General features: G+C 49.2%; 1 long non-coding RNA gene across 4 annotated transcripts; it reads left to right on the top strand.

Moving 5' to 3' along the window:
- The first annotated feature begins 19,112 nt into the window (after positions 1-19,112).
- On the top strand, positions 19,113-45,841 carry LOC120221056. 4 transcript variants are annotated; one of them, XR_005525721.1, is made up of 7 exons: positions 19,113-19,264; positions 28,823-28,945; positions 31,536-31,639; positions 32,611-33,301; positions 38,331-38,426; positions 39,134-39,482; positions 45,501-45,841. It is a non-coding gene; the product is annotated as an uncharacterized LOC120221056 (long non-coding RNA). The 4 variants fall into 4 exon arrangements; XR_005525720.1 differs by having other exon boundaries at positions 39,134-42,210; XR_005525722.1 differs by lacking the exon at positions 32,611-33,301 and having other exon boundaries at positions 39,134-42,210.
- The last annotated feature ends 25,460 nt before the right edge of the window (positions 45,842-71,301 follow it).

Here is a 71,301-nt window from a genome sequence, read left to right as displayed (position 1 = left end):
ATTTCATCTTTTGTGTCCTATTTTCCAATTCTTTTGGATATATACTCACATTTCATTGGCTATATATTTCATTTCCTATATATTCATATAAAATAAATATATGAATATATTCAATAAAACAAACAACAGTTCAAAACAATAAAACAACAAAAGCAGTTCAAAGTTTCCATAATAGTATTTTCTGATCTTTCTATCGAATTTTCTGTTTTAGCTATGTCATCTAATTCAAAGGAATAATTTATAGGAGAATACAGAAAAGATTACCTCAAAGATCTAAATCCGTGATATCTAGCCTTAAAATTTGTATGAGCCTGGAAGTCACTGAGTTTAGTGTTTCCAGATGAAAAGTTTCCAGAAAGGAAAAGGACTTACCTAAGGTGTCGTACCACCACTTCCTACTTCTGGGTCTGCTGCCTTTCCATCACAGAGTTATGCCTTTCCACCTTATCATGGCTAGAACTTTGTTTCAATTCTGGAAAAAGCACTTTTATTTTTTTTCTAATTCTTTTTATTTTTGAGAGAGAGAGAGAAAGAGCGAGAGAGCGAGCGAGCGAGCGAGTGAGCACGAGTGGGGGAGGGGCAGGGGGAGACAGAAGTGGAAGCAGGCTCCAGGTTCTGAGCTGTCAGCAAGACAGCAAGTCGCTTAACCGACTGGGCCACCCATGTCCCACTGGGAAAGACACTTTTAAAGTTAACTCCTGAATGCAAGTAAATAATGAAGATTGGTTGGGGCAGCATTGAAAAGTGGGTGCTTAATATAAGGGTGAGCGACCCGGAAATCTCCTTCCTCTTCTGTCTCTTTCACGGATTTTGACAATTCGTTTCACCTTTGTAGACGAAAGATCTATCTTCATCTTTGGGGTCCTCATCTACAAACTGAGGAGCTTGAAAAAGAAGGTCATTGCTTCTTGAAACACATTGCCCAGAGCCCCAGAAGTTCTACGGGTGCATTGAGCCTTGACGACTTGGGGATGGGGCTGAAATAGGGAAAAGGAGGCAGAGCTCTGGGCCCTTCCTCTGCTTCCACCTGAGCAGACCCTTTGGATCTGTTTTATGTATTTGGTTTTCATGTAAGCTTTTATCTCAAAAACAAAATTCTGTGGTTAAATGTTTGAGAACCACGGGACTAAACTTCTGTAGCCTTTCTTTGAGCAATGTGTTTTTCTGCTTCTCTGATTATAGATGTTCTTTCAGAGACTCATTTAGACAGGCTCAAATTTATATGTTGTTGAGCTCTTTGGAGTTCCTATAAATTAGGATGCACATCGAGATAATTACCATTCTGGAATTCTAAGCACTTAAATACAAGTCAATCCTTATAACCCCCTTTTAAACCAATTGCCTCACTGCAGACATGGTCACTCAATATATATTATCGAATGCCAATAAAACAGGAAACCCAATCCTGCCATTTTCTCGATTAGATAGTACAGAGGGGTTAAAGCCAGGATGTCAGCTGTCATTCTGATGGCAGGCTCTTGCTTCTCTGTGCAGTCTAACTCTGGCTGTCAGGCCAGGCACCGGGGCAGACCCAATGCCTTCCACCCCCTGGGCTCTGTAGAGTCAAGGAATGGACCAGCTTGCAAGCCCGTGCTTTTGGGAAAGAAACTGGTTTTCTGTTGTGTCCAACTATGCCTGCCAATCGCTAAAGATCCAGGGCAAGCATGACTCTCAACTGGCGGCACTGGGAGGGAGCAGGTCGGTGTTCAAGCCTGGGAGTCCGAGGTCGGTGGTGGATCCCAAGGGACCAGAGAGACAGGCACACCTGCTCTGAGGAGGAGTATGGTGACCTGGGGAACTGAGGCAGAGAATGGTTTTAGGACTCTGTAAAATCCGAATGAACTTCGTAGAAAACCTTTAGAAAGTATGTGGTGGAGCACATGGACAAACTAAAAGCCAGAGAAGTGACACTCTTTGCCCAGGGTCACCCTTAGGTCACAGTATTTCACTTCTTCCAGTCTACACTGGGAGCCCTCAGGCCTCTCTCAACAGCGACTGGGCGCCTGAATGAGGTAATTGACAAGGAGTGCTTCCTTGAAGGGAAGCCTTCAGGAGGGAAGGTGAGGACATGGCGTTTTCCCTCCCTGAGCCGTTGCTCAACAGGCAGAAGCCAGTGCTCTGGTAGCCAAACCCAGACCACATTCTCAGCCCCACCCCGAACTACGGACTCCAGAGAATACCCGGTGTATGCTGGGAGTTCCCTCCTGCTTCCCCTGGTGCCAGCCCGAACCAGCCTGTGCCTGTTAAGTTTATCTTCAGTTAAAAACGTGACCACACCCCAAACCCTCAGTCCTTGGGCCACCTCCACACTGAAGCGCTTGTTGCGTGTATTAGGGATGGAGCATCCTGCCCTTTCTGAGGTTGGCAGTCTGTGGCGATTCTGATAGGGACAGGGAACTCACACATATCATTTACTTCTGTAAATAGTCATCCCATTAACGAGCATCTACCAAGAGAAGACGGTTCATTTGCAGACTCCCAGGCCACCAGCTTCGGTTTCCGGAAAATGCAGATCAGGGACAGCAGCTGAAATAAAGCCATCAGCAGCCCACAGGACAGTCTCAAGAGGAGTGACTGTCCCTGTCCTCTGCAGTTGTTGCCGGGGAGCAATTTGCCCTTGAATCCAATCTACCATCCCTAAACTGACAATTTCATTTCCCTCCCAGCCCACCCCCTGCCCTGAAGATCTGCTGAAGCCGCGAGTTCCATCTGAAGAGCCGGCAGGATAATAGGTGAGTCCCATCCGTCCATCAGCGATAATAGTCACAGACACTCATGATGCCTTTTGTCTGCTGGTTTCCCTGAGGATGTAGGCTGGGAACCTGGGGTATTTACACTGCCTTTGTGTGTGTGTGCTTTTAACGTCAGCCCTCTTGTTTACTTTCCTGCCTGTTTACTACCTTTGCAGGGGCCTGGCCACTAAGTCAACACGCATTAAGACCCAACATCAGAATGTCATAATGTGACTGAGCAGAATTCAGAAAGGCCAGGGACATTGGCTGCTCTGTTGGGTCCTGTTTAGTCTGAGGGTAATGAAGAGCTCACAGATGACCTGATTTCATTAAACTAGGTCAGATTCGGCTGAAAAGCGGCTATGACTCTCACCCAGTTATCTAGCGGGCTCTCCCTGCCCCCACCCCGCCCCCACCCCAGGGCTCGAATGCTTTCTGGGAATTAACACTGAGTTTTGTCAATACAGTAGCTAAATCTCCATGGAATAATTGGACCTTTCCCTTTGGCTTCTGTTGGTGCAGCGGTGAGACCGGGCATGAGAAAGAAGGAGGCAGAAGGCTGGAGAAATCCGAAATTGCCTTTTGGAGGACGCTAGCCCGGGACGTGTGGTTCGGTCGTAGCTGATTTCTCTTGAGCCAGACATTCAGCTATAGCATCTTATGTGAGCGCTGTAGTGACAGAAGCTGCCGAACCGACTCAGGGAGGAGTTTCAATGCAGACAAGGCTTTCGGTGTGTGCAGCATCCACAGGAGCACACAGGCACTCTGCGGCTTCCACAGTCTGACTGTTGGGAGCAGGGAGGGATCAGTCCGAGGGTGGAGGCAGGAAAAAGTGGTGTCTGCAGGAATGTGGGGGGGCTTGGGAGCTGTCATTCTGGGGGCTCTAGAGGCAAAGACAGGGTCAATGGTGGGCATTCCTGGCGGACAGGACTCAGCTCATCCACACAGAAGAAAGCAAGTCTAACAATAAGAACCAAACAGATTGGATGGGCTATCAGATGAGATGCTTTAAATATTAGACTTTGTTGAGCATTTACTATGATTGATGTTGGGCACCTAACCTACCTTTACTCTGGGTTGAATAGCATCTCAGTTGAAGAGAGGAGATGAAGAAATTGAGGCTCAGACTTATTTAGGGACCAGCAGAAATATGTAGCAGAATCAGGACTTGAACCCAGACTGTTCTCTGCCATGTGCTTTCCACGCCCCTCAGTCCTCACTTCTCGTTCAACAGCAGGAGATTAGAGCATTGCTGAGATTTGGCAGAGGGTCTCTGTCATCAGCTGGAGGCTAGACTAGATGCTTTCTTCAGCAGACATTTTAAGGGGAGTTGAAGGCTTTGAGGATTGAGAAGTTCAGGTTTCTCATTCCCAGAGAATCTGAGAAGGTCCTTGAAAGAGAAAAGCAATTTTGGAGTATGATCTCGCTCACCTCCCTACGTATCCAAGTCCTCCTGGCCTTCCCATGCCATTTCCTTTGGGCAGCATCTCGGGCCACCTTAGGCCCAAGAAGTTTCTTGTTTGGAGCGCCTACGGTGGCCATTAGGCTTCTTCCAGGTACTGAGCTCTCTGGGTGCTGGGCACTGGGGACTGGGCACTCTGTATCCTCGGCTGAGGGTCTTGTTTCCCAAGGACTGGCCTGAAGGCTGGGCACCCTGAGTCCTATGCAGTACCAGGAAAGCACTGAGGCAAACCAGATGTCACCTCCCCACTTCTACAGAGCAGGAAGAAGAAATATCTCCTAAACAGAGCTTGGCATTTGGAGACAAGAGGAGGTTCTAGCTCTGGTTTAACATCTGCTTCTACCTGTGAGCCTTACTCACGTCATTTTCTCTGGACCTCTGTGTCTTCTTCTCGATGATGATGGGGGTAACAAGATACATCTTACAGAGTTCTGGTCTGGATTGTATGAGATCATGCATGTAAAGAGGCTCAGTGGACTGTAAAGTGCTGGGTAGATGCAGAAAATACCCTGAGGCTGCAGAAACCAACCCTAGCAAATGTAAGCAAAACAGGGGGAATTTATTTTCAAAAAATGGCTTGGAGGTTGCTCTCTGGAGCCTCAGGAAGAACTGGAGTCCAGAACTGTAAGTCCTTCTGAGACCTGGGCAGCACACTCTCTCTTTCTTACCTTTGTTTTTTCCCTGTGTGTCTGTTTCGTCTTCTACCTTTGCTCGCTAGTCTATGTGGCATCCAAGATGACTGCCCCAAAGCTCCTAAATTTACACATCAGAGGACGCAGTCACCACAGGAGCATCTGTCTCCCTCTCAGTTCCAAATTCCTGAGACAGGACTTGGATTGGCTTTGTTTGGTCAGGTTGTTACTCCTCATCCAATTCTCTTGGCCAGAGGGGTGGAGTTACCTTGTACAAGTAAGGTGTGGGGGGCAGGGGGGTGAGTGTATATGGAGAGAGTTCCAGAGAAGAGCTGGGGAAGCCAGTAGTTCCTGGGCTGGATAGGCATCTCATCAGTAGCCATCATACTTGCTTGGGTTACCTAATGCTGCATAACAAAGTACCCCCAAATTTCAGAGGCTCAAAACAACCATTTATTATGCTCACTGATGTCTGGGTCAGGAATTCTAATGGGGCACAGAGGGGATGGCTTATTTTTGCTTCACAATGTTTGGAGCCTTAGCTGCCAGACTCCAAGCTCGGGGCTGGAATCATCTGAATGCTTGTTTGATCAAGACTTGGATATGTACGGGGCAACTGATGTTGGCTGGTGGCTGGCGGGGGAGGGGGAGTGTTCTCAGTTTCTCTCCACATGGGCTGCTTGGGCTCCCTCACAGCAGAATGACTGGGTTCCCAGGGTGGACATCCTAAGAGAGAGGCAGGCTGAAACCTCATCATCTTTCCAGTCTGGCCTTAAGAGTCACACAGCATCACTTCTGCACATTGTATTCTGTAGCTTTCATTAGAAGGGAGTCATTAAACCTGACACACGTTCAGGGGCACCTGGGTGGCTCAGTCAGTTAGGCGTCTGACTTTGGTTTGGGTCACAAGCTCAATTTGTGAGTCCAAGCCCCACATTGGGCTCTGGGCTGACAGCTCTGAGCTTTGACCCTGCTGTGGATCCTGTCTACCTCTCACTCTGCCCCTCTCCAACTTGCGCTCTGTCTCTCTCTCTCTCTCTCAAAAATAAATACACATTAAAAAAAAAAAAAACAAAAGAAACATGACTTGTGTTCAAAAGAGAAGGGAAATTAAGCTCAACCATTTAATGACAAGAGAGGCATGGTTCTAGAAAATCAGAATGGGACTAGAAATATTACTGTGGGCTTTTGTGGGGGGATATAACCTGCCAGAATATTTATAATAGTCTCCATTACACTTTAAGATAGCTTTACAAGTAAGAAGCTGAAAGGCCACCTCTAGAGTTGTAGGCTAGCCTATAGTCTTCCAAAATATTTTGGTTCATGATGCCCCCTAGGCCAAAAAAAACACCTAACAGTTCTGTTTACTAAGTAGTTCTAGCCAATAACTTAATCATTATTTATCTCCTAACAGATTAGTACCACTTGAAATAACCATACCTGTAAATTGAAAGTGAAAGAACCATTTTTATCTCATTCTTAGATAAATACAGCTAGCAGGATGTGTGAGCCTGTTGGGGGCCATACAGCCTCTCTGAACCTGGCAACTGATTGGACACCACCGTCTTCGTTTCCTGTTTCACAGTGACTTTCACACTTCATATACTTGTTGTCACTGAACTCCCAAGCCCTGCTTTGCAAGGATAAGGTGTCGTTGAAAGGAACATAGCACAATCTAGCGCTGCAGGAGGGAATGACCATGGACACGTGCTTTGTGCATTGTCGAACGGATGTCAGCAGCTGCTCCAAAATATGAAATACTCTTCAGTGTTTCCCAGAGTTTGCCATGGGCCTCAGGGTACCTCAGCACACAGTTAGGGAATCATGGGCTTAAACACAGTGGGCCCAGAATTAGGGACCGATGGATAATACCAAAAGGGCAGATCCTTAAAGATATCCAACTTCCCAACAAGGGCATTCAGATTTCAAATTTTTAGGCTACTCTTAAGTCGGGTAATTCAGAATCTGTGTGGTGAAGCTAACTTGTTGAAACTGACGAATTTTAAAGAGCCACTTTGGTCCTATGTGGAGATGAAGGGAATGACATAGTTAAGTGGGGAATATATCTGTGCTCCCAGAGTTTCCCATACTGCCCCACGCTGGTCAAGAAGGGCAGAGTACAGTTTCATTCCAAGCTTAAGGCAGAATTCTTGCCACTACCCTATCGCGCTGCCCAGTGTGAGGGGAAATATTGCATGAATGGTAAAAACTTAAGATGAGCCCAGCCTGTCTCCAGACCAAAATGGCTTCTGAGACCCCTGAAGCTACATGGAACTAAATCATCGACATAGTCCCCAAAGCAACGTCTTATTTAGTTCAGAACTTTATATATGACCCCAATCAGTTCATTTTCTAGCTCTCTGTTTCCTTAAATAGCGCACTGTAGAGTAAGAAGCCACTGTTTTTCTCTAAAGTTACTCAACAAATTGCAAATGAAAGAGAAAATACAAACGCAACTAGAGAATTTGTCACCTTGCTGAACTAAAAAATATGGCCCAATTTCACTTTCTCTTCCCTCCCCCCACCTCTGTTTCTCATAATTCTCAGCCAAGACAATAGGAGTCATGTGATGTGACCGAGAAATTGGGCCAGTTTAAAATAGAAGGCGCACTCCACCAAGTTCATTAGAAAGTTGAAGTCTTATTGTTGATTGCCTTTAATTTATCTCTGCCTGCCACATGGGTGAGGGAGCAGGGCGACAGGCAATTGGTGACTCTGAGAGCTGGAGCTCACAGCCCCCCACTCCCCCTCCTGCCCTGGGTGAGCAACATCGCCCATGAGACCTCACCTGGGCCCCGGTACAACACCCCCCCCCCCCCCCCCCCCACCCAGGGGCCTGTCTCCTCCGGGAGCAGTTTTAGCTGGGAAGCAGTTCTGCTTGGCTTCTCCTCCCTCTCAGTAGGGGCGCTCAGCATTTATAAATGGGGAACGCCCGCCCCAGCCTCATTTATTGCACAGAGCTCTCGTCCCTCCGCACCTGTGAAGTCTTCCAGACCTCTCAGCGTGCCATGTCCGCGTCAGTGTTAGCACAGCACAGCCACAGCGACACCACTAGCTTCCTAAGTGGGACCAAGCCCTCCCCTCACGCCTCCCTCTCACAAATGGACAGGCACCCCCGTGTGTCAGGCACCTGTCTCTGGATACAGAAAGACCAAGGATATACGCTTCTAGGCCCCGAGCATTCACAGTGGAGGGAACTGAGCTTTCAGATAAGGTGCCATCTGATGGTGGCAAATATTCTTCACGTTCTGCTTTACAGTCATTTCGTTGAAAGGGGTATTCTTACCCTCGTTTTATAGCCGAGCAGATTGAGGCCCTGAGGGGTGGAGTGGTGGACCCGCAACTCTCCCTTTTCAGGTCGGGTGATTTGTCATTTGGGTCCCTTCTCCTAAAGTGTTGGGGGCATAGTATGCCCTGGAGGCGTGTACTCTCCCCGTGGGAGTTGGGGAGGGGGTACGTTAGGGCCGGCTGGCATTCGTCCTGATGGTGATTTAGCAGCAGTGGGGTTCAAATGGCGGGGCCCACATTTCTTTCTTTCGCTCTGGGTTGGGCCAACTGAGAGACAGACACGGGAATGGGCCCATGGAGATTCAAGTCTTAGCCTTGTTACTGCTGAGGTTGATTTGTGGGGCCTGGCTCGGCCCTCAGGCCATGGCCTGGCTTTATTTCTTTTGAGAGAAAGAAACAGTAAGAGTAGGGGAGGGGCAGAGAGAGAGGGAGAGAGAGCAAGAGAGAAGAAGAGAGGGAGAGAGAGAGAATCCCAAGCAGGCTCCACACCGTCAGTGCAGAGACTGAGGTGGGGTTCAAACTCTTGAACAGTGAGATCATGACCTGAGCCATACCCGAGAGTCAGATGCTTATCCAACAGAGCCACCCAGGTGTCCCCTAGCCCAGTTTCTATTAGAAGGTCTGGGAAGGGAGTGTTCTGCACTGAACGGGGGCAGAGAACAGAATCCTGAGGATATTACCGGGAGACTCTGGGGACTTTCCCCTCTTTTTGCTTTTACTGCTCTTTGTAGATTCTTCTCTGCTGCCCATTCCTAAGATATGGGGGCTCTGCTGCCACAGGACTTCTCCTATAACTGCCAACTCTCCCCTCTTCCTCCCTCCCCTCCATTTCCCCCTGGCTTTCTCTTCCCCCATAGACCTCAGGGGAGCAGGACCCGACGCCAGGGTAAGATACAGCCTCAGAGCTCTGGTCTGGTCTCCAAATTTCATAGGTGAGGCTAAGAGCAGAAAGGAGACTCCTTGGACATTCTCGGTATGTATTGACAGGTCCAAAATGAATTTATAGGAAATGCATTTCTGAGTAGCAAGGAAGAAGTGTTTCCTGAGGCATCCTCTCCTTTGCGTACAGGGAATAGTCTTGGTGTGGTCTTAGCCAACCTATTGTACAGACAGCACATATCATCGGGGATGGGGGGCTGGAATGTTACTTCACCTGTTAAATGGGAACATTCACTTGTCTGTGTCACAGGATTGTCCCCAGTGGTGATAGAGTTCATATATGGCAAAGGACTGATGTAGTGCCAAGTGCACCATAAACATCATTCACTCATTTCTATGGAGACGCAGAGGTCGGTAGCTAGGGTACGGGTTCTAGAGCTAGATGGTCTGGGTTCTGACCCCAGCTCTGCGGCTTACTGTGTGGCTTTGGGCAAATTATTTTTTGCCTCTCTGGGCCCCCAATTTCCTGTCTCTAAAGTGAAGATAACAATCATACCATTCTGTAGGGTTGGTGGAGGACAGAATGAAGATTCAGTGAATTAAGCACCAATTAAGAACAGTACATGGCACATCAGGAATCAATGTTAGCTGCTATAATGAACATTTCTATCGACAAAACATGACTGTTATAATTGTGATTGATTCTCCATCTTCCAGAATCTCAAGGCGCTTGGTGATGAAGAAGTCAGAGTGCTCACGGAAAGGCAGGATTAGCGAATAATTCCCCCTGCTTGCAATCACTGGGGATATCCAGTGGAGACACAAAACAACTACTTTTTCTGGGATGCTGAAGAAAGGATTCCCGCATAGTAGGAGAAATGAGAGCTGGTGTCCTCTTCAAAGACTCCACGTTTCAAGCACTGTGAATTTTTAGGGCACTTAAAGAAATGTGCAAAAAGATATTGCAACTTCTTAAGAAGATGCTGATCTCTGCCTTCTCCAACTCATTTATTCAGTGCTTCCAGAACACCTTGTATGGGCAGACACTGCAGGGGCAGACATTTGTGGGGACCCGGCAATGGATTAGGTATGGTCTCTACCCCCGGGAGAGACAGACATAATAAGCCCATGTTTTCAGAACAGCTTGTTGCGTCCAATGAGTCTACATGGGGCAGTATATGGCAAAGAGGGCACTGTGACTACTTTGGGAGAGTTTCACCGAAGAAGTTTTCAGAGAAGGGAAAACATTTGCCTTGGATCTTGCAAGTCAGATGAGTGGGAGTGCCCCAGACAGTTAAGAGGCACAGACATTCTTAGAAGAGGGAATGCCATCTTCTCTTTTCCTTCCCGATGGCCTCATGAAACAGAGAACAGAATGGAGTATAACTGTTTTGTAAAATGAGAAAGGTTACTGACAGACCAACTGGTAAGCCTCTGAATCTGCAAGAGTCCTCTGACCCCTGCATTGAGTCACCACCATATCTGAGCTATCCTATTAACAATGACCGACCTTAGGGTGCATGCCAAACACCCGTCACCCTTCCCCGGCTGAGGAGTTACCAGCTGAGGTGATCCCTCTGTTTTTCGAATGCAGATCAAATGGAACAAACCTTATGTCCATCTCTGCCTCATCTTTTATAAATATCAAGAAAAGACCCAACATTGCGCCCATCCCACTCCCAACTCCAACCCATTCCAGTCAAAAGAGGAGATCAAAACCTCAACCTTGAGAAACCTTTGGAATCCAGTAGGCTCTACCTTGCTTGCCTCATCCCATCCATTCCCACAGCACGAGCAAGGCAGGTATGAGTTTCGATTTACTCGGGGCCCGGTATCGAAGGCTGAGTGTCCACCAATTACCTCTAGAAGGGCGGGACCCAGGAGTGAAGCATGGAGACAGCCACCCACCATGGCAGTCTTGTGTGGTTATGGGGGAGAGGAGGGATTCAGGTGATAGAATTATAAGTAGCCCGGAGAAGGCAGAGCCCCAGGCATTGGATGTCCCATGGGCTCCCTAGAAGGCTCACTGATGCACTCACCCTGACCCCATGGCTATAGGGCTGTGCCCACATGGCTCAGCACACACCGAGGGCTCCAGCCTCGTGCAGCAGAAAGAGCAGGCGACTGGGAGTCACTTAGACCTGGGCCAGAAGCATGGTGGTGGCTCCACTTAGCTGTGTGACTGCACAGAGGAGCTTGATAAGTCCCAGTTTCCTTCCTGGTAAAATGAGACTAATCCAACTTACTTCAGAAGGTGGCATGGATTAAACAATATAATGAAAGTAAGAATCCAGGCCCAGTGTTAGCTACACAACACATAGAAGGTGATCAGCAGATGCTAACATGTCAAACAATAGGCATGTTTTGAGAACCCACTAAGAGCTCCATCTTGACCTGATGGTCTCTAATCATTATTGTTCAACCTGAAGTTATTCATTCACTCAACAAACATTGATTTGAGATGAGCTTTACGTCAAGCCCTGAGATTTGTTTTGGGGACGCCAACAAGGATAAGAAGTGTCCTTGGGGAATGCACACACCAGCTTTGTCTATAAGACTGAAATATTGGAAACAACCCAAAAGCCCAACAGGAAAGGGATTGTTAAGTAGATGGCTTATCCACACAAAGGAGACTTATTATATGATAACATATATTATTTTTGATATAATAGTAACTGAAGCAGGGTTGAAAGGAAATTTTTTTTTAAGTTTTTTATTTATTTTGAGAGAGGGAGAGAGAGAAAGAGAGCAAGCATGGGGGATGGGGTAGAGAGAGAGGGAGAGAGGGGATCCCAAGCAAGTTCCACGCTATCAGAGAGGAGCCTAATGTGGGGCTCAAACTCTCGAACCATGAGATCATAACCTGAGCTGAAACCAAGAGTTGGACACTTAACTGACTGAGCCACCCGCATGCCCCAGGAAATGAAATTCTAAGCACAGTTGGTTCTCAATATTCATGGCAATGGTCTACAAAGTCACCTCAAACCCTGACTTAGTGAACAAGAGCCATTGCTCCTGACGAAATACATTCTTAGGTTCCTGTGAGCTTCTGCTTATAGTATTTTTGCCAATGGACCGATTCAACCTTATTTTATGTATGTTTCTGTTTAAAGACACTTTATTTGATGTCTATTGTTGATTCATTAACATAGAATTCATGGCCAACAGCGCTATGGCTCCTGCCCTAACGAAGCCTTTCTAACACATTTTCTACTTTTTATTGTAAGAAAAAACCACACCTTCCTTGCCCTTGAGAACACTTGCAATGTTACAGTGGGCGGCTATTTTAAACAGCGAAATCACTAACAGAAAGGACAAAAATACAAAAAAACCCCACGAAAAACAAAAAACCCACTGCACTAAACTGAGTCGGAAGAGGACGCTTGTTTACAGTATGGAGCTGAAAGAAGAAGGCCCAGGGTCTCTGTGTTCAGCCTTGGCTGGGAACCTGGATGTGGGGCCACTCAAATTTGTCACTTTGTGCATGTCAGTGAATGACCACGAAAGTACTTTGAGCATTGGTTTTGAGGTTCCAGGTACATTTCAGTGAGTAGGTAAATTTGCAAATAAGGAATCCACAGAGGGTGTGCATGTGGATAAAGACTGGAGATAATGCAGAAGAAAATAAAAACAGTGGACATAGCATTACTACGGATGCTTTTATGTTCTTTTGTTTTGAGAAGAGAGAGAATCCCAATAGGCTGTGTGCTGTCGGCGCAGAGCCTGACAATGGGCTCAGCCCCACAAACCATGAGATCATGACCTGAACTGAAACCAAGAGTTGGATGCTTAACTGACTGAGCCACCCAGGTGTCCTGAGGCTTTTCTGTTTTAAAATTTTGTTAATGTTATCAAGTTGGGGATTCCCCCCTACATTTAAAAATAAACACACCTCAGGGAAGATGAACACGCAGCCTGCATGTGGCCTCCTAAACCTTCCCTCTCCATGTACTTTTCCCGTCGGCTTGGTCAGTGGGCTCAGAGATGGTGGGAATGAGGCATCAAGGTCAGGAGATCCTGGCCTGGGCAACCCCACACCGACTGCAGTTTCTGGCGTGGCAGTAATCCCAGCCATAAACGCTTGTAACTGTCACCCCCGGTAGCTGTCGTCCTGCCCTGACGCAGAGCCCCTCACCAGAGAACAGCACCAGCCAGTTTCTCTCAGGTTGTGATCCTGTCCTCTCTGCATGGCAGCTCCCAGGAACTCAGCGCCGTCAGAAACTCCCATATTCAGTTCCCTGTGTTTTGATGTCTAAAGGCTGGGAAGGCTGGTTAAAATAGTTTGTTTAATAGGAAAAGTCTTCCTAAAACTTGGGCTCTTTGGAAGAATGATTGGATATTCCTTTGATTCAATATGTCTGTGATGGAAATATTTAGAATTATTGCTCTAACTTATGAAAAAGACACCCTTTTCTATTCCTTTATTTGTCAAGAAGGCTGCTTGCCTGCTGAAGGGACCTCGTATGCTCCACTGGATTATTCTAGGGGTCCATTTGAAGGGGAAGATCCAGAAACTTCTTCATCCATACTTGCAGAGGCTAGGAGCCGTATTGTCCTAACTCCTGACTATGGGGACAGGAAATTCCAGGCCACAAAGGTTGCTGACATTTTTACCTGATTTGCCTCCGGATTTAAAGTTATGTGAATGGCTTGTTTGTCTAACTCAGCTCTGCTCAAATCAATCTTTCATGGATCCCCCCAGTAAAGATCACCTTGGGTCAAAGGTCATAGGTCATCATGGTTCTCAAATACCTACCCATTTTGTAAGAGTTCCAAAGTGGACAATTACCCAGAAATTAGTACAGAACAAAAGCAAGTTATTTCAAAAAACTAATTGGGAAAAAATGAGTACAGCAAGTGCAGTGATATTTCTGATGTTGTCTTTATGGCTTTTCCGATTCATTTCCAGTTTTTCCCCAACTTGACTTGCAATAACATAGAATATGATAGAAGGCGCCTGCTGTCGATGTAGAGTTTCCTTGTGCTACGTCTGCTGCACGATTCTTGAGCTATGATCTTCACCCTTCCGGTGCCCGTGTGTGCTCGTACACACAACACGTTCTAAAATACGTGTGAGCCCAGACAGCCTTACAATGTTCTAACAGAGATTCCCTAAGGTAATTAATTCAGGGCTACCATTGAGAAAAAAACCAAATCAAACCAAGCCAAACCAAACCTTAGAAGAACTTTCCAAAAATAACATAGTTTTGTAGCTCATTCTTAGGGTGCAAAGCTATTAATATTGACTGAATAAAAAAGTCAAAGTGTTCATAGAAACAAGCAAGAAATAAGTAGGGGCATTAAGATTATAGGGAGGGGAAGAAACTGAGAAGCGAGCTAGGGATTGTCTGAATGGAATGTGCTAAGGGAGTGTGTGCAACATGAAAGGCACAGGTTGGTTAAATACATGCATTTTATTTTATTTTTAAAATTTTAAATTATTTATTTATTTTTGAGAGAGAGAGTGAGAGTGCAGAAGGGGCAGAGAGAGAGAGGGAGACACAGAATCTGAAGCAGGCTCCAGTCTCTGAGCTCTCGGCACAGAGCCCATCGCGGGACTCGAAGTCATGAACCACGAGATCGTGACAAGTGCTGAAGTCAGACACTTAACTGACTGAGCCACCCAGGAGCCCCAATACACGCATTTTGGGGCGCCTGGGTGGCTTAGTCGGTTAAGCGTCCGACTTTCGCTTAGGTCATGATCTCGCGGTTCGTGGGTTCGAGCCCCGCGTCGGGCTCTGTGCTGACTGCCAGCTCAGAGCCTGGAGCCTGTTTCAGTCTGTGACTCCCTCTCTCTCTGACCCTCCCCTGCTCACGCTGTCTCTCTCTCTCTCTCCTACAAATAAATTTAAAAAAATAAATAAATAAAAAAATAAAAGGTAGGTGGTCATGCACACAACTTGTGGCCTTTGGAGAATCAGGGAATTGGTTTGGATGAAAGGAAATACTTTTTTTCCATCCGGAGTGAGATGGATTTTAGACTATTGTTTCTATGAAGCAAGACCTCCAAACATTGGCATTAAGATGCCTCATATTTGCCTACATGTTATACTTTAAAATTATTTTTTGGCAAATTTTAACATTTCTATTATAAATTTTTAGGGAAAGGATTAAAAGGAAATCCATCTGTTGATGTTTATTTTTCTTGTCTTTGTTAACCAAAGTCTTTTTGGAATGTTCCAGGGTAAATTTATGTCTTCTGTCCATCTTGGGGAAGGACAGCTTCTTCAACTTGGGTCATCCTACTAGGGGAAAGGACACTTTAGAAAAGGCAGAACTTGGTGACCCTGTCTCTTCTGTACTCAGCAGAGGGAGTTTCCAAACAGTATGGGCATGACTCTGAGGTGCCAAATGGATTCACCTCAGTGTCGAAGGTAAGAGAAGTAGCTTCTGAATCATTCACTGTGTACTAGACGCTGATCTGGATGCCTTTGTCAATCTCCTGTAACCGTTGTTTAAAATATTTTTTTAAAGTTTATTTATTTATTTTGAGAGAAACAGAAAAAGAGAGAGAGAGAAAGCACATTTGTGTGCTGCAAAACCAAGTGAGGGAGGGCAGAGAGAGAGAGAGGGAGAGAGAGAATCCCAAGGAAGTTCCACGCCCTGCACGGAGCCCAACACGGGGCTTGATCTCATGAATGTGAAATCATGACCGGAGCTGAAACCAAGAGTCAGACACGTAACTGACTAGCCACCTGGGTACCCTTCTCCCAGAGTCTTTAAATGACGTTGCAAAGTGGACATAAAGAATTTCCCTGTTAAGCAAAAATAAAATAAAAGCAGGGAAGGAGCGAAACATAAGAGACTCTTAAATATGGAGAACAAAAAGAGGGTTGCTGGAGGGGTTGTGGGGAGGGGAGATGGCCTAAATGGGTGAGGGGCATTAAGGAATCTACTCCTAAAAATCGTTGTTGCACTATAGGCTAACTTGGATGTAAATTATAAAAAACAAATGAAAAAAACCCTGAAAAACAAAACAAAACAAAAAAATTTCCCTGTTTATGGGGTGCCTGGGTGGCTTAGTCAGTTAAGCGTCTGACTGCAGTGCAAGTCATGATCTCGCGGTTCGTGAGTTTGAGCCCTGCGTCGTGCTCTGTGCTGACAGCTCAGAGCCTGGGGCCTGCCTCAGATTCTGTGTCTCCCTCTCTGCCCCCCCCCCCCCGCTTGCACTCTGTCTTTCTTTTTCTCTCTAAAAAATAATTTTTAAAAAAAACATTACAAAAGTAATAAATACTTTTTATTAAAAACAAATAAATAAATAAATACAAGAAGCTCCCTGTTTAAATGAGGCGGCACAAGAGAGGTTGGGTAACTTACCTGCAATCACCCAGCTAAATGGCCGAGCTGGTATTAAGCCCAGTGTGTCAGTCTTTGCGGCTTTCTGTCGGGTCACACTTCCCAGAAGCCCTGGAATCATCATCCAGGGGAGATGGCGTCCCAGAAAGCCCACCCAGTGGGGAGGATGAAGGCTGGCTGGGCCGGCGTAGCGGGGAGCTGGGGTGGCGGGAGCCGCCAGGTGCCGCAGCTGTCTGGGTCAAATGAAGCCTGATCCTTTCGTAGCTTGATTTGGCCTCGAACTGGAAACAGATGGGTCTGGCCTGCCTGAGGGTCTGAGGGAGGCTGAGCGGACAAATGGGTCCTGGCTGCCATTGCTCCCGCTCCAAGGGCCTGGGGCTGGAGCTGCTTTGGAAACAGAGCTCCGGTGTTACCCTTTGACGTGGAAAACCTTCGAGAGGAATTCATCTGCGAGGCTTCAAGTCGAGAGCGCTCACCCTTTCCAAGGGCAGCCGACTCGGGGAGACCTGGGGCAAATCCAGGGAGATAAGCAGATGTCAGCAGGTGTGTTACCGGCAATGTGGCTCGCTGCCCGAAGAGAAGATCAACAGGGGCCGCAGGGAGATGCCTAATGGACTTAATGCCCATTCAACAGCGCAGACTCATCCTTTCATAACACTGAGTAGTGGCTAGAGATGCTGGATGGTTTAGATACGCCCTGAAATTGGATAAGCAGGGGACCCAGCTCACGTGTGTTGAATGAATGATTGAATGAATGAACGGAAACTTGGACATTGATTCCTTCACTGCTCACCTATCAATAGGGAGGCCAAGAATGTGGTTTGCCTAGGACCCATGTGTTTTCTGGGGTGTGGGCCTTTCCGTCCTAAAACGAGGGATGTCCTGAGCACACGAGAGCTAGATGGTCCTCTGTGTACTGAAAACCATGATGGACCAGTTCCCGAGCCCTCACTGGGCGTATGAGGCTAAATCATATGCAGTCCCTGCTCTCAAGGAGCCCACATACGGTCAGGATAGATTAATATGACACCGCTCAATGCCATGATAGGGCCATGTTCAAGAGCAAGGCCGTGGAGTCAGGAACACCATGATGGCTTTTAAGAGAAGGAGCAAATGTTGGAGGCGAGTCTTGCTGGGGGAGGAGCTCAACAGATCTCTCGAGAAGCTTGGAAAGGGCCTTGGGGCTAAGGGACAGCTGGGACAAAGGCCCAGCGTCTCCGACCACAGTGGCTTGGCTCAAGAAGCAGTGGGCAGCCTATGTGTGTGTTGGTGTGCGTGTTGGGGACAAATGTGGAAACACGGGTGACTGTGAGGTTGGAGAGGTAATTGGAGGGGCCAGGTGACAAGTTGTAGACCATGTCAAGAAAAAGGAAATGTATACTGTAGACAATAGGTTTTTTTAAGCAGGGAGAGAGAGAATCCGATATGACAAATGTTTCATTCATTCAATAAGCGTTTGCTAAGCCCCTACTGTGTGCTGGCCATTGTGCTAGAGGACTGAACCCATGCACGCATGGCTGTTTGCCCAAAAGTTTCTTTTTAATTTTCCAGTTGCGGCGAAGGTCCTTGAAATCCAGGGACTAGCTGATAGGATGTTTGGGCCTGTGGCCTCTGTCAGAAAAATTGTTCCGCAGTGAGCGAATCTAAGGAGGAGGCCGCCAGCGCCAGCTCCAACCTCCGCCCCCTTATCTGTTTTTCTTTTTCCAAAAGACCTTGAGGACTGTAGTGGATTCCACTACAAAACGGTTACACAATTTCCCCCCGGAGAAAGCGAGTTTCCACCTTAGGGGATGAATAAGCCCTTTCTTTTCTGGAGAGCCGGCCGACGGAGGCCCCGGGCTGGGTCCCGCAGGAGGGGCGGTGTGGGGACCAGCGGGCCTCGGTCTACTTTGGGGGTGACTGTTTACTCGTTAAACAAAGTCTGCAGGGCAGAGGCCGGGCTGCAGGCCCCCGGGGGTGGGGGGGGGCTCATAAAGCAGGGGATGGGGGTCAGCCCGCAGCGGCGGCCGGTGAGCGGGCGGGCCCCCCAATTCCTCGCTGCCCCAGCATCCATTTTTCCGGGGCTGCGGGTCCTATAAATGGTGCCTTTGAGGACAGCTGCTCTGCTGACATCGGGTCCCTCCCTGCAGCACCCACTCGGCCACTGGATTCTGAAAGCTGATTGTCCGTCCTCAAGCCCTGCCCTCCTGCGACATTCCTCACGCTGACCATTGTCTGCAGAAAGAGGCCATTGTCTGGGGCTGACATATCTGCTGACGGAGGCACATGAAACGAACAGAGCTTTGGGGAGAAAGAAATCCACCCAAAACAACAGAAAAAAAAAAAAAAAAAAAAAAAAAAAAACTCGCCGGAGGGCAGAGTTTAGACGGGGCTTGTTGAATTTCCTGATTTGCTGGNCTCACGCTGACCATTGTCTGCAGAAAGAGGCCATTGTCTGGGGCTGACATATCTGCTGACGGAGGCACATGAAACGAACAGAGCTTTGGGGAGAAAAAAATAAATAAAAAAAAAAAAAAAAAAAAAAAAAAAAAAAAAAAGCCTGAGCCTCGCCGGAGGGCAGAGTTTAGACGGGGCTTGTTGAATTTCCTGATTTGCTGGTGTTCTTCCCAAGAGGAAATGCCCCCCATTATGGGAGGATCAGAGTTTTATCTCTGGGCTGGAATGACACCATTTGTGTCTTTGTGTCAACAGCACAGAGAGGCATTGTTGAGGGTTCTGTGGCCGGCGCTGGGAAGGGCTTGTTTGAAGAGAAAAAAAGAAAAAACCCAGAACAATGTTTACCCAGCAGGCAGCTCCTGCCAAAGCGGCCACGGCCGGCCGCCACCCTCCGCACTGGGATGTCAGCTGGCCGGCCAGGCCCCCTCGGCCGTGCCCTGGCCTTGAGAGCAGCCGCGCGGGCAGCTGGCGGGGACAGGTATGCGGGGCCAGCTCTTAAAACACCCATGCACAGCACCGTCCCCGAGCCAGAGCTACAGGTCAGTGCTGGGACAGCAGAACCGTCGCTCCGGGGTGTGTCAGTCGCTCTGGGGACTCAGCCTCAGAGAGGTGCTTCTCAAAGTGTGGTCCCCTGGCCGGCAGCCTCTGCATTTACCAGGAGCTTGTTAGACTAGCAGGCTCTCCGGGCGCCTGGGGGCTCAGTCGGTTAAGTGTCTGACTCCGGAATTCGGCTCAGGTCGCGATCTCACGGTTTGGTGGGTTCGAGCCCCGTGTGGAGTTCTATGCGCTGACCGCGTGGAGTCTGCTTGGGATTCTCTGTCTCCCTCTCTCTGCCCCTCCCCCGCTCACTCTCTCTCTGTCTCTTCTCCAAAAAAAAAAAAAAAAAAATGTAGGCTCTCAGGCCTCGCCTCAGATCTGTCACAGTCAAAGCTGCATTTTTTTGGGTTTTTTTTTAAGTTTATTTATTTATTTTGGGGAGGCAGAGCATGAGCGGGGAAGGCGCAGAGAGAGCGGGAGAGAATCCCAAGCAGACCCTGTATTGTCAGTGCAGAGCCCGCCTTGAGGATTGAGCTCACAGACAGTAAGATCAGGACCCGAGCCGAAGCCAAAGTTGGACATTTAACTGACTGAGCCACGCAGGCGTCCCTCGAAGCTGCATTTTAGCGAGATCCTCTGAATGAGTTTACACCTTCGGCTTGAGAAGCACCGGCCTAAGGCAGGGGTTCTCAAGGGTGACTGCCCGGGGAAATCACCTGGAGGGCTTTGCAAAGTCCCAGTGACCCGCGGCGTCTCAGGCCACTGATGTAGGGTCTGTAGGGGAAGGAAGGACCATCCGCGTTTCCAAGTCTCCGCAGGGGATTCCAAGGCTGAGGCAGAGGCTGAGGCAGAGGCGCTCTCCGTCCTAGGTCCTGGGACTGAGTCTGCACCGGCTATGATGCCACAGTTCCTGAGCTTTACCTTTTCCTTTTCTTTTTTTTTTTTTAATATTTTTATTTATTTCTAGGAGAGAGAGAGAGAGAGACAGCGTGAGCAGGGGAGGGTCAGAGAGAGAGGGAGTCACAGACTGAAACAGGCTCCAGGCTCCGAGCTGGCAGTCAGCACAGAGCCCGACGCGGGGCTCGAACCCATGAACCGCGAGATCATGACCTAAGCGAAAGTCGGACGCTCAACCGACTAAGCCACCCAGGCGCCCCTCCTTTTCTTTTTTAATATTTATTTATTTATGTACTTTGAGAGAGAGTGAGCTTGTGTGTGAGAGCAGAGTTAGGACAGGGAGAGAAAGAGAGAGACAGAGAAAGAAAGAATCCCAAGCAGGCTCCACACTCAGCTCAGAGCTCAACACTGGTCTTGAACTCACGAACCGTGAAATCATGACCTGAGTCAAAATCGAGAGCAGGTGCTTAACCGACTGAGCTACCCAGGTGCCCTTCTTGAGCATTTTCTATGTGAGAAGTGCTGAGGCTTCCTCAGTGAAGATGGTATGCGTTCATGACTACAATGCCGTTCTGGCCCAGAGAACTCCTATTCATCTTTCAAAACCCAGTTAAAAAGCTTCCTCCCCCGTGAGGCATTCCTAGATCTCCTAAAGGAGGCAAAGTGATTCTTCCTCTGCCCTCCCCCTGCCCCCTGCATCTTTCTATTGTGGCACTTGTCACATTAAGGTTTTTTTTGTTTTGGGTTTTTTTTTAATTTTAATTTTTTAATAGTTTATTTATTTTTGAGACAGAGAGAGACAGAGCATGAGTGGGGGAGGGGCAGAGAGAGAGGGAGACAGAGAATCTGAAGCAGGCTCCAGGCTCTGAGCTGGCTGTCAGCACAGGGCCCGACGCAGGGCTCGAACCCATGAACCGTGAGATCATGACCTGAGCCAAAGTCGGACGCTTAACTGGCTGAGTCACCCAGGCGCCCCTTGTCACATTAAGGTTTAATGATCTATTTACTTGTCACTAAACTGGGAGACCTGAGTTCAGTGACTGCATCTTATTTATCTTTGTACCCCTGGGGTCTGGGGCAGGGCCTGGGCATCAAGTAGGCGCTCAATAAATGCTGTGACTGATAACACAAATATGAATGAACACAAGGACGAGTGAAGATACCTGCCCTGTCTCTGAAAAAAACAAAATTCTAGGAGTGCCTGGGTGGCTCAGTGGGTTATGCGCCCAACTCTTGGTTTTGGCTCAGGTCATGATCTCATGATTTTGTGAGTTCGAGCCCCGCATCCGGCTCTGTGCTGACAGCTCAGAGCCTGCTTGGGATTCTCTCAATCCCTCTCTCTCTGTCTTCCCCTGCTCACGCTGTCTCTCAAAAATAAATAAATTTTTTAAAAAAAGAAAAACCTAAAATTCTAGCAGAATAGATCACCTTCCACAGTTAATGAGATGTTGACTTCTTTTTTTTCACTAATTTATTTTTTCAAGTGTATTTATTTTTATTTTTTAACTTACTGTCAAATTGGCTAACATACAGTATATAAAGTGTGCTCTTGGTTTTTGGGGGTAGATTCCTGTGGTTCATCGCTTACATACAACACCCAGTGCTTACCCCAACAAGTGCCCTCCTCAATGCCCATCAGCCCCTTTCCCCTCTCCCCTACCCCCCATCCACCCTCAGTTCATTCTCTTTATAGACATTGACTTCTGATAGGCATTGTGACTGGGGTTTGACCAGGGCCCCACGGGAAGGCAGAGCAGGGGAGGGGGGCTTTCTTAGCCACACTGCTCCAGGCGTGCCGGGCATGTCAGTGTGGCATCCCTAGCCCAGACCTCAGAGATGGCACTCGAATGGTCCCCTTGGGCTCCTTCCCTTATCATATTTGGAAACAGGAAGATCCTCCAATTGATGGAAGCTAAAGATTCTGTTTTTGTTTCTAGAAGATGCTGGTTCTGTTACCTGTGAGCCAGGTGGCCATCCTTGTGTTGTCAGACCCCAAAAACACGAGCCCGGAGAGCCTCCAGAGGAGCCTAGTGGTTTGGGTGTCTGCCGAGCGATGGTGTGGCTGCCCCGGTTGCCGTGTGTCTGTGACAGTTTGGCCCGTAGGCCAGCGGATCACTGCAAAGGTCAGGGTTCCCCGGGCCGCCGCCTTCCGCGGTTAGAAGCAGCATAGACTGCCCAGTCTGCCCACACTTCAGGACGAAGCGGGCTCCCTCACTGCTGAGGATTCGTCAAGCCGGGCCTCCTAGGGGATGGGCAGAGGTCAGCCAGGGAGATAAATGGGTACAAAAGAAGCTGAGGCAGGTGGTGGGAGTTGGCATGCAGAGGCCAGGGGTCAGGGCCCAAGGTTTGAGACAAGAGACGGGAGGCAGAAAGGCAAAGTGGAGGGGTCTCGGGCAAGAGCCAGGAGAAGGGACTGAATAGCAGCGGAGTTTTAAACCCTTCTGGTGGCATGCTAAGGAAGACAAGGGCTCTGGGGGTGGGGTGGTGTTAGGGACGCAGGGGGCCTGTGTGGCTCATTTGCTGGGCAGAAGGGAGGAGAATCACCCAGTGAGCTAATGCTAGCCATTGGATACCATTAGGTGCCCCATTAGGTGGCATATGGCTGCAATCTTCCCCCAAGGGTGTCCTCTGAAGGTCTCTCCTGGAGCTCAGCGGGGACACAACTCTAGAGCCATGTCACTGCTCTGCTGGGGTGTTTCAGAGGGAGATTTCCTTCTGTCTTTTCTCAACTTCCTGCACAGGCCAGGGCTCATTTTCTGTGTCAAGGAAATCAGTTCTACTCTTCATTAGTGTATCTCCCTATTCCCTGCGCACCTGACACAGCCATCTCGTGGGTCAGGGAGTCAAGACCTGCTCAAGTGAAAGGTACCCTTGAAGTCATCCGATCCCTACAAGTCCAACTCCCATTGGTTCCTTCAGGAAGGTAGCTTCAAAAACGGAGGGATGGGCAAGAGATTCCTTGACTTCTAGGAGAGGAAGAAAGCCTGGGGTGGGGGTTGGGGGGGTTGTTTGGGGCATGTCCTCATCTTGGCTTCCTCCTTTCCAATCCCTCCAATGCCGGGCAGCTCCCAGGGCTGAGCAGGGCAAGGCACCGGGAGAGGCCAGGAGGGAAGAGCCCGTGAATTCCAGCGGGGTTTCCGTGTGATCATGAGGGTCGAATTCCGTGGGGCTCATTCAGGGATGCCATCGGGCTGCAGGGGGAGGAGCTGCTGTGTAGTGTGCCTTGTGTGTAGACATTTTGGCTACTGGGTAAGACATGTGGGAGCGTGGGACCCAGCTCAGGAACTTGACAGCTGATAACCCTAGAAGGAAATGATCATAGCTGCACCTTGATTTTGCCCATGGTTATAGATATGTGCCTCCATGTCCTACCACTCACACGCCCGGTACCTTCTCCAGCGCTGGTCTGGTCTTGCCCATTCTCTGGTGTCCTGGGTGCCCAGCTTGGGACCCGGCCCGGCCTAGTACTGGGTAAGCATTTCCTATATGGAATGACTTGCCTCTTACCAAGGGTGCACTGTCTTGGGGTTTGGTAGTAGAGGCACAGAAGAGTCCAGAATGCCACTCAGAGCACCTGACTTCTTTACTTTCTCACTTGCTACATGGGCATAAGAATCCCCCCTCCCACCCCCAACATACAGGGTGCTACAAGGAACGCATAAGAACCTGAATGTCACGCATGAGAAGGCCACCAGCAATCTTAGGTGAGAGGTGGCATCGAGTCATGGTCAGGGCCTGAACTCTGTCACCAGGCTCCCAGGGAGTAAATCTGGCTCTGCTACTGAAGACATGTATGACCCAGGGCTGGAGGCTAAATTTCCTTGTGTCACAGATTCCTCATCTTTAACATTACTTGTCGTGAGGATTCCATGAATGAATTTACATAAAGCCCCTGGAACAGCACCTGGAGATGGCAGATGGTGGAGGCAGGGGTGAAAATTTGGGCACCCCTTTCCTGACTTCAGATTGCCTACATTACCAGTCTTTAAGATCTAGAGCATTCTGTGCTCGGTGAGCAGTCTTGGTTCACAGAGGAGCAAAGACAGGAACAGAGCAGCACAGCCTCCGGCAGGGAGTTGGGTTGACCTAGATCTGGCTCCTTCTAGCTCCAGGTCATTAATTCTTTGAGGAGACGGTCTTCATTGTATCCGGGAGTCAGGCTTAAGCACAGGCCCTTTGGGTGAGAGCATCCGCTTCTTTTTGGTATTGCAGACCTCTCGTCATGTTTCCTTGAATCTTTTCTAATCGTATTCCTCGCCCTTCCCCTACATACTCTTTAGTTGCTTGAAAGCCAGAATTGAGCAGGATGTGGTCCATACCCATGTGAAAAAAGGAAGGTGGATGTTGAACAAATAATTACCAGGGTGTGGTGCATTATTAATGTGCCGAATGTTAGGACAGCACATAGCAGGGCTTCGCCACCTGACAGGGGCCAGAGAGGCCTCCAGGGTTAGCCAAGAAAAGCAGGGGTGGAGAGTGTTCCACACAGAAGAGCAGCATGTACAAAGGCCCAGTGCACACCAAGAACTGAGTGACCCTCACTCATGGTCTGAGTTCTGTAATATGGTCTCGGGATGCCCGTGTGCTTGTCTGGTGTTTGGTCACCGTATCCACCTCACCATTTGTGGGGTCCTCCTTTCTCTTGTTATCTGTGGCCCCTGCATTGAGCTTTTAGTCTAGAACAGGGCTGGTAAGTCTTTCTAGAAAGGAACACTTGGTAAATGCCTTAGAGCCTTTCAGGCTACACAGTCCCTGCTGCAACTCTGGAAGCCGCCATTGTAGTGTGGAAGCCACCATGGGCTCTCTGCAAACGAGTGAGTGTGGCTGTGTGTCAATAAAACTGTATTTACAAAGACAGGTGATGAGTTGGATTTGGCTCACGGGCCATAGTTTGCCAGCCTCTGGTCTGGAAGGGAAGACAGGCATTGACCAAATCATTGTAACCGGGTCGTGGTATTGCCTCATCATTTTTCTCCCACCGTGGTCGATGTGGAGATTCTATGGAGCTCAGAGCAGATGCTTGAGTTGCTCATAGTCCTCAGTTCATGAAGCATCTCTCACGGGTCCCTGCCAGGCTCCTCTTCTCATGATGTGCTTGCCCATCCTCGTTCCCATCCCCCTCTCTTCACAGAAGACTGTCTCAGTGCATCTGCTCTGCACCCCTGAAATCATATGCATATCTCTGAAGTATGTTGCTCTGTGTAATGTATTTTTTTAATGAACAAGAACAGCTTTATTGAGATGTAATTGACAGACAAACTACATATAATGAAAGTGTAAAATTTGATAAATTTTAACACATATATATCCTTGAAGCCATCAATACAACCAAAGGAGTGAATACACCCATCCTCGCCAAAAGTTTCTTGAGTGAGGCCCCTTTATAATTCTCCCTCCCCCATGTCTCTATCCTTTTTTTTTTTTTTTTTTTTTTTTTTGCTTAATATCATCTGGTCTTTTTTTTAAAATAGTTTATTGTCAAGTTTGTTTCTATATAACACCCAGTGGTCATCCCCACAAGTGCCCTCCTCCGTGCCCATCTCCCCCCTTCCCCCCACCCCATCTGCATAATGTATTTTTAAGTTATATAAATGACACTGGGCTATCCACTCTTTTGCTTCTTACTTCCTCTGCCTGTTCGGCAGTGCAATAATTTTATTTTTATTTTATTTTTTTAAGTGGGCTTCAGGTCTTGCGCAGAGCCCAGTGCAGGGCTTGAACTCAAAACCCTGACATCAAGACCTGAGCTGAGGTCAAGAGTCAGACGCTTAACCAACGAGCCACCCAGGCACCCCTTGGCACTGCAGTTTTAAAATCTAATGCTGTGCATACATCTAGTTCTTTGCTTCTAAATGCTGCAAAAACTTTCACGTTGTACATCACTAAACTCTCCTTATTCATTTGCTGGCTGATGATCACTATGTTTGGTGCTGGCTCTTTGTCCCCGCAAACACGGTCACATCTTCCCCGAGTGGAGGTGCCCACACCCATCTTTTCTCTTTGGCATACTCAGCTGTCATAGTTCTCGTCCCTTGGATGTCTGTCTCCCTGCTGGACTATGAGGTCTTGGGTCTGTTGTCAGATTCATATCTTTACCCCAGAGTCTGTCGAGATGCCTGGTACTTTGGAGAGCCAAGAGTGTGTGGTGAACGGATCAGTCCTTGAGGGGAGAGCTCTGGCAGGCACCTTTGGGCCTTCCCCACAGTCTCTCAGAGCCGCTGGTGTCTCTTGGTTAATCTTCAGCAGCAGACTGGTCACAGCCCTCACCCTAGTGGCACCTTTGTTCATGGGACCCTCCCCACCACCCCCACAAAGTGCTTTCCCATGACTGCTTCCTGTTTAGTGCCGTATTGACCATCTGAGGGGCTGATTTCCTTTCATGTTGTAAACTCAGGGAGCATAATGGTTACTTTGATATGTCAGCTGGGCTAGATGATGGTACCCAGTTGCTTGGTCAAACACCAGTCTAGATGGCACTGGGAAGATATTTCTTAGAAGAGATTAGAGTTGAAACCAACACACTGGGTACAGCAGATTAGCCGCCGTGATGTGGGTGGGCCTTATCCAGTCAGCTAAAGGCAATAATAAAAGAATGAGGTCCCCCGAAGAAGAGGGAAATCTGCATTAAGATGGCCTTGGGACTCTAGATGATAGTATCAACCTTTCCTTTGTCTTCAACTTTCTGGCTGGCCCTATAGATTTTGGATTTGTCAGCACCCACGATCACCTATGATCACGTGGCGATCCACTTTTCAGTGAACCAATTCCTTAAATTCTCTCTCTTTCTCCCCTTTATATGTCCATTGCTCCGGAGAATGCTACTAACATGGGGAGGGCCAGGATAAATCTATTCTAGAGCAAGTTCTTTTTCATGACATTTAAAGCCTTAAAGGCATTCCAGGAGAATCTAGCTGTGACAGCATCTAAGAGTCCTCGCAGCAGACTGCCACCACACACAAGCTCAGGTACCAGATGAGGATCCTGAAGTTTGGGTTGAACCAGTGAAATGCAACAAAGACCCACATTAGTTCTCTCCTATGTCTGGCTGTAGATTGTGCCAACCATCTAGTTGATCTGGGGGCCGATTCTCATCTAAGCCTTGATCGTTATTTTTTTTTAATATTTTTATTTTATTTCTAAGAGAGAGAGAAAGACAGCGTGAGCAGGGGAGGGTCAGAGAGAGAGGGAGACACAGACTCTGAAACAGGCTCCAGGCTCTGAGCTGGCAGTCAGCACAGAGCCCGACGTGGGCCTCGAACCCACAAACCGCGAGATCATGACCTAAGCGAAAGTCGGACGCTTAACCGACTAAGCCACCCAGGCGCCCCGCCTTGATCGTTATTAACTGCTCATCAAACCGAACTTAGCCGTGACGCGAGAACCACAAGACCAAGCCTCAGAAGGCTTTGGTGCACAGCCCTCAGAGCAGAGAGCACCAGAAGATGGTTTGAAGGGAAGATCGACTAGGCGATCCCTTGTATTTTCTACCGATGTTATGGAACATCGGTTACTGTGGCGCAGGCACTTGGTTATTTTCACAACACTGCAAGGGTGGCCTTATCAGCTCCATTTTATAGATGGAGAATGGAGCTTGGACAAGCTGAGTCTCTGTCAGGAGTGCTGAGGTGGTCAGTATAGTCAGTAGTGGATCTGGATTCAAGGTCAAGTTTGTCTTGCGAAACCAAAGCCTGTGCTCTTCCCATTGTTTCACTCACTCAGTCTTTCACTCATCGAAATCCTGAGTATATTCTCAGTGTGAGGGGATCTAGAGTTAGCTGTTTTCTTCCTCTTAAAAGGCTCACAGACACAGAGACATCTGGATGGGGAAACAGTCCTGCCTTGGACGTGTATGCAATGCAAGCACGGAAGAATCAAAAAAACTGTTCTCCCCTCGGAGTGTGGGGGGTCAGGGATTTATAATTTATTATTATTTTTTAAAAATTTTATTGTATTTTTTAAGTAGATTCCACACCCAATGTGGGGCTTGAAACTCACAATCCCAAGATCAAGAGTTGCACACACCAGGTGCCCCGGGTGTTCAGTGATTTGAATGGGACAGTGTGTGGCAGGGCCCCTAAGCGCTGGGCACTTGAAGGAGGTCGTGGTGGCACTGGGGGAGGAGGAGTTGGCCAGAAGGATCCCAGAGGAAACAGATGTAGCAGGAGAGCATGTCCAAAGGCCGGTGGGTAGGGGTGCAGACCCTGTGTATATGGCTGAGGCCATTGACAATGTGAAGAAGGGAGGGACATGATGCCAGAGACGCAGGCAAGACCTTGGAAGGTGGCGCCGAGCTGTCGGACTTGGGACCACCCGGGGCTTTTGTTCAGGGCCAAGGCTGGGGCGATGAGAGAGAGGAACTCATCAGGGTCCGAAATCTAAGGAGGCCTGAACAACGCAGACACCGAGATACAGAACGTTAGAAATCAGTGCAGGCATATCCGTGATGAACAACAGAGCAAACTTATAAAGAAAGAACCTGACCTTGCACTTGCATGATCTACCGTCGCCCGGCCCCTAATCCTGGCTCTACTTCTGTTAAAAATCCAGGTTCCCGGTTCCAGCTTGGACCTAATGTCTCAGGTTTTGCAGGAGGAGCCTTATTATTTCCCAATTTCCTGGCGTGGCTTTTATGGTGTGTTTCTTCTTTTTAAACTTGTCCACAGCCAGTAACCATCTGTGGGTGCTTGGTGAAAATACAGCTTCTCACCTCGCTCCTGGACGTTCTGCATCCACACAGGCGGCACAGGGACCTATAGCAAGGGCCCCAGGAGCTTCGCACCACCCAGGTATGAGGGCAAATAGCAGTGGTGGCAAGGAGTGCTTTATGCCAAAGGGTCCCAGCTTTGGGGAAGCCACTCTGACAGGTCCAGGTAATAGGCGCTGTTTTGGATGAGGTTTCCTGCTTTTCAGTGTCCAGATGGTAAAATATCCTGAGTGTTCACCACTGCACATACATTACCTCCCTGCAGTAGCTACTCCGGAAGGCTCTGGAAGAAAACCCCAACTCTTGGCCAGACAGCCAAGGCCCTGCACACCTGGTCCCTCCCTCCACCTCCAAGCTCTTTGCAGTTGGGGCGGCTGGTCTGTGAGCCTCCACTGAGCAGCCTGGCTGCTGTCTCCTGGGTGACTTGTCTCCCTCGGAGCTTCCCCTGGGCAGATCCCTCTGCCGAGTGCCTTTCCTGGTTCCCTCTACCCTCCTCTCCTTGCTGCTCCATCCTTGAGGCTTAGAGGAGACCCTTCCTCTCCCAGGAAGCGTCCACACCCTTGAAACGCTCCAGCTAAGCTTCTCCATCCTCTGACGTCAGGTCCGTACCGCTCCCTCTGACCATCGCTGCTCTGCCTGTGCCTTTATCAGAGCCTAGAAGCCTCCTCCTTCCTTCTGGAACCCAGCAGTGTCCCTTCCGAAGCAGCGAAATGCTCCGGAAAGTTCCTGGGCTTCGGTCTGCAGCCTTGGCCTCAGCACTCAGCTTTACCTCGTCTGAGCACAGGTCACTGGAAAAGTCTGCTGCCCCTTGGTTTCTTGGGACATAATGCAGTTCCCTCGACGAGGAGAGGGTGTGAAGGTCAGAGGAGACCATGTAAAACGCAAGGCAGGAGGCATCACACTAATGAGAACAGGGAGGCCTCTCCTCTGGCTGCCCGTGAACCAGTCTCCAGTGGGCTGCAAGCCACAGGCAGACTGGTGCGGACCCGTCTCCCCAGCCAGCACCTCCTGCTTCTACAGCATTGGCCATGGAGGTGACACTAGCTGTCTACTCCTTCCACGAGGAGGGCAAGCCTCGGGTAGAGGTGTTTTGAAGAAGTTTATTTATCCCTTACTTTATTCTAAAATACGAAATTTTACAAGGATTGAAGGTGAGGTGAAGAAAGTTTGTATTAAATTGCTTTTAATGTTTATTTATTTTTGAGAGAGAGAAACCAAGTGTGAGCAGGGGATGGGCAGAGAGAGGGAGACACAGAATCCAAAGGAGGCTGCAGGCTCTGAGCTGTTAGCACACAGCCCGACGCGGAGCTCGAACCCACGAACTGCGAGATCATGACCTGACTCGAAGTCAGACGCTCAACAAACTGAGCCACCCAGGTGCCCTGGAGAAAATTTCTTTTAAATTCTCTTCAATTTTTAGCCTTTAAGGAGAAACATGCCTTTACAGAAGGCACGGGGGTGGGGTGTTTCCCAATCACTGTGCAATCTTCCATGGAGAGGAGGGCCTCTCTCGAGGAGCACTCTTTAAAGAGGAGCAAATGCTGTCGGAGCCACACAGCTTGCAACAGGGGTGTGGGAGGTGCCAGGGGGCCCAGGCTGGAATGGGGGACCCGGCTCCCAGATACCCCGCCTCTCCAGTACGTTCCAGTGCCGGATGTTGGCGTGAGCTGAACAGATTTGGCTGAGGTTTCATCTGGGCAAAGACAGAGTCAGGAGGGGCTTGTTTCTTTGTGTTTTGACCCTGCTGATGAGCATGGATGGAAAACTCAATTATCAGTGAGGTTAGGGGCAGGGCGGGAGGTCAGGGCCTAACGGCCCGCTCTTCCTCTGGGCGCTGAGAGACTTGATCTCCTCTCTGCTGCTCCAGGAGGAGGGTGCATTGATCAGAGTCAAAGGTCATGTGTCATCAAAGGCGGTCCAGGAATAAAGGGAGCTCTTCCCAAGGATTCTAGAATGGCCCCCGAAAACCCAAAGCGATTCACTCCTCTCGTAAGCTCAGATGTGCCTTAAACTCAAAAAGTCTAGAAGTCTTGTTGCAAACTTTGCAAGAAAACATTGCTTTATGTGAGCGTAGCTTTCAAAGATTTAGGATTTGAAGGGGGAGGGGTTGGAAGCATTCTCTTTCTGTCCTCCTCAGCCAAGAATTCAGAACCCTCTGGGGGAGAGACTACACATGTCTTCCTCTTTTTTTTTTTTTTTTTAGGAAAAACAATTCATTAAAAAGTTCTTTGTATGCATCTGGACACCTCAAAGATAGGACCCTGGCCACCCTTGTTTCACACTTATCTTTTCCCATGGGAATATTTCCTTCCTAGACAGGGAAAGCCACACACACATACACACACACGGAGTAATTTGAAAGTTGAAAGTTAAATTTAAACCATCACATGGCCAGTGGATTGTGTAGAATAACCATAAAGACAGAGGGGTAAAAAAAAGTCTACCAAAAGACAGACAAATAGAAGGACATGCGGAGAGGCAAGGAGAAAGAAAGTTCATGCCTGTAACCAAAAGAGTGCCATATCGGCGGCCGTGGCCCTGGTCACTTATCATCAGGTGACGTAAAATATGACAAATACCCACAAAGGCAAGATTCTAAAGCGCAGGAGAGAAAAGAGCTTCCCAACAGATGCACCTATATATTTTCCTTAATAATTCCTTGTTCTTTGCAGTGCAGTGTGGAAAAGGAACAAAGGGCCCGGCGGCTCATCTAACTTTCCAGTTGTCAAAGCAAATTGGATGCAGAGAGGACGGAGTTGATGACACATGAGAACAGGTTTGCACTTCAAGAGCAGGTCCAAGCCTGAGCTGGGAATTGGGGCCGACTGAGTTAGAGGCATCCTCAAACCAGCCATGGGGACCCCCCTGCATAAATTCTGTTGTATATACATAATTCTATTGTATATGGCTAAACACATCGATGCTCGCCCATGCAGGTATGTATGCAAGTGTATCCAGGTGTTACCAGGAATCTAACTATGTGTAAGAGGTCTAGATGACCTGCCTGAGAAAGTTGGTGGGTGTCCCACGAATGGGCCCTAGAGCTCATTTCTAGGTTACAGGAAGTGAACACAAGGATCATGTGTGTAAGGCACTGTGTTCATGGTCCTCTCTACATGTTATTGAATGAATGTAGGTTAATGCTAACAACACAGATTCAGATGCCAGCTTGCCGGGGAAGCCCTTCCCACCGGCCCAGTCTCAGAGAACTTTCTCTCCACCACCCCTCTGCTAAGGCTCCGTCTAGGGCTGCCTGATGCCAGTCCCTCGGCTGTAGGTCTGGCCAGTTCTTGATAAACCCGTGCTCACGTCATCTGCCCATTGAGTTTGGAAGCTCCTGGGAAGGGACCACTGTGTTGACATGGGGCCATGCTGGGCTATGTCAAGTCCCCTATGAAGCCCTGTGGGCTAATTAGAATAGTGGCCCCACCTGGAAAGCAATAATTCTGAATCAAACCCACTTCCTAGGTCCCTGTTTACCTCTAAGTAGGATAAAAATGTCACTGGAATCATGTTGTTTAGTCATGGAAGGGCTAACCTAGCACTACCGCTCATTCAGCACATTGTCCAGTCTAACTGGCTTTTTGTTTGTTTGGTTGGTTTGGTTTGGTTTCTTCCACAGCAAGACTTTCTCAATGAAGGGGACAGGGCATTGATTTACATTCTAGAGCAAGCTCTTTATCTTGTGCTAGCCTGGTGGCTATACTTCAAGGTGCCCTGACCAAGGGCTCCGTCTTCATTTTCCAGATGTGGACTTAGAGGTTGAGAGAGAAGAAGTAACCTGTCCAAGACTTCACAGCAAGAGCTAGAGCGGCAGTTGGTAGCCAGGTCTCCGGACACAAGGTCTACAACAATAACAAAACAGTAGTGTGGTAATGCCTGCAACTCTCACACGTGATCACACGGCATCCGTGGTGTGATGTGAGACCTGCACGCGGCAGGATTCGGTCTCCGCACATGAGGAAACAGAAGCTTAGGGACGACAAAGACTTGGCCGAAGGCAGAGAGGAGGATGCTGGCAAAGGACGGGATTCTGGGCTGTTCCCGCCTCCAGCTCAGCTCTTGACCCAGCGCACCCAGCTTCAGATGAGAGAACGTGGCCCTTAGTCCCCCAGAAATGGCCAAGAAGTGTGGGCACGGGCCGAATTTCCAGGCCTGCTTAAGAATACTGTAGGATGAAAATGCAAAGGCTATGTTCTGGAAAAGTCTCATCAATGGAAAGGCTCTAAGTTCTTGGCGGCCCCGTCTGTGACAGGGCTTAATCTCTGTGAGGCCCTGCACCCGTGTCTTGTATGAGGAAGCCTACTAGTTGTCTGGAAGCATCTTGGGAACAGTAAAGATACATGCGTACCTCAGAACAATTAATCTCCGCACGTACTGGTGGCAAGCACGGTCTCTGACACGAAGTGCTCTGCAAACTGTGGCCCTCGAGCAAACGGTAGGTGTTTTTCTTATTTCTGAGCCTAAAACAACCAGCTGTTTGACATTTTCCAATTAAAAGCATGGGTCTGGGATACTTGCCCGTTAAAAATGTACCACCGCTCATAAAATCTCAGCTTTTTTCATTTTCGTTTTTTAAGAACACAAATTAGGCCAATTAAATAGTTTAAATGACTTTTTTTTTTCTTCTTTTAAGCAAAGGAAGCCATACACAGGAACCAATAGTTCCCTCAGAAAGATTTGCCTTTTCCCCCGGAGCAGACGCCCACAGAAGGGACAGCCACACATAAATCCGTTTGCAGTTTTTACAACCGAGGGTCGGCCAAACTTTCACGGGCCTCACATAAACGTCTCCTTGCACGTGGTGAACCTGGGAACCCTTTATTTCGACTCCAGCTTCCCGTCTGGATATTAGTGCCCAGTGGGCCGGGGATGGGGTGAGAAGCCTCGGGGTCTCCTTGGTGCCCACGGCTGCCTAATGAGGCCTTGTTCGTTGTATTGAAGTGAGCTCACCTGGCCAGTATGCCGATATTTCCTTTCCTCTTTTCCCAGGAGAATCGAGGACTTCTGTGGCATGAAGTCTGGGCATTCCAGAAGGACACTAACGCGAGTGTAGAGAAGAATGGGGGCTAATCTCTGTTTTCTAGATGTTTTCTGACTGACTTAAGTGCCCGGCAAATATAACTGCTCTAAGAGCATGCCTTTGATGTGCGACTGGGGCTGCTGACGAAAGCTGAGAATTCGTGGTGGAAAATCCCGATTCTAATTTGAACACTGCTTTGCAAACTCAACTCCCAAGTTTTCACAAAGATTTCATGGTCCAGTGCCTCTGGGATAAAGTTGAAACTCCTGGGCCAGTCCTGGGTGGAGCCGGAGGACGGCGAGGGCCATGCAAGTGGCTGGAACTTGGTCCAAACTTGACTAGTTACTTTCCAGTTGAGCCTCATTTGCTCCTTTCTGAGATGGGGTTAATGGCAACATCTAAACCTTTAAGGTTTTTGTGAGGATTGAAGAAGGTCATGAAAATAAAATGTCGGGCCTCCCCAAACACTGAGGTCCTCACTCTCTCTTCCCCCTTCTTACGCCTTGCCTCCAGACTTGTTAGGTCATACTCAGAGGCAGGCCCCGGTGTAGACATGGATTCGTGAATTCCACAAGGTTCCATTCTTCAAGAAGCTCATACCTGCTGGAACGCACAGCCAATGAGATCGGTAATGACGTGGCACCGGGTGTGTCAGAGAGAGAAGGTCTCGTCCAGACAGTCTCCACTGTCCCTCTGGGTCTGGGCCACACCTTCCCCAGCTTTTGTGATACAGCTGTCTTCAGGGCCGTTGCTACTCTGCTCACGAGTGCCCTTCCGCATCTGGGGGAGAAGGTGTGCACGACAGAAGACAGAGTGCCCAGCAAGGGCTCATGGCCTCCACGGAGAACTCCGGGGGCCTCAGGCCACCGCTGGTCTGCTCCTGAGCCACCCTCCGTGAAGGAAGCGCCAAAGCGGGGAGATCATGGCTGCTGTCCAGAGACGGGGACAAGGAGCATTGTGGGTGACCATCTCCAGCTCCTGCCCAGGAAAGACAGGCCTGCAGGAGAGTTATTACCATACGTGGGTCACTTTACAGTCAAGTTGTCAGGAGGGAAGATAAACTGAGTTTGTTTGGAGGAAGAACGTGTGAATAGGGTAGGGCCATCTGAAGACCCCGCCTCTCCTTTGGTCCTCAGAAGGCCCCAGGGGTGGCTACTTGGGTGTTGGGAAGGCAGGTTCCTCTGCGGTGGGGCCCGTAGCCAGGAAGCAAAGGCCCTCCGTCCACCCAACTCACGGGGCCTTGGAAGACAGCAGTGGGAGTCCAGAAGGCCCCGTCCAGTGGATGTAGCTTGTCAAGCGCCCCCTGACCCCCATCTCTCTCCTGAGCACAAAAGCCTGTTGTCTGGGGAGCTCAGAGTGTGGGCTCAGACCATCCTCTCTTCTCCGTGTCATTAATGTAATCTATTTGATCTTGAGGGTGGTTTTGTTTCAGTCTCTCAAGGGAGTGGGGGGTGGGGAAGGAGGCATGTCTTCTGACTTTGAAGACTAGAAGCACTTAAATGTGAGAATTAAGCCCAAGAGGAAACGTACCTTGGGTCCTCTTTTCCTGGTCAGGAAAAAGCTAATACTTAACATCTCTTGGACAGCCCCGCCTTCTTTGGAATGAAAGTGTTTTTCTTATCATTATTGCTCACAATACTACAGTTGTTTACATTCATTGATGCACATCTTGCCTCTCTTTCGAGAGGGTTTTGACATACCAGTAAAGTAGGTTTACGCTGACTAAATGAAGGAATCATGGCTGGGAGAAAAGAAAGATAGAAGAGATAAGACAGTAACCCAGAGAAAAGGTAAGAAGACAAAATTTCTCCTCTAGAGGTCTGGGCCTCGCTGGATGTGGGCCAGGACTCAGTTCTGAGCTTCCTGGTAACCATGATAATGAGGGAAACACTCATATACATGGTGTGAGACATCCACGAGAAACACTGCTGTCCCAAAAGCAGGCTCTTTATGACATAGTAAAAAATAATATCACTAAAATTCTCTAAAAGTTCTAGACATTGGGAGATAGGGCCCTTTGGGAAGTTCATAAATATCTTTAGGGCAGCATGTCCTAAATTGTTCTGTGAAACACTGATTCTGGGGCACATTGAGGGGTGTTCCTCAAAAATCAGACGCAGTGGCCAGGTGAACATCGTTAACATTCCCATTTCCCTCTTGGAGATTTGCACTGTCTCCGTTCTCCGAGGACTTGAAGCATCTGTGGAAAAGAAATGTGGTAAATTTCGTTCAAATCCTTGCTTCCCAGAGTTTTTCGGTGACATTACCAGAATTTGGAGGAAGCTCTGGGTTTCCTTGAACCCTTTATGGGAACTGGGGTACTTTCTCTGCAGAAGCATTTTTTCCACAAAGGAAGCCAGGCTCTGTCTCTTTAGGAGAGTTACAGCGCATGTAAGATTCCTTCCTTGGCCTCCCCCCTCTTCTGCCCCGCCCTGGGCAGGGGGCGACCCGGCTCCCTTAGCAAGAGCGTCACAGGGTCAATCAGGGTCTGATCCCAGCTCCTGCCTGCGCCTGGGGGCCCTTGCAGGGCCTTCAGGGTTAAATGTCCACGTGACGAACACCACGTTCATGGCCAGTATCTACCCGTCTTGTTGCATTATTCTCTGCTGACAAGCTTCAGTCTGCGTTTTACCCAAGACTCCCCGGGACGCCCGGGGCGTGGTGGGGGGAAGCGGGCCAGAAGGCAGGAGAAGGCTGTCTTGCCACATCAATACAGCAAGATTAATAAGCGATACATATCTGTGGGATCTGAACATGGGCAGGAGACCTGCAGCTCCAGGTCGGCTTCTTGGAGGAAGTGACACTTTAACAGAGATTTGAAAGATTGGCAGGAGTTATACAAAGGAGGAGGTATGGGATCCCATTTGGGACCTGGCTGGAGCAAATGGTCAGAATTGGCTTTGGATAGAACAAATGGTTGGGATGAGGCTGGTGACGGGCTGGAGGCGGGGGGCCTGGCTGATGAGTTGGGGCTTCCTTGTCTAGGGATCCGAGGGGAGGCGTAGAAGGACCCCTGGGCAGGATGGCAGCGTCGTTCTGTTAGAAAGAACCTCTTAGTGATGGCGGACTGTGACGCAGAAGGACACATACGGACTGGGCAGCTGGGGCCAGGGTCCCGGGCCACCCGCCCGCCTGGGGCGGTGGCCGTAGGAGATGGGCCGGTCTCCGGCCTTCACCCGTGGTTCCAGGGGAGGACGTGAGTTCTCCGTTCTCCCTGGAGGACTGGCTCTCTCCCTGGCTGGACGTCAGAACAAATTAAGGGCACTTGTCTCACAAGCCCCACCTGGCCGGCAGCATGGTCGGGCCAGGCTGGCAGGGGAAATGTGGCCCGAGACTATGGGGGCCGGAGACCTGTGTCAATGTCATGGTCCGAGGTTTTTTGTGCTCACTGACGTGGAAGACAGAAGCCTCACGCCCTACCAGAGCCCCGGCTGGCATACGTAGGCAGCCAGGGGCTGCGTGGGCAGGGACTGGCCACCACATCTTGGATTTCCAGTTTGCAGAGTGTGCTTACAGGATTGTCTCCTTTGATTTCTGTCTTAGTCGGTTCTGGCTGCTATAATAAAACCACCATAGACTGCGGGGGTGTCTTTTTCCGGTCCCTCTAACACCATGGCTTCAGAGTAGCCCACTGCTCACATAGCAGCCCAGAGCTCCGAAGGGCTGTGTCCCAGGAGACAGTCAGGCAAAAACTGTTATCTCTTGTGACCTAGCCTCAGAAGTCCCTCGGATTCCACCAGATTGCATTGCTGGGGGCAGTTTCAATGTTCACCCAGGTTTGAGTGAACCCCACCTCTCAATGGAGGAATGTGACCATCCCAGGGCAGGGAGAGTATCTGGGAAGGAGACACACCGATGTGGCCATCATTGGGGAATATCACTTCTCACAATCAAATCTCAGTCTTAACTATTAAGGTGGTCAAAAAAGCTACAATTATTTCATTAAAAAATTTTTTTAAAGGTTATTTATTTTGAGAGACAGAGAGAAGAGGAAAGAGCAGAGAGAGAGAGAGAGAGAGAGAGAGAGAGAGAGAATCCCAGGCAGGCTCTGTGCTTGCAGCGCAGAGCCCAAGGTGGGGCTCAAGCTCACAAACCATGAGATCATGACCTGAATCGAAATCGAGAGTCAGACGCTAAACTGACTGAGCCACCCAAGCTACAATTATTTCAACTGTGGAGTCCTTTCTTGTGACACTAAAGAAAAAAGAAAACATCTTGGCTAAGTGACACACACCTGTGATACACTGTAATGTACATGCTTGTCGGGTCTCAGAAGTCTTAGCATAAGCCATTTTGTTTGCTGCTCACAATTTCCTGGTGGGGATCATCACCCCCCATTTTATGGCCATGGAAACTGAAGTCTAGAAGGGACTAAAGAATTTCTGCTGTGTCAGCACCTCATGGAGTGGGAAGCAGATCTAAATATTCTGCTTCAATCCCACAGGTCTGTCTTCTACACCAGGTAACGCCACTTGCTGCGATTAAAACCCACCAGGGGTCACATTCCACTCCCAGAAAATTGTTAACACTGACCCAGAAGGTAAGACTTCCTTTTTAATGTTTTAACTTTGGCGTGGCCTTCAGCCTTTAACTCTAGAATGGTGTGTGCTGAGTAAATATTCACCCAGTGCTAGATGACCGGGGTTTTATTAGCTGAAGGAATGCTCAGCAGAAGGAGGTTGGAAAAAGGGTGGATGGGCTGGCCCGGCATTTGAAAATGGCACCCAGTTCTTGAGTGAGCAAATATCTGAAAGCCTCTGCCACTGTCTGGGCAGTCTAGGTGAGTGCCTACCTCTTGGTGAAAGTAACAGTACTGAGCAGATGATGACTTGGTCTCTTGAAAGATCTCTGGAGGCCCTGGCTCTCTGAGATCCCACCCAACGTCCTGTCATATGTGATATGACTCCTTCATTCCATATATGTATTGTGGGGCTTTCATTACTTTTGCTATAAAAAAGTTCAAAAGAACTCTGCAATTTTGGTTTTGAAATTATTTAGCTATGGGTAACTTAATTAATTTACCGTAGCCTTTTCTTTTCTCAATCTATTCGAAAATTCATGCCATGTGCAAAAATATAACCTCCACACTGTTTTCTAAGGCAATGAAATGTTCACAAGTGATAGATTTAATAATCAATGAAGTGACATAGGACATCATGTTACATTTTTAAGGCAATTGACTAAACATTTATCTACTCTGATTTTGCTGGTTTTGTTTTGTGTTTCAGAACTAATTTTTTTTTTCAGCTCTCAAAATGTGTTGTGGGACCCTAAAAAGGTCACAAGCCAGATCCTGTAGCCACGGAGCCTGACTGATGAGATGATTCTGATCGCGCAGAGGCCAGTGCCTTCTCAATGAAGAGGATCCCCAGCATGGTTGTGTCCTCAAAGCTGAAGCCACCAAGAGAAATCATTCCTCATTACAAACTGTCCTTTGGGTCGAGGGTGCAAACATGTCCTTCTCTAAATGCTGTTCCTGGCAGGAAACTTTGCCACTTGGTCAATGGACTGAACCCGGGAAGATGACCGAATGATCTGGGAGGCTCTGAATTCTCCATCGTTAATTCACATGGTCCAATTCTGCTCATCAATTCAGGTAGGTCCAAAATACCAGTAGGCCAGAGAGTGTGATGATGGAAAAGCTCTTACAGAGAAGAAGATGGGCCAGGGAAATGGGCATCCTTAGGTCCAGTCATGGGAGGAATTTGGGGTAGAGAAGGCTACTCACGTCATTAAAAAGCCCACGCTATGGCAGAGGCTCTGTCGAATTTCATCCGGCAAATCCAACATCTTTTCAAGGGGAGCATTAACTCCATTTCATGGACTGGATGACTCGGGCTCAAACAGCCAATATTTGCCCAAAGTGATCCAGTGACAGAACCCCAGTCTTGTCTTATTCCAACCTCTGCTCTGTCTTCCTGCCATTGTGATGGAGAGCCTTGCTTACGATTTTTTGGAGGAAATTAGCAGCATGTTCTGAGGTTTGTGCTTGGAATACCAGCAGGCTTAAGAGGATTGCAAGAGCAATGTCTTTTAGGATTTTCCATTTGCAGAAGGCACAATCCTACAACAAACAGTCAGGACGAAAGAACTGGAGAGAAGTAAATTAAGGGCTTACAAACACGCGATCAAGCCTTTGTCTAGAGTAGTGGAGCCAAGAACCCAGCTGACTAACAAATGCCCATGGAACACCTACTTTGTGCAGAAGGCCCTGAGGGATGATAACCTCTCAGGCTTGGGTCCTCCGAGGCAGACAGACACGGAAGTAGATAGGGAGAGCTCTGGCCGATGAGTCAGAAGATCAGAATTTGCAAACTTCTCTTCCACTCCCTGGCTGTGTGGCCTTAGACATGTGAATGTGCCTCTCTGAGCCTCAGTTAATGTTTTGTAAGATGGAGGTGCTAATTCTCGCTCAAGCACCTCTCAGGTCTGTCATTCCTGTGGATGCATCCCTGATAAACTCCGGCGTGTGGTAAACTACTCTCCTCTTTATGACTGTCCCTTGGGCGGACCCACTCTGTGGGCAAGAGGTATGTTGTTTCTCTTTCCTCGGCACAGGCATTTGGTGGATCCGAGATGAATGAAGCTGTAAATCTCTTATATCTTAGCTAAAATAACCTCTTTGAATGCACATGGACCTTAACGGGACCTTAATCTTCCTGCCCTGTTGATACTTTAAATAATAAAGACCTTTTTTTTTTTTTTCCCAAATATCCAAACTCCGTGCACTGACCAGGAGTCTGTCGATCCACAAGACGCTTCATGGAAATCAATTTTGTTTGCAAAACAACTTTATGGTGTTTTCTATAAAAGCCAAATGAATCCTACAGCCATCAACCTGGGGAGGACGTTTCTCCTTTTCTGCAGCTCAATTTTCACAACGGATATTCTCATTTGATCCACACCACCAATTAGGCGAGGGTCCTTTGTAACTCCCAGACTCGAAATATCCGGGACCGTCAGATTCAGAAGGGCCCTCGGAGTCACATAGCCTTGTTCCCGGGTCGTAGAGGAGAAGGTCTGCTGCGGAGTGGGAAGGGACTTGTTCAAGGTCAGAGGACAGAGCTAGTCTTGCAAAGGGGTTGAGTGTCTTTCCCTTAACTCAGTGGAAATGGCTACTGACCAGGACATCTCTGGACGAAGCCAGCGGGCCTCTCTGCCTATCCTGCGTCACCAAACGGAGCCATGAAGCAGCTTCCTCATCTGATGGGTTCCCAGCTCTGTCAAGACTTTTGCCACATGCTCTCTGATGCGGCCCTCTGCTCAGACCTTGCAGACAGGGACACACGCTGTGGACATTCTCACGGTCCAGCTCGTGGCCAGAACATCAGGGGGCTGGTGTGGCGCCGGTGTTCTCTGCGGGATGGGCGGAGTGGACTCTCCTTCTCCCCGGACATGGACTCCCGGGGCCGTGGGAGAGGCGGGAGAGGACTGGTGTCCTGGAGGTCAGGCCTGGCATCGGTGGCGGATTGGTGGCCACAGGAGCAGTCCCGAATGGCCTGTGCGGTACCTTGATCTGGAACCTGCCGGGGGTTATTGGCTGCAATCACAGATTAGTCAGATTCCCAGCTGGCGCCTCTGAGCAGGGAGCTGCGGTGAAGAGGCCTGCGACTTCCTTCCTCCTCCGAAACAGGCCTGGAGAGGGAGGCCCTTGCGCTGTAATTATATGTCGGCAGGAAACAAATAGCTAAGACCTGTCTCTGAGTGAGGAAGGAAGGAAGACATCCAGGGCTCTGGGGATTCTTTATCTTCTGTTCTTGAGGCACTGGAATAATAAGAACTACTATCTACCTTTCAATCTTTGCCAACCCTGGCGAAGTGGGTATTATTAGCCTTAGTCCGAAGATAAAGGATAGCGAGTTACCCACGGCTGCGGCGCTACTAGGTCGTGTCGCAGAGCTGGGACTGAATGACACTTCTGCCTGACTGCAGTCCCTGCTGGTCCCTCTGCCTCAGCTGTATGTGGTCTGGGCACTTCTTATGGCTCAGGATGGCCTCCTTACATTGCACAGAACGCCTGACCAAGGAGGCTGAAGTCTAGTACACGCTTTCGTCCATACCTCATGTGCTCGGACTCGCTTCTGCCCCTGACCAGAGGGAAGGGTACCGCCTCCTGTGCACAGACTCTCTCTGCTCAGAAGCCTGTCCCCACGGGGACACAGCCGCCCGCCAGAGACACCATTTTGGTACCATGCAAAGGTACAGTGATGGCCTAACGTTAGCTGTGGTCATTGTAACTTCTCTGGGCCTCAGTCTTTTCTCTTGAGAAAGTGAGGATCTTCTTCCAACCATCCGCTGCGAGCCCCGGACCATCCACGCACAGGGTAAGGGTTAGGGTTGCGCGATGCCCTCTCTGTGTATTTATAACCTGCCAGGTGGTGAGGCGATGCATCCCTTACATTTTTATGTGCATGGTGTTTCCTCCTGGCCGTTCCAGTTCCTGGGGTGGGTTTCAGTAAATGCAGGCTGTCCCTGCTGGACCGTGTGGGTACGAAGTAGATGACCCTGGCCCTCACCGTGGGGCTTCCTGTGACCACCAGATGGGAGAACGCTGTGTGTGCCGGGGGTGTGGAAGGTGTCTCTGGTTTAGACACAGCCCAGGGGGCAGAGATGAACAGCCAGCACCTCTTTGCCCTCTGTCAGGAGAGTGACGGAGCCCCGCATCCCCCCTCAAGTCACCTGCACTGTAGGTGCCCCCGGAATGTCCCCTGAATGCACCAGGCCCTTTTGCAAATGTATTCACATCCCTCTCCATTCCCGCAGATTTCTATTCTTCGTCAGGGTGCACCCTCTCTCCTCCAGCAACACCCCTGGGCTGCAGCAGGTTGGCCGAGCTTCCCCCACCACGCCCGGCATTGAACCCCACAGCATCTACCCCAGGGCCTTGGGCATTGTAGGTGCTCTAGTTCTGTTTCTTGAAGGCTTGCCTCAGTGACCGCCCTGAGCGGTTCTGACCTGGCTCTGCCACCCCAGGGCTTTGTGACCTTGACTTGCTCCCCCTCCAGCGCAGGGCCTAGGCTCGCAGGGCCTGGGCCCGGGGCCATCTCCCCTTCTCCGCAGGCGGAGGCCCATTAAGCTGCCATCTTCTCTCACCTCATTATCGCCTTGGCCCGGGGAAGCCTCCGGGGCTGCAGTGAGCCCGGGAGCTCAGAGGCTTCCCCTTGGCCCTCCCACTGGAAGACAGAAAGCCAGCACCAGAGGGAGTGTCCTCTCTGCGGTTTCAGAAAGGCCTTCTTTCCTCGAGCTCATTAAACACACCCCAGGGAGAAGCGGGAGCTGGGGCCGGGGGCCCAGGCGCCTTCGCCTTTGGCTGCCCAGAGCCCTTTATCTCCGGGGCAGATAAGCACCCAGCCCGGGCTCTGTGCTGAGGGCAGGGGAGTCCGGGCCATAAAGCAGGGCGGGGCCGACGGTTTAGGACGGGGGTTCCTGGGGAGCAGAGCTTTGAACTCTGCCCTCTGAGGAGCGGAGGCCTTTATGGCAGGAACGAGGCCCCTGGCGGGCCCCTGGGCACCCTGACTGCAGGGTGAGACAACAGAACCCCCCGAGGGGGGACCGGCTGCCGGAAACGGGCTCCGGGGCTTTACTGACTTGTAAACGACACCATTAAGAGGAAGCCCTCACCTTGGCTGGAAACAGCTGTGTGAGTGGTTGTAAATCTGGCCTGGAGCCCGCATTCCTTGGGCGGGGGTAGGGGCGGGGTGGGGGTGGGGGTCTGCAGTGGTGACCGTGCAGGGGAAGGGGAAGGGGGCTTGTTAGGGGGCCTAAAGGCAGATTCCCACAAAAGGGGAGAAAAGCATTCCCAGGAACATAGGAGTCATCGATGCGATGTCAGCCCAGAGAAACGGACACGGCGAAGCCCAGGGCCACAGAAAAACGTGTGTGCCTGGTAAGGGGAGGGACCGAGGGTCAAGCCCACCTCGGCTTCTGCAGACAAGTCCACGAACAGCCCAGGTCTCACATAAAAAAGAAACATAATAATACCCTTCAAAGGGTCTAATAATTCAGTGAGGTGATGGAACACCTTGCTCATGGAGAGGCTTGAGAAACGAATTTTCTTTCCTTTCCGGTTGATAAGAAAACAATATGGAAATTTGGGATTTTGGCTAGCTCTTTTGGGGGACGGGGGATCTTGGTGTCCCCCCCCCCCCCCCCCTTAGATAACTTTGCAAAACAAAAGACAAGGCTGCTAGCTGCCCAAGGGCACAGAAGGTCCCGCCTTATTCAGTTTTGTTTGCTTAGTTGCTAATAAGAAACTTGGTAAGGAATACTGAGCGTGTGTTTCATAAATGTTTGATTAATAAATAAGAGCGGGAAGGGGGGTGAAGGTAGGAAAGAAGAGAGGAGAGAAAGAAGGAAGGAAGGAAGGGAGGAAGGAAGGAAGGGAGGGAGGAAAGGAAATACAGTTATTTTCTTCTGGATCCAGTCTAGGAGTTAAAACCCAGAGGAACGAAGGAAGTAAGATTTGCTGATTTCAACTGCCAGTCAGTACATTATAAAACTCCGTTCTCACAGCCACCAGGAAGACCCTGAGAATAACTGCCCGAGTTATGCCCTTTACTTATTAACCAATAAGTAAATTTGCGTTATGGGCACGTTATTTACTCTGTGGGAAAAATACCTTTTCGGCGCCCCTGTTTTCTCCTTTCTGATGGTAAGATTTAAATGAGGTAATATGCGTGCAGCTGTTAACACAGTAATTGGGAAAACAGTGAATGCTCAACACATGTTGGATATTATTGTACCTCGGGATGGAGAAACGGGCTCCGAGCAGTTGAGTAACGTGGCCAACTCACAAGGCTAAGTGTCATGGCCCGGATTCCCACTTCACTTCTATGGCTCACGCTCTGGACTCTGCACCATGTTCTGGAGCTGTGCAAACACCGCCCGGGGGCGGGGGGTGTTGCACGGAACCCCACAGCTGGGCGGGCTCAACATGAATTAGCAGACGTGACCCCTCTGGAGATACAGCCTCTCTGCTCCGCTCGTGAGAAGTTCACGGGCCCTTGCGATCCTTCTCTCTGCCCGAGGAATACCTTCGTTCATTAATGGGCAAACTAACAAGTAAATAAATAAACACATGCAAAAGGAAGGCTGAGAATTGAGACAAACATTTGCAGAGCACTGTGCCGGGGCCTGGCCCGAGCTGGGAGCTGCAGAGAGCCCCGTGCACAGAAGCCCAGGACATTGTCTGGAAGACACCAAGTCCCCTTCACAAATCTCCTGGGGCTACGTGGACTCTTCTCTCCAGAGATGCCTTCAATCTCTGGCCTAGACTCTATACTCCAGAGGTGCCTTTGATCTCTGGGCATTGGTTTCTCATCTGCGGGACAAGGACACAGGGTGACATGTGGCATTTCACAGCATTTTAATTCCCTAATGATTCACATCGAAAGAGATCTGAAGCCAGGAATTACCAGGGTGCCTCTGTGTCTGACAGGCCGGTCTGATTTTTGTAGTGGCTTGAGTGTTTTAAATGATTTGAGGGATTATCAAAGGCACGCGCAGCTCTTCCTACGTCCAAGGCACTGTTCTAAGGGTTTACAGACACTGACTGAGTCAGTCCTCACCTTAGTGCCCTGAGGAAGTCACCTTTATTCTCATTCCCTTTTTACAGATGAGGAACTGAGGCCGGGACTCTGGAAAGTGCCTGTCGGGGAGCCTGGCTCCAGGGTCCTCCCTGCTTGGCTGTCTCCTCTCAAAACTGATCCAAGCAGAATGGGTTTCAATTTCCCAAATGACTTTCAATCTTCTAAGGAAGGGTGGAATAAAGGAGGTAAAGATGGGGGCCGGGGAGAAAGATGGCTAACGTGTGGAACACAGAGATGCGCTAGAGAGAAAGTGGGTGGGAGGGTCTGGGGATCTCAGATCTCTTTTTATTCGGGCAGAAAGGAGGATGTCTGGGGGCGCGTGGGTGGCTCAGTGTCATGATCTTGTGGTTTGTGGATTTGAGCTCCACGTCAGGCTCTGTGCTGACAGCTCAGACCCTGGAGCCTGCTTCGGATTCTGTGTCTCCCTCTCTCTCTCTGCCCCTCCCCTGCTTGTGCACTCTCTCTCTCTCAAAAATAAATAAACATTAAAAAAATTAAAAATAAAACTGGGGCGCCTGGGTGGCTCAGTCGGTTAAGCGTCTGACTTCAGCTCAGGTCATGATCTCATGGTTCGTGGTTTAAGCCCCGCGTTGGACTCTGTGCTTCAGATTCTGTATCTCCCTCTCTCTCTGACCCTCCCCTGCTCACACTGTCCCTCTCTCTCTCTCTCTCCCCCTCTCTCTCTCTCTCTCAGAAATAAATAAAACAGGGGCGCCTGGGTGGCTTAGTCGGTTGAGCGTCCGACTTTCGCTTAGGTCATGATCTCGCGGTTCGTGGGTTCTTGCCCCGCTTTGGGCTCTGTGCTGACTGCCTGCTCTGTGCCTGGAGCCTGTTTCAGTCTGTGACTCCCTCTCTCTCAGACCCTCCCCTGCTCACGCTGTCTCTCTCTCTCCTAGAAATAAATAAAAACATTAGAAAGAAAGAAAGAAAGAAAGAAAGAAAGAAAGAAAGAAAGAAAGAAAGAAAGAAAGAAAACATTAAAAAAAAATAAATAAAAAGGAAGGGGGACGTCTGGGCACTTGTGCGGGAACTGGTCCTCCAGAACTCCCCCTCACCCAAGAACTTCCCGACCATCATTGAACAATTCTGTGCACCCCTCCTTGGTTCCTGGGATGCAGCTGGCGGAGACCAAGGCCCTGGGACTGTGAGTCCTGTTCCGGGTCCCCAACAGGCAGAGAAACCTGGGAGCAGGTCACCTGAGCCCCTGCTGGCTGCTATACCTGCCACATTCCATTCTTCAGACCTTAAAAGCCTCCTATTCTTTTACAAATCACTGGTTCAGGCCTAAATTATCCAGATAATTGAGCCGCCTGGCCCATCACTTTGTTGGCATAGACACCATTTGTGTGTAATCTGAGAATATTCTATCTGCTGTGGAGTTTCTTCCAAAGGCATTATTTCTAACCTTCTTTAAGAACAAATTTCCTGTTGCCATGGAAATCATTTTTCGGCTAATTTTATCGGGTGCAGGAGCCGGGCCGGGAGCCGCTCTTGCATGGTTCCCAAGTTGTCTTCCTCTGGAGAGTCCTGGCTCGTCGTTGTCAAAGAGGCTCCCGGACCCAAGTGTCCTTGGTACCGGACCAGTCAGGGTGATGGCCAACGTTTTGGTTTTGAATTTTCAAAGCCTTGACATCACTTGTATAGGCATTTTCAATTTGTTTTAATGAGAAACCCCTTAAAGATTGGGGGGCTCAGTTTTATAAATATGTGCTTTCTGAGGCCGGCTTGTGGGCGAACTGTTACAACGAGACATTTTCGAGCTAGAAAAGATGACAAAATTCGGGAAGCCAAGAAGGCATTTCTTGAGCACCAAACCTGCCCTCACTGAAGTGCACGACGGGGAGCAGAGGAATAGGACCTGAAATCTGCCTCCAGGAAGTTTGCTACCTGGTGAGAATTAAATTGCTTTAGAGCTGGGAAGGCCCCCAAGGATCCGGTCTTAATACTCTCATTTTGCTAGTTGGGAAATTAATCCAAATTCTCAGAGCTGGTACTCGGGAGAGTTTGAAACCAATGTGTCTTGTCTCCCAGTCACTTGGGACCGAGTTTGTATAAGCTGGACGGCACCTCTCCTCCAAGCTCCCGCCTCATCCCCCCTATCCCTCACCCCCCTCCCGACATGCTCTGCTCCCTACTGTCCTCACCTCCGTGTCTTGTACATTCAGTTACTGCTCTCTGGAACCCACTGTCACCCTTTTGGACGCTTTTGTTACTCTTCAAGGCTCGTCTCAAATGTCACCGTCTCTGAAATTCTCTAGACTGGCCCTCTTGTGGAGCCCACACTCCGCTGCAATTATTTGTGTGTCCGCCATCTTGTCCAGTGGACATGGAACCCCTTGACCACAGGATTCTATTAGTCTCTGCATTACGGTGTCTAGGACAGGACCCAGCATGGAGGGGACACTCGATGAGTGCTTGAAGAACTCAGTCATCCTAAAAGCCAACATAGAAGAACCTACTATACACCGGGCCTGTATTAATGCATTAACTCTGTTTTGATCTGTTCGGGCTGCTCTACCACAATGCCACATTCTAGGTGGCTTATAAACAGCAGAAATGATTCGCTTCCTGTTCTGGAAGTCTGAGATGATGCTGCACAGTCACTTGAGGTCACTCTGTGACTCTGACTTTCAGACTGCGGCTCTCTGGCTACGTGGAAATGCTAGGGAGCTCTCTGGAGTCTCTTTTGTTAGGGTGCTAATCTCACTCAAGAGGGTTCCACCCTCATGACTAAGTACCTCCCAAAGGCCTCACCTCCTAATATGGAAACCTTTGGGAGTTAGGATGTCGACACATGAATTCTGGAGACCATGGCAGACTCACTGAAACCCTCACTGATCCTAGGAGGTCAGTGCGATTATTACCCTATGCGGCTGTGGAGACACTGAGGTACCCCACAATCACTTGCCTAAGCCATCAGCTGGAGTGTGCTGGAGTCTGGGTCCCTGGGAATCTTGCCTCCAGAACTTTCACCTGTCACGGCTACTCTGGATGCTTTTTGAGTCAACACTCAGTCCCGAGCTGCAAGAGTAAATCTCATTTTGCAGCCAAGGAAATGGACACTCAATGAACAATAAAATGACTCTTCCAAAGTCACACACACATCCGGCCGTGGAGCTGGGAAGTCTGGCTTTGAAGCTGCTGCTTTCATCCTGTCACCAGACCGAGCTGAAATTTGCGTGTAAAACAACATGGCGCGGACCATAAATAATTTAGAGCCAGCTTCTCTCATGAGACTTTCTAATTTTCTCTTATAATCCCTACTCTAAATACGTCAATTCAGACGTATTCCTACTCTATAGTGCAGAACCCCCCGAGGCTTTTCTATTCTGTGTATGTCTGAGCCACATAATAAGCATGGGTACAGGGTGTGTGTGTTTGGGGGGCGGGGACGGGGATCAGCTTCTCTCCATCAGAGGAAAAGATCCCTGGTACTGAGACTCTGAACACATGGCTCTGGATTCTGTTGCTGCTATTTATATAATATCTTTAACTTGAGATCCTTGAACTTGAACTTTTCAATCAAAGGAATAAATGGAAAGGAACCAAATGGTCTCTCCTGAAGAAATGAAGATGCTGACCCCGTCTGTGCAGGGCATCCCCGGGAAGGCCCAACTACTTGCAGTGTGCCTGGGTGATGGGTGATGCTTACTTCAATTGCCCTTTTTCCCCACTAGAGGATTGGGAACGTCCCCTCGCCTAGATGTGGAAGGCTGATCACAGGAACCATCAGCCGTGGTCTTGTTGCTGGTGCCACCTTCTCCTGGGGACTCTGCTCGTCCAGGCCAGGCTGGTCACCATATGTGGCTGTAGTGGTTTCAGAAGGCAACTGGCTGTCGGGCTTCTCCTGTGCTGTTGCTCTCACTGTGTATACGTGTGGTTGAAAAACTAAGGAAATCCACGTGTTGATGGCCTTGGCCACAAGAGCTCAGAGCTACTCTGCCCAGTGAGACTTCCTGGTAAGCCCTTACTTGGTCCTGGTAGTCATGTTCCTGCCATTTTGCTCCAGCCTTTAGCTTTTATCGGGCTCCTTGAAGTCCATTAATGTATTACTTGTAATCATCATGTTCACCATCAGAGCTGCCTGCAGTGGGTTGTGGTGGGACTCCAGTGAGAGCCCGCAAGTCCTTCTTGAGCAAACGTGCCTGATCCACACTCTTGCATCGTATGGTCGGGTTTGCAGGAGCCGGTATAGGTCCAGCTGAGTCAGGAGGCAACTAACAGTCAGGACGATGGGTTAGTGGGGCATTGCCGCAGACCACACAGACGGCTGCCCAGAATCTCACTGCTGTCTGCTTCGCTCCCTAAATCAGTCACCATGACCTCCTCCCAGCTGTTCGGACATTCCATTCTCAAGGCCTAAGGAATACTCGGTGGCCGAGCTAGTTGTTACATCACTCCTTGGATTCTTAGTACGTGGAATGAAAACGCCCGCCATGCCATAGTCTCCATTTCAGGGATCTGAGGGCGGAGTCATGTTTGGGGCAGGACTGGCGGTGTGGGAACAGGGAGCACGCTCTGATGGATACGGCATCATGGAGCCAGAGGATGAAGGAAGCAAATGTTTAGAGGCAGCTGCTTGTGATAGTCAGGAACTCTGTAAGAGTCTTTTCCTTGACTCTTCCAGGAAGCTGACTCTTTCAGGAAGACATTCTCATTCCCAGCTAACAGGTAGATAAAGTGAGGCCCAGGTGGACTGCCATGTGGCTAGAAGTGACAGAACTAGCTGAGTCTATCTGCTTCTATCTGCTGCAACAGCCCCATCCGAATCAGCCCTTAAACAAGGTTCACGTTCCGAGTCGTTCATTATACAGGGAAAGAGCTTCTGAGGCCTGTTGAGGTTGATTTGCATAATTCATTTTTAGAACATTAATTAGCCGGGATGTGTAATAGTTCTTGTGCCAATTTGTGTTTCAATTTCAAATGCAAATACAAATTAGCAAATGTTATTCCTGTGGCACCTTAAGGATGAAACATTTGCTGCTTGTAGTGAGTATTAATCTTTACATTTCTGAAACTATGACTGATAGAAGCGATAATATCCTCTAATTTGAAAGATTGAGAAAAAAATCGAGTCTGGTGAGGGGGAGGGAGGAGTAAGATATAGTTTTTTTCAACAAAAGAAAACAGCATGTTAGGCATCCATCCATCTATCCATCCGTCTGTCCATCCATCCATCCATCCGTCCATCCATCCGTCCGTCCGTCCATCCATTCATCCATCCATCCATCCATCCATCCATCCATCCATCCATCCATCCTTCCATCCACCCATGCCTTCATCTGTCCAGCCATTAAATAGCATTGAGCATGAACTAAGTGTCAGACTGTGTGGTATGAGACAGAGATGGCTCCAGAGAGTTCTCACACATGGTGGGAGAGAGTTCTGTTGCTAAACAAGTACACTATATGGGGAGAGGCTTCAGAACAGATCTCAGCTTCCATGTGGTGGAACAGAAAGACTAGAAGCACCCAGGAATGGTTCCCAGGGAATGGGACAGTGAGCAAGCCAAATCTGGAAGTGGCCAGTTGGAGAAAGCCAGGTAAAAGTAGATTTTTGGTGGCGGGGCGGTGGTGGCCATGAGATCACTATGGGAGAAGACCTTCCGTGTGAGGTCTGCCGGGCTGGGGAACTCTAAGCCATTCTGCCCAGTTGAAACGTGGGCACATTTGCAGGTGTGAAACGGGGGAGGTGACGGGCAGCCGTGTCTGCAGACTGCATTGTCGGGAATTCACTCTGCTGATCTTCAAGAGCCACTGGTTGAAGGAGCAGGTCAGACTGACATTTTGGATAGCTCGCTCGGGAGCCCTTGTGGAGAAGCCGGTGGGAAGGAGACTGTAGACAGGGCATTAAGAGACTATTGGGGCAACCTTCAGAAGAGAAGGGATGAGTGGGGCAGAGGAAGTGGAGAGAAGGTGGCAGAGGAAGTGGCTGCCAATCCTATGCACCTGCTGTCTTTCCATCCTGGCCCTGCCCTTGGGCAGGTCCCATAGTGCTCTCTGCTTCCCACCTCATACGCCATGGAAAATGCACCAAGTCTGAGGAAATCTAGAAGGAAGGACAGCTTCAGGATCATGTTGAGGACGGCATCCTGGAGACGGCTGAGAGAATGGGTGCTTTTATCTAGAGAACAGCCGCTCAGTCCTCGAAACATCATCATGGGCAAGGCCAACTTTCCCTGCGGACTCTAAAGTTGAGTGATGGTGGCGGCGGGCACCTGGGCGGCTCCATTGGCTAAGCGTCTGACTCGTGATTTTGGCTCAGGTCATGATCTCACAGTTATGTGAGTTCAAGCCCCGCATCGGGCTCTGCACTGGGCTCTGCTTGGGATTCTCTCTCTCCTCTCTGCCCCTCCACCACTTGTGTTCTCTCTGTCTCTCTCAAAATAAATAAACTTAAAATATTATTTAAAAAAATAATAAAGTTAGTGATGGGACTCTGCACAGACGGTGATAGTCAACTTTCTGAGGGCAGATATCAGAATGTATAACCTTTAGGTAAGTCTGCAGAAAACCAGACTGGAATATACGCTAATCAGATGTAGCAATTAGTAGTGACATTTGATAAACTGATGTCACATTCCTGTGGGATTTTCAGTAGAGATGACACTCAAGAAATGAACAAACAGGGGACCTTCCTCGAATGGACCCGATAAGGATGACTTCAGCTTGACCCTGCAAATATTCAGCTCCCATTTCATTTTCATAAAGTGATGGGAAAGGATGAAGGTTCTAATCAGAGCTTCTCTGGGACTCCGTTTACCCAGCTGACTAAGGAGGTTAGGTGGGATGACTTTTTAATGGCCAGTTCTGCTCTTTCTATAGTTTAAGAGACTTTTTCTGTGAATATTCTACATCTATCAACCCATAATTACTTATGTATTATGTCATGATGGTCATTTTGTATTACAGGCTTTCCTCATGGAGAGAAGGGCAGGGTGCTTCTATAGAGAAAAATTCCCAGCATATTTGATACATCTAGATTCTGACATTTCTCTAAGGTCATCTAAACTGACTTATTGTAGCTTTTGGCATTCCAATCTTTCCCTGTCAGTGTCATAAACTCAATATGGCAGGGCTGTGAATTCAATTTATATTGTAATTCTGCAACTCGTCGAAATAAATTTTGGGTCTGACTTCAACCGGTGTCAATCCTGAGAATATGAGAAATTGGAGATTCTTTTAGAGCTGACACAGAAGTTTTCTGGTTTTCAGATTGTACTTTAAGCTAAGTACAAATGAATTTTTTTAACAGCTTATTTATTTTGAAAGAGAGACAGAGGGGAGGAGGGCGGAGGAGAAAGAATCCCAAGCAGACTCTGCCCTGTCAGCAGAGACTCGAACTCATGGACCACAATATCATGACCTGAGCCAAAGTCTGATGCTTAACCTACTGAGCCACCCAGGCAAGTTACTTAGGCAACTTGTCCTGGCACAGCTACTAGTTGTCATCTACTGGTACTAGAAAGTAGTCTATTCCCATGCCATTTTGACCAAGTATCCAGATAACTAATTTCAGGCTGCCAATTAGGAGAGTTGGTTGCCCAGAGTCTAGGTCTATCTGTGTCACTGACCTATCGGCGTGGCGGCTGGTACCTGGAGGCCTGCTGCCATTCACACCACGGGATCTGAAGAGGCCACCACAGTGCCTGTGGCTGTCATGTTCCTCTAAAGTCTGAATCCGCAGACTCCGCGTCACCAGGATGGCCAACATGCCGCTTCCACTCCTGACGCCAGAGCCCGTGAGCGTTGTGCTGTCCCTTACCACACTGTCATTACCAATGGACCTGTGTTACCTGAGTAGATACCCCGGAGCCCGCGTCTGTTTGCTGATTGTCTTGCTGCCACAGAAGCAAAAGTAGGAAACACAAAGTGGCCTCTCTCTTCCTCCTGCCTTTCAATCTCCTGGCAGAGACTCTCATTGGCAGAACCAAATCAGAAGCCATCTGGCAAGGGAATCTGGGCTTGCATGTAGTTTCCAGGCTTCCAGCCCCCTGCAATTCAGAATGGGGAGTGGGGGAGGAGTGGAAATGAAGCTGTTAGCAATCAGTAAAATGGTTGGTGCATATATTATCACCAGACAAGTGATTAGGCACAATATCGAACTGCAACAAATCAAACCTCCAAGGCCACGGTGACCCCAATTAGTTCCTTCCTGTATCCATGCAATGTAACTTTCCAGCATCTTTCATTAAGAAGTGGTGTCAGGGGGTGCCTGGGTGGCTCAGTCGGTTAAGCAGCTGACTTCGGCTTAGGTCATGACATCACGGTCCATGAGTTCGAGCCCCGCGTTGGGCTCTGTGCTGACAGCTCAGAGCCTGGAGCCTGCTTCAGATTCTGAGTCTCCCTCTCTCTCTGCTCCTCCCCTACTCAAGCTCTGTCTCTTTCTGTCTCAAAAATAAGTAAACATTAAAAAATTTAAAAAAAAATTAAAAAAAGAAGTGGCATCAGGGCACGTGGGTGGCTCAGTTGGTTAAGTGTCTGATTTTTTATTTCGGCTCAGGTGATGATCTTGCGGGAGTTCAAGCCCCGCATCAGGCTCCTCACTGACAGTGTGGAGCCTGCTTGGGATTCTCTCTCTCTCCTCTCTCTCTGCCTCTCTCATTATCTCTCAAAATAAATAAATAGGCTTAAAAAAAAATGAAACGGGGTCTAGTTCCCCACCTCCTGAATCTAGGCTTGCTTTGTGATTTGCTTTGGCCAATAAAATATAGCAGAAGCCAAGTACTTGGGTTCTGAGTCTAAGCCTCAAAGGGCCCGTGTGCTTACACTTACTATCTTTGAATCCTGTCTCCACCAAGAGAAAAAGCCCGGTTAGCTTGCTGGGGGTTAACAGACTGCATGCAGCAGAGATAAGTTGTGTCAACTGAGGCCTCTCTAGACCAGTCAGTCCTTAGTCAATCTGGCGGCTAACCATAGGCACATGAGTGACTCGGCTGGGAACAACCAGTTGCAGCCCTTGAGACAATTCATTGACTTGTGATTTAAATCACTAAGTTTTGGGGCTGTTTGTTATGCAGTAAGAGTTAACCAATACATCTTCTCCCAAGAGTGCAAAATCTAGCAAAGGGAAGATGGACATGCTCGGAATAGAAGCAAATGGTGGAGCGTCCGTGAACCGTGCAGGATGCCACATTTGAAAGATTTTCAAGGGCGAGGCACACCCCATGGACTGATTTTCCATGGAATCTTCCAGTGAGAGATGAAACTTGAATTGGGCATTGAAAAGCAAGTACTATTCCAGTTGTCCCCAGGGCAGCCAAATAGTCAATGAAATGGTTCTCTAACTTAACACAATTGAATACAAAGTGCACAATGAGTGACAATTTTGAAACCACCACTGCCTTCTGTTTCACTACGTAAATATTCTTTGTTTGGCCTGTCACAGAGTGCTGTCCTTCTAATTAGATGTATTAACACATATGTATATATTTTATTTTATTTTTTATTTATATATCTTTAAAATTTTAATTTATTTTTGAGAGAGAGAGAGTGGGCGCACAAGCAGGGTAAGGGCAGAGAGAGAGGGAGACAGGGTATCTGAAGCAGGCTCTGTGCTGATAGCAGAGATCCGATGTGGGGCTCGAACTCAAGAACCATGAGATTGTGCATGACCGGAACCGAAGCCAGACGCTAATTGGCTGAAGCACTCAGGCACCCTCCCCCCCCACATGTACATATTTTAAAACAAGGCAAATTGCCACAAATTGTATTCTAACTAGAACATTAATGTATAGTTATTGAAGAACATTTGGAATTTATAGAGAAGGAAAATTTCTCACCTAAGCTGTAATCCCATCAGCAGAGATATAGTCATTGCTTCTGCATTGGTGTCTTTCTTTCTAGTCTTTGAAAATACATATTTACATAGCTGATATTAAGTGGTAGGTATAGATTTGTGTGGCTTTTTTTTCACTGTATCTTTTAAGATAAATATTTTCTCATTTGTTACATTGTCTTAAAAGTGTGATTTTAAATGGATTCATAGATTTCACCACCTGAAAGAACCATTATTTCTTTAATTTCCCCCCCTTTGCTGGGCATTTATATTGTTTACTGTTTTGCTCTATTATACGTAGCTCCACGAAAGCCATCATTCTATATAGAACACATTTTGATGATTTCCTCAAGAGTCCTCGCTAGAAGTGGGCCAAAGTTCATACATTCTTAAAGGGGACTTGGTTTGTATTGCCAAATGTCTTCTTTTCCCAGGAAGGGGGTTCTAACTTTTTCTCGTTCATAAATGAATGATGCTGCTCATTCCATTGTCTCTTTCCTGCGTTGACTATCATCTCACATATACCTTTTTGCTATTTTAACAAACGCCAGTCGATAACCCATTGTTGCTTTAATGAACATTTCCTTAAGTTTGAGCTACATCGGACCGTTTTCATGCAGTTATTGGCTCTTTGTTTCCCTTTTCCCGCGAACTGACTGCTCACGGTCTGGAGAATTGGTATTGACATCAAAGTCTTTTTGTGGTTGTCCAGCTGCTCCTCGTCTCCCATGAGATATGGGCTGTGTGGTAGGAAAGCTGTCATCTCCTATAAAAATGTCTATAGGATGGGCTGCCACACACGGCCATTGCTGCAGCTGTCACCTGGGTGGCATTGCCAAGGATCTGCTAGACACGGTCCTTTCTACAGAATGACATGGAATCTCAAACGTGGGGTTCCGTTGAGGGTACTTGCCTCCAGGGCCCTGCACTCCTGAGCACTTCTGCCCCGAGGGTTGCGCGCTCCAAACGGTAGAGTCACGGTGAGAGCTTTCAGTGTCCCAACGACACAAGGACCTGCTGTGGCCAAGAGGGAAGTGGGCGCCATAAGGCTGTGCTGCTTGGGTGGTTTCAGGGCGACCGTAGGCTGCTTGGCCTGAATTGTCCCCTTTCATCTCTGGCTCCGTGGTGTGAGGTGCTGAAGGCGCTGGGAGAGAGCTTTCGAGCCTCATTACCCACCCGGAGGACCATGCAATTCCTCAGTAAGCCACCTGTTCTTGTCACAAGAAAACCCAGACTCGTGTGTACTTACTGGAGGCGATGCATCCATTATGGGCCAGACAGACAGAGAGCTTGGTAATGGGAGTCATGAAGATCACACAGAGGTTTGCCTTTTGCTGTTCTGTACCCTATGGCATGTGGGACACCCGTTTATTACAACATTTATCACTCTATGGTGTAATTAGCCATTTACTCAAATGCTTCTGCCTCTAGAGTTGGAGCTCGTGTGGGAATGGACGGCAGCTTATGAATTCCTGTATCTCTGATGCTCCGCACACAGCGCTGGCATCTAGGACCCGCTCAGTGAATATTTGCTGAATCAAAAGAATATTATCCTTGGGACTGCAAGGAAAGGGAAACCTTATCCAACTTTGTACGAGTAGGTTATTTGTTGACCAGGTTCTCTAAAGCAGGGAGTGATGGAACGGTTTTGGCTATTCGATCGCCGCAGATTCCCCTCCGTGCCCGGGCCTGTGCAAGGCCTGCGCTCCTCCCCCAAAAGGCTGCTGCTACCAAGGTGCCATGATAGTGCCTGGCAGTGGGGAAGGGAGACTGGGATTAACTGATTCTTGTCCAGCCCTTAAAACCAAGAATTTGTTTTTTTCATCTGATGTGGTATTATGGATTCAATTATGCTCAGAAAGATATACAGAAGCCTTTAGCCCCAATATGTGGGAATGTGGCCTTATTTGGAAATAGAATCACTACAGAAGTCATTAGGTAAGTAGGGTAGGTTCCATATATGACTGGCATCTTTAACTTTTTTTTTTTATTTGATAAAGAGAAAAAATCTTAAGCGGGCTCCAGGCTCAGTGTGGAGCCCAATGCAAGACTCGATCCTGCAACTCTGGGATCATGACCTGAGCTGAAACCAAGAAGTTGGACGCTTAACCAACTAAGCCACCCAGAAGCCCTTATGACCCGTGTCTTTATGAGAAGAGGAAAGTGTGGACATAGAGACACACAGAGCAGGTGGCCATGGAAGACAGAGGTAGAGACTGGAGTTTCACTGCCAAAACCAAAGAGAAGCCGGGATTAGCAGAGGCTTGAAAAGGCAAGGAAGCATCTTCTCCTAGAGGCTTCGGAGGGAGCATGGCCAGCAAGCACCTTGATTTCAGACTTCTGGCCTCCAGAACCGAGCCCGTAATTTCTAAGACAACAAGTACCAAGTTTGTGGCCCTTGGTCCAGCAGCCCTAGCCAGCGACCACATATGGCGTGGCCCAGCCCACCCTCCTGAGGCAGCGAGGACCCCTGTGAGCACCTGTGCACGTCAGCACACGTGCCAACACGCGTCTCCAGCACTGACCTAGTTTCTGAGAAATGATCGATAAAGCCCAGGCACGTCTACAACCCACAACTCGTCGGCACCTACCCTGGAGTTGCGTTTCATTTCCCTTGCGTGGGTCAGACTGAGAGCTGGTTTTGAAGCCAGAGCTTTATTTTTATCATCCAGCTACGTGTGGGGGCGTCCCTGCTGCGCTGGTTTTGCGTAGGCCGCTGTGGGGATCTTCTTGAAGGCGGAGGTCCCAGCCAGCCTTGCCTTCTCTGGGCAGAAACACAACCTGCTGTCCTTCCAAACAGGATGTTCTAGATGGTGGACTGGAGGCGGCGCCTGAAGCCTGACACCAGAGGCAGCGCCCTCACAAGAAGGAAACTGGAATCTGAAGTCCTGGATATTGGAGTCCGTTCTGTTCAATATGGGACTTGGGACAGGCCCCGCCTCTCTGGACCTCAGGCTCTCCGTGGACACAACCGGTCATAGTCTGTGCCTGTTAAATGTTCCAGGGGCTGGGTCCCCATGGGGGACAGTCCCTCCAGTGTGTCCAGGCAGGATAGGAATACCTGGACCCGGGCACGGAGGCCTGAGACAGGAGGAAGCAAACCATCTGGTCGCACACAGGAATAGTGATGAGGAACCAGGCACTTCATTTCCTGCTGAAATTTTTTGTGCTTGAAGGACATGCTTAGGATCGCAAGTCCCGGCCTGAGTTCTAATTTGAATACCGTCAGGCCGTGTAGCTTGTGGTAACACTCTCAACCTCTCTGAGCCCCGTTTTGCTCACCTGGGGGCTCACAGCGGGGCAGTGGCGAATTCAGATGAGGCAAGGGCATGAACGTGCCTGGCAACTCTGAAGCCGCTAGAGGCCAGGGAAGGTTGTTCCTCCGTGTTTTCCTCTCTTCGGGGTCCCCTTCCCCCATCAGCGGCGCCTCTAATGGCTTTGGCATCTCTGCGGTCCATTTCCTGGAGGGCGTAAATTATTTAGTGGATGAACGCATCTGCCAGCACGCATCCGTGTGTGCCCGCGGGAGGGGGCTGCCAGCTGGCCCGACCCGGGCCTGTTCCCTGCTCTCCAGGGGCCGCCTCTCGCCCCTGGCGACCTCCGTGATGGGGACTCCACACTGCCTGCCGGGGCCGTCCCCAGGCTTGCTTTCCTGGCCTGGCCGGCTGCTCTCTGAGCCATGGGTCCCTCCTGTAGAAGGAAGTTTGGCCTCTTAATGGCCATGAATAATCGATGAGCTCTTAGAGAAGGGTTCTGATGAGAAACACTCCTCCCCATTAGTGACCCTGGCATAACCCCTCAGATGCCCCCTCTGTGCCCCACCCCTGCCCCTGCGCACAGCTGCTGTGAGCAGGGTTGCTTTGCATGTGGATGGGAGGGTGAAAGGCAGCTCTGAGAGCAGTCAGGAGGCTCCCCCTCCCCCCCGTGAGGGAGAGGCCAGCGTGGCCTGTCCACCCACCTGAGGACAGTGCGGGACAGCCTCCCGGCAGGGAAATGTGTGCAAATATCGGTCTGTAGTCGTCCTTGACCTTGGGGGGCCGGAAGGACGGTACATGGAATGGGTTCTTTGGAGCGTTTCAAGAAGCTGTAGAGGCTCATTCCAGGGAACTGCACATATGACAGACACTTGGGAAGCTGTCTTGGTTAGTCCCCAGGGCATCCCCGGCCTCCCTGACAGTGGCCTCTCATATCGGGGTGAACCCAGGTTCTGAACTCAGCTGGCTATGTCCCCTTCTCCACCTTCACCCTTCAAGTACCTTCGGGCCCCCAAGGTGAGTTTAAGTACAGTCCCTCTGGCCTCGTCTTCTCTGGAATTTGTCACGGTGTCTCTTTCAGAGTGAGTATTGGTCTTCTCCATGAGGACAGCAGGCACTAGTTTCCCCACCACAGCCCAAGTGCTGGGCACCATGCTTGGCAGGTAGTGGATTCTCGACAAAGGTTAGGTTGGGTAAGTGACGTAACCTTTCAGACGACTGTTACTCATGAAAGGACTGATGGGGATCCACTTTCTAAAATGTAAGTAGGTGATACACAGGATTTCCATTTATCCTGTAATTATTTAGGTCTTTAAGAATGCTGTTATATTTTTTTCTGGTCTCCTAAACTTGGGGGCTTACAGATCAGAGCTGACATGTCGGATCCTACCCCCAAGATGGAGACACTGAAAAGGTCCCATTGAGGCACTTACCAGTTGGGGTGATTCCGGATTTTTTTTTTTTTTTTTTTTTTTTTACAGGAGGAGAAGATCAGAGCTATTAGAGTTTTCACCAACCAGGGCAGGGTTAAATCATGGATAAAGGAAATTGAAGACGTTTGCCAGCTGGACTTATCATTTGAAAGTCTTACCTGCGGGCTCACAGTGTGATCCCCTTTGGATGGGCGAGGAAGGTGGCGCTCAGAGAGGTGAAGTGACTAACTCAGGATCACGTGTGCAGAGAGGGCCCGGGGATGGCTGAGAGGCAATGTGGTGGTGGGGCTGATGGTTAAATGTTATCCCAGCGCAGCTCTCCCTTGACCTGTGAGGGCCTGAGGGCAGCTTAGTGAGGGGTGATGGTGGTGTGGGGCTGTTCCTTGCTCGAAGGCTGATGTCCTAGGGAGCAAATTGTCATCAAAGTAATGTCTTCTGTAGGAACAGCGTTTTTGAACCTCAAAGCACTCTCCTTTAATCCTCCAACTAATCTTATGGCAATACAGGTCCTTTAAGCCCATTTTGCAGATGAGGAAATTGAGGCTCCGCAGTTTCGTGTGATCTGCTTGGGACCACACCGCTAGTGGGTTGTGGAGCTGGGGTCCCCATCTACCCAGCTTCTGGTCGTTTACACTCAAGGTCAGTCCTTGTGCATCCACCTCCGCAACCTTGGTTGTCCTTTGACTTCCAGCTAGCGCCGTGCACATTTGTCCCTGGTGGAGGGGCTGCTCCTTCTCTTTGTAAACTTGGCTGACAAGGGAGAAATCTTTCCTGGCAAACTCAGAGATTTGCTCAGAGCTCCGCAAAGAGAACACCGATTCCCTGGGTGGTCACAAGGAGCCCGGGGCACCTCGGCGGGGTGCCCCACGTCTGGGTAACGGGATCTGGAAGAGTCCGGCTAGCTCCCTGCAGCGTGCCAGGGCATGGCGTCAGCCCGCCACAGAGAGAAAAACGCGTTCGAGCCGCTTGTCCCTCACCCATCCGTAAGCTGCCCTGAAACCCCACTTAACAGCTGCACACCCTGGATCTGTTTCTGGTGTATCTTTTCTCACTTTCTTTTCCCTGCTTGATCTAACGGGAGCAAGTGCTGACTAAAAGTGACTAATAGATTCTTCTACCTTTTGACTCAGTCTTTTCATGATTTGCCAATGAGACTTTGCTTTTGGTATAAACACGAGGCATGCCATGGAGGCTTGGAAGCCTTCAAAGGCAGGAGGCTGACTGATGGGACCACAGAACATCCGAGCGGTGCACCTGAGAACCCGAGGCTCCGAGGCTTTGCCCACAGTCCCGTGAGTCGCACAGGAGGGAAGTGGCCAGGAAGCATCTGGGCTTCTCCATTCCGTCATGGCTGGCACTACGCCCTCTCTGCTCGATGCTGCGTTTCGGCAGGGCCCACATCTACTTTCCTGCCTTTCTGAGTCCTCTTCCCGGCCTCGGGTCGGGCCTTCAGCAGCAATCGCTGCAGTCACTTGCATCTCGGTCTCCTCTCTCCCTAGCCTCCCCACCACCTGGCCTGTAGGAAGCCGCTCCCAGCCACTGTGTGACCCTCCCAGCCTCCTGCTTCTGGGTGGGGTGTTCAAAGCTGCTCACTAGGCCCCCGCTGGCCTTCCCAGCCTTAAAATAGCACCTAACATTTGCAAGATTAATGCACTTTGTGAAAGAAGATTTCACATATGTTAACCCCAGCAGTTTATCACGCTTCTTGTTTTCCAGCCAATCGGTCTAGGCACCGCTCTCGGAAAAATCTCTCACGTGTTCCAGACTCGTGGCATTTCTTCCTGAGCTTTCTTCTGCCTGGAATACATTTCTCCTCTGTTCATATTTTCTTTTGCCTTCAATGCCCTTCCTGAAAACCACCTCCCACAGGAAGCACTCCATGATCTCTCCAAGGTTTTAGACGTGAGGATCTGTGTCCAAGGCTTTACTGTCTCTCACAAGATTCAGAAAAGTTTATTTAAAAAACCCACACCCACTAAATGACAGTGAATTAATTACTATCAATCAATAGATACTATTGCCTTCTGAATGAATGCCCGTAGGTTGAATTATTATTATTCTTAGCCCAGGACTATAACATACAGTGGAAAGAAAGGGATTGCTTTCTGGAAAAAAAGAGGCCAGTAGAGATGCGGGCACTTGGGTGGATCCCTAGTGAAGAGAGTGGGGGGAGGGGCGCACACACTTTCTGTTTGGACCAAGCGTTTCCAGAGGCAGGGCAAAGGTTCCGCACTCTATGAGACCAGCCCTACCTCTCCCCTAAGAACCTTCCAGAATACCCATTAACCCACATCTCTCCCCCATTCAAAATGCATACTCAGTGTACAGAGCAGAAGCAGAGGGGTCTCTGGAATAATAACGAGGAGAGTAAAAATAACGGTTGCCAAAGGGGAGCCGCACGTGCGTGACACCTGCCGTGTGTTTTGCTCCTCTGTGATCTGTTTTCTTTTCCGCTTTCTTGTTAATCACCGAGACTGACCTATCTTTGACGTCATGGGTACCAGAGAGGACAATATTCAAAAGACAGAGAAAGCGATGGGAGAAGAGGAAAGATGGGGAGCGTGGGGAAGGACTGGACACATGCACCCAAGTACGTGCCCACACACCCATGTGCACACGCGTGCGCACGCGCGCACACACGCTCCCGACCATTACCCTGCAGTCGCCTCAGGAGATCACACTCAGGCAGGTGAAAACAGGGGAAATGAGACGTTGCAATGAAGCAGGAAGGCCAGGCTGGGCCTCCGGGGCTTTGAGGGCGGCGCGCTCCTCCGGGAAAAGACTTTAAGGATGAGTTAGGCAAGCCCCTCGCTGCGCGCAGACCCCTCTCTGTCGGGAGCGGGGCTCTCTTCCTGCTAGGGGTCCCCGTCTCGGTCCTCCAGGTGCAGCGCGCCTCTCTGTCAGTTAACCGGCACGAGTGGCCTCTGCCTGCTGAGTGTGCAGCAATGTGTCGCTGGTGTCCAGAACCCCGCGCTGGGCAGACCGTGTGCTGGCTTCCGAGGCCACGGGGACACCTGGGAGGGGACGCCGGGCACCTGAATGGAGAAACCCGGAAGGCAAAGCCTCCAGAAAGGAACTCTGTCCTTGTCACGCCCACAGGCCGTGCTAAGACCTGTGCACAGGAAGCGGTTGGTGGGTCCGGGCCGCGGGCGTTACTGCGGTTGTGGGGTGGGGGTCCCTTCTCTCTCTGTCTTCACAGATCTACTTCATTCAGGTCTGCTGAGTGTCACCTCCTCAGGAACCCCTCCTGACCCTGCATTCCAGGATCTCCCCTCACTTTACCTTATGGAAAAATATGTAAAAATTCTGTCTCCGTAACTGACAACATCCTCAGCGTCAGGATGAAATTGTGACAAGCTTGTCTTGCTCCTGGATGGGTCCCTGGAATTTACAGCAATCCCTGATATTTGGCGAATCCAGGACAACAGATAATGATTCCATGGTGTAACTTACACTGTTTGCATCTAATTCTCAAGACGAAGTAGCGTATATGTGGCAATCGACCTTTTTTCTAGAGGAGAGGAATTTGAGGCTCAGTGAAGTTAAGTCACCTGCTCAAAGCCACACAGCCGATACCTAGGTGAACAGACAAAAGCGATCGGATTCAACACCCCAATTCCCTAGAGAAGAAGACCTTCTCCTGAAGGCGATCTGGTTTCTGTGATGGTGGTAGATAGAATGATGGGAATGAAATTCTGGGTCGGTGGAGCCTGGGAGGCGGGGAAGGAGACAGCGTCCCTCACTGGGGTGCCCAGCTGGGGCCTGGAGACAAAGGAAACGGTTAGAGACTTATCTTCCCCCAACACCCTGTGCTGCCTTGGTCAGGCTTTTTCCTCATAGGGCCTCTAGTCTCTCATCAATACAAGGAGAAGACAGGATGAGATTTGTTGTTCTCAGAGCGTTTTCTGCAATTCTAGGTGTTTTTGAGGCTGTGGGGGGAAGTGGGGGCTCTCAGCAGCCCCGCATGTGAAGATCACTACCTGAGCTGGAAATGGATGTTGGCACAAGAGGAATGGCCTCAGGGATGGGGGGGGGGCTGGGCCATGGGGCCAGGGGATCCTCCGAGCCCCAGTCCAGTGAGGCCTGTCACCAACGATGAGGCCGGGAGTCCTCAACTGGCTCGGCATCAGTTTCTTCATCTGTAAAATGGAGCTGACAGTCCTCGGCCCCAGGGTGAATGTGCTCGCAAAGGGGGAGGGCTGGGTGCTGGAGGCAGGTGTAGCGGATGGCAGCTGCAAGGGGGTGGCTGGACAGGCCTGGCCTGGCCAAGGGGGCTCTGAGGACCGAGGGCCCGAGGTGGTCTGTGGGAAGATCCTGTGCATCAGACCTCCTGCCTGTAAAATGGGAATTTTAATTACTGCCCTGCCTTCCTCACGGGCCCGTGAGGATCTGAAGAGAAAACGCGAGATGTGGTGCACTGGCTTCATAACATCAGGCAGTACGACACCAGACAGACTTCCATCTAATGCTGGCTTCACCACTCGCCAGCTGGGGTGACCCAGAGCGCCCCCCCCACCTCAGATGCAGAAGGGGGATGATACAGATAAGAGCCACCACTCAGAAGCCTGTGTCCACCCATTTATCCATACTTCATACTCCAACTGTCTGTCTGTCTGTGTATGTATTCCGCTTACCCTCCTACCACCCTAATGAGTTCGGAGCTAATGCATTTCCATTTTACAAGTGGAGAAACTGAGTCACAGAAAGGTTAAGTATCTTGACACACAGCCAGGGAGGGGTGGGCTGGGATTCAGACGGGGCCGTCCAGCTAAGCGTGGGCTGTCTCCCCTGGACTTGGGGCAGGTGAAAGGAGATAAGGCCCCTGAGCACTGTTGGGGCTCATACATCGGACCGCCTTTCTGCTGCTGCTGCGGCTGCTGATTTTGCTGGGGCGATGAGGCTCATTTTAGAAAAGTGTGGATCCCTAAAGATGTAGATTGCGACCTGACTTCTCAAATTATGTTCTGTCTTCTCTGAAACCATTTCTCACACTGATATCTTTCTTTACAGCTGTGGGAAAACTAATTCTTTTGAAACAGATGGATCAGAAAATGTAGTGTCTACTTTGACGCGCCCTCTTCTAGATGGCATTTGGAGACCCAGAGGAAGGCAGGAAGCGTGGGCAGACACAGCAGCGGCCATGTTGCTCAGCCCGCCGTGTGCCTGTGACAGTCCACTATCCACTCCACGTGTCTGCAGACGTGACTTTCTTAGTAAAAGTGCAGTAGAATGTTTGTTCTTCCTTCATCGTGTCCCTGGCTCACCCTTAACAGGGAAGGGCCTTTAGCATGGGAACTCACCAGTATGAGTCAATAAAAAGGGTTCAAAATTATGAATAAAAATTCTAGACGCTTCTTTCCGAAGGAGCTGGAAGATTGGAGCCTGCTCTCAAGACTGGGACCAAGCAAGTGAGGCAGCTGGGGGGCACTCAGTACTGGCCCTACTGAGGGTGACGTCTCCTTGAATTGGTGCCTTCATGCCTTTCTGGCCGCACCCTGGTTCCTGGCCTGTGGCTCCGGGGCCTGCGGGTTATGAGGAGCTGAGTCTCCTCTCAGGATGGACTCAACACTGATCTTTGTGGTCTTGGCTTCAGTGAGCCCAGGAGGTGGTGCTCGGCCAGTGATGACAGAAGGGCCAAGACACAAGAGGCCGGTCTGTGCGGTTGGTTGACTCCATGTAGAGGGCACCATTTGTCTGTGAGACTCTGAGCTCTGTGGGTTTGAGATCAGTCAATAAATCTTCCAGCCAGTGTAAGGTCTACATCGGCTTTCAGACTCTACAGGACATCATGGAAGGGTCATCACCAAATATGAAATGAAACAGGGGTGCTTGGGTGGCTCAGTCAGTTAAGCATCCGACTTCGGCTCAAGTCAAGATCTCACAGTCCATGGGTTCGAGCCCCACGTCGGGCTCTGGGCTGACAGCCAGCTCAGAGCCTGGAGCCTGCTTCGGATTCTGTATCTCCCTCTCTCTGACCCTCCCCTGCTCATGCTGCCTCTCTCTCTCTCAGAAATAAATAAAAACATTAAAAATTTTTAAAAAATATGAAATGAAAAAAAATTAAATTTAAAAAAATCCATGCCACGTTTGGCCCCAGCGGAGCCTGTGCAGTGGTAGCCATGGCTCTGTGTGGGCCGGGTGCTTCTTCAGGACAGGAGCCTTCAAATTCTGCTCCTCGGAGCATCATTTATTGACTTCATGAGCACACAGTGGGGGAGGGGACCAGAGAGAGGAGAAGAAGGTAAATCTTTGGGCTCCAACTCCTGATCAAACCTGAATTTAGTTTTATTAACTTGTATCCATTAAAACCAGAATATTGGATTGAATTTTTCATATGCCAAGAAAACAGTATGAAAATCACTGTCTTAAAAGATATCTTAGGGGCTCCTGGGTGGCTTAGTCGGTTGAGCATCCGACTTTCGCTTGGGTCATGATCTCGCGGTTCGTGGGTTCGAGCCCTGCGTCGGGCTCTGTGCTGACTGACAGTTCAGAGCCTGGAGCCTGTTTCAGAGTCTGTGTCTCCCTCTCTCTCTGACCCTCCCCTGGTCACACTGTCTCTCTCTCTCTCTCCTAGAAATAAATAAAAATATTTAACAAAAAAAGATATCTTATTAATTCCTTTTGAGGACACTTCTTGGCCTAAAAATCACCTATTTCCCCTTTACTCCTTCTCCCCACTGAGGACAAGTGACTATTTCCCCCAAGACATGATATAGCTGAGGCCAGGCTATCACAGGCAGATACTCAACTAAATGTCTGTGGGAGAGCGAGAGGGAAATAAACACCGAAACACGGGTACTGAGGTAGCGTGGAATGTAAGGGCCAGCTCACATCCTAGGACAAATTCAAGGAGACACCCCTGAGTTCCCCACCTCCTGGACGCTGTCTCAGTGCCTTCCTCAGAGCTCTTCCACACTCAAAATAAGGCTCTGAGAAGGTGAAGCCTGGAGGACTTTGAACTAAATGGAATGCAGTCCCCTCTGCTTTGCACACAAGACTTGGAGTCTGTGATAGAGTGTCCCATGTAAGGCCCACCTCTGCTTAGGGTAGATGACATGGGGATGTCCACTGGTTTCAGGACAGACCCTTCCTAGCCTCAGGAGAATGGCCTTCGAGACCTCTACAGGGCGCTCCTCAGAACACAACCCGGCCACGTCCACTTGCAAGTAGGGCGCCTCTTTTACTAGTTAATCATCACCAGGGTGACCATAAATTCTAGTTTCCCTGGGACAGCCCTATTTTATGCCTGTTGCCCTGGTGTAATTATTAATAGCTCTCTTTTCACTCCCAAAGTGTCTTATTTTGGGTGATAAATTATATGGTCACCCTAATTATCATTTTTACGATCAGAGTGCTTCCTGACCCTCAATGCCCCAGCTGACATTTACCCCCCTTCCAGGAAGCCTTCCTCCTGCCATGCTAACTCGAGCTGCTCTTCCCTTCCAGAAGAAGTGCTTTGGGGCTTCTCCATCACACCCTGCTGAGTCTTTCCCCTCCTCCACTCATCCAACGAGGGTCGCGTGCCCACCTACCACGACCTGGAGTATTCTAGATGCTGGAAAAACAGGAGGAGCCAAATGCAGAGAGGCAATAAATATAAATATATATAAATATATATGTATATAGAGAGATTATGTTCCCTGATGACTACGGTTATGAAAAGAAGTAGAGCTGGGGTGGGGTGGGGGTGGAAAGTGATGAGAATATTTGTGTCCTAGTTTTTTACGAGATGGGCAAAGCATTGTATAATAAGATGATATTTACACTTTTTTAATGTTTATTACAAAAGCTGTCAGCAAAGAACCCGACGTGGGGCTCGGACTCATGAACCACGAGATCCTGACCTGAGCCCAAGTCAGACACTCAACCGACTGAGCCATCCACGTGCCACTAATATTTGAACAGAGGCCTGCAGGGAGCAAGGGAGTTGGGGCCCTAGTGGGGAGAAAGCATTCCAGGCTAAAGGAGCCACATGTGTAAAAAATCCTACAAAGAGAGGAAGAGCAAGGATGCATGTGTGTTGATGTCAATGCCAGGGAGGGTGGTGAGAGTGCTCATGGATCCGGGGGACCGAAGGCCACTTTCTCTGTTCTCCCCATAGGCTGGCTTGACACAGAAGCTCACATCTTGACAACCTGGGTGGGTGCGTTGGTGGTTGGATCACACACCAGCTGGTTCTTTGGGTCACGGTGGCTCTGGGTCAAAGCTTCACAGGACAGCCTTGCCAGTGTGGTCTGAGCGCTGACATTCTGTGATGGGTTTACCGAGGTTGCCAAACCATCCCGGCCCTCCTGCCCCTGACAGTCACTGATTGCACCAGACTCTGGAAAGAGTGCATGGTACCTCTTACAGTTCAGTCTGCTCCACAGAACTTGACCGGGGCAGATCTCAGGGGAATGACCTCTACACGTGACACCATTCTGCATCATTTCATAAGGCATCTACCAGACTGTGTGTCCAGAAGGTGAGGGGTGTGGCCCCTCCTTCGGAGCCGCTTCACATTACATGCTTGCTCCAGGCTATTAAACCTGTTCATATTGCATTCTTATTTTTAAGTGTATTTAAGTAGATCTTCTCAGGACAATACAGATTTTATGGCCAGACAGAGCTCATCAGCCCCGGAGAGCCTCAGTAATAACTGGGCGGGACTGACCAGTGTGAACTTCTGTGAATGAACTAATCGTGGGTTTTGATTTGCCATTCCTTCTTTTGCTTTCCTCCTAGATTAATTTTCCATCTTCGTAAACCAATTTGAATTTTTTTTGAAGTGTCCCGGGTCTTAAATGAATCCTTAACTAATAACTTTTTCAGACATCTTCATGTATAAAGTCATTTCACACGCCCACTCTGTGGAAAAAGAAACAAAACGTGTCAGGATCGCGGGAGATGAGGAAATGACCAACAAGTGTTGAGGGGTCCCTGCCCTCCAGTCTCAGCCCCCACTCTATCTGCCCATCAGTTTCTCATGGGTCAAATCTCAGCGAATGCCGGCATTCTATAGAAGGAAGAAACTGACCCCCAAATTCCATCCTTCTAAAGGATTAATTATTTGCATAATTTACTTTGTTAATAATGATGCTGGGCCTAGTACCTACGGAGAGGAAATAGGTTTTTAAAAAAGAAGATGGTTGGGTCATCATTACTTCACTATGTCTGTGTTGGTGTCTTTGTCTTGAATGTAATTAAGAGCCTTAGTGTGAGTTTTTAAATGTCTGATCAACCATCCCCCACACTTTCACCCAACATGGCCACAAAGGGAGGTTGAGACTCATTCAAACCAGAACTTAGCAGCCTCATACAGTCCTATGCATGAGGGGGGAGGGAAGGGGCTTGGGGAGAGAATATATTGAGATCTGCCCTTTGATCGTGTTCAATGCGACTTTGCATTTACCTGAGGGATTAAAAGTTCTCATTGACCAAGGCTCCCGGCTTCCTACTCAGCCTTTGACGGGACAAGTGTTAATTGGACAATATAATGGGGACAATGTTAATTCCCCTCTTAGAGTTCCTTTTCTTGTTCAGTCAAATAGAAAGGCCCTTTTAAATGGCAGAGAGAGGAAGAAAGGAGCTGGTTTATAAGGGTAATAGACTGCACATCTTCCCCCTTGTCTCAGAACAAGTGCAATGGAGTCAGCATAAAGCCGGCCCTAAACACCACGAGAAAGGGAGCGACGTGGTGGTTTGCCTGGAATGTCACCCTGGATTCGGGTTCGGGGAAATATGGCCAGTAGGCTCTGTCTGTTTTTGTAACAGTGAGGGGTGGTTGTTGCGGAGGGGGCGAGAGACACTCAGGATACTCGGGGTAAGGAAAGGCCAGGTTGGTGAGGGTAGGAAATGGAGGTGACAGGGAATGACAAAAAGCAACAGGGCATAGGCAGTCAGAAACATGGCAGGATCCTCTGAGCAGCTGGGCTGAGCCGGATATCCCTCAAACCCAAAGAAGTCACGACTGCGCAGGGGTGATGGGCAAGAGGCAGGGGTTCTAGAAACGATACCCCGCGTCCAGGGGTTTCTGTAATTAAAATTTTTCCTCCTGCCCCATCTTAAAATAGGCTGAAGTGCAGTCATCATAGACTCTGGGAGCCACATGGAGAAACTAACATTTTCCCCCACAGGCTCCATCTCTTCCACAAGCCCGTCTGTTTCTCTGCTAACAGAGTCTTTCTGCCGTTGAGCTTCAACTAATACTTCTTCTATCCCTGGTTTTTATGAATGATGACAAAGGCCCATTCAGTTTTTCAGTTGTTAATTTATTCCACAGGCACGTTCAGGCGTCTACCACATAGCAGGTGCTCTGCTGTGTACCCTTGAGCAAGTCACTTAACCTTCCTGTGCCTCGAACATTCAGTCATGGGGATAATTGCCCCGGCTTTCAGTCTACAAGTTTCTTTTGGGGGATCAATGGAGATAATGGATGTAAAAATACCTTATAAACTGTAAAATATGTGAAATGAATTCTTCTCTTTATGACTTCTATGCACTGGGGAGATAAAAGGAATATGTAAGAAATGATGAGGAACAAAGACAAGAAAATCTCTATTGAAAGACAAGCCCGCCAGACACCGACAGAGCACAATGCAGGAAACTAAGGCCTGAGTAACCAAAGTGAACTGCAGTTATCCAAGAAGGGTCACTTGAGGAAGGCCCCAGGCCCTGGGTGGCAAGAGTTGGCACCCTCTCAAGCAGCTGCAACTCTAGTTGAGAGGATACCTTTCTGGTGCCTCTAGAACCAACCAGGAATGGGCTTTGGCCCAGTAAGGTGCTAGTAGCATCTGATCTCTAAGTGTTACCCTCTGCTTTTCTTAATTCTAACAATGGCCCCTCATTTTCTTATTTTGTCTTCCAGTCCTTCTACCTTCTTTGTAACCCATTTCCTGTACTAACTTCCCTCCATTTGAAACACCAGATCAAATAATTTCATATCAATACAAAGGTAGTACAAACACTCTTTGTCCTTTCCTTCTGGGGCAGAAATGAAAACAAGTCTTGCTCCAAAGGGAACAACTTAGTTAACGTCGCTCCTTGCTGACCCTGAACCCCAGGGTGATTCCTTCCATCTCTCTGGGTCCCAGTGCTGCCATCTCTGAAAATGCACCCAGTAAGTTCGTGTTGGGGAATTATCACTCACAAACAGAACAGCCCCGTGTGACTGTGCAAAATCTCGGTTCTGTGTAGCCGGGCATCCTGGTGCACGTGGGTGTACCTGGACCTGGCACACTTCCTCATCAACTTGTCTTCATGCACCTGCTTCATCATCTAGCATCCGGCCTTTGACGGGGCCCTTCTTGCTCTGAGCTGAAAGCTGCACACTTCAGACTCACCAGCCCTTAAATATTTTATAGCAGACTGGTTGGAAATTAATA

The sequence above is a fragment of the Hyaena hyaena genome, unplaced genomic scaffold (assembly GCF_003009895.1).
Source record: "Hyaena hyaena isolate Hyena2069 unplaced genomic scaffold, ASM300989v1 scaffold_748, whole genome shotgun sequence".
Taxonomy (NCBI): Eukaryota; Metazoa; Chordata; class Mammalia; order Carnivora; family Hyaenidae; genus Hyaena; species Hyaena hyaena.
This window is presented reverse-complemented; position numbering and strand designations above follow the sequence as displayed.